General features: G+C 45.1%; 3 protein-coding genes across 5 annotated transcripts; 1 reads left to right on the top strand and 2 right to left on the bottom strand.

The window, feature by feature from the left end:
- Positions 1 to 2,051: 2,051 nt before the first annotated feature.
- On the bottom strand, positions 2,052 to 13,843 carry SFXN2 (sideroflexin 2). The gene is made up of 13 exons (XM_078871528.1): positions 13,802 to 13,843; positions 13,131 to 13,209; positions 11,755 to 11,925; positions 9,577 to 9,747; positions 8,746 to 8,844; positions 7,540 to 7,615; positions 7,355 to 7,440; positions 6,044 to 6,104; positions 5,429 to 5,495; positions 4,050 to 4,099; positions 3,698 to 3,747; positions 3,213 to 3,260; positions 2,052 to 2,724 (listed from the first exon to the last, which is right to left on the bottom strand). The coding sequence occupies exons 3-13, from the start codon at positions 11,919 to 11,921 to the stop codon at positions 2,625 to 2,627; spliced, it is 975 nt and encodes a 324-aa protein (XP_078727654.1). The 5' UTR covers positions 11,922 to 11,925; positions 13,131 to 13,209; positions 13,802 to 13,843; the 3' UTR covers positions 2,052 to 2,624.
- A 2,052-nt stretch (positions 13,844 to 15,895) lies between these two features.
- Positions 15,896 to 34,087, bottom strand: HASPIN (histone H3 associated protein kinase). Of its 2 annotated transcripts, none has more exons than XM_078871527.1 (15): positions 34,009 to 34,087; positions 33,291 to 33,511; positions 32,258 to 32,323; positions 31,838 to 31,913; positions 28,665 to 30,192; positions 28,083 to 28,273; positions 26,960 to 27,169; positions 25,005 to 25,090; positions 24,666 to 24,728; positions 23,878 to 23,969; positions 22,953 to 23,026; positions 22,367 to 22,455; positions 21,182 to 21,324; positions 20,142 to 20,244; positions 15,896 to 19,469 (listed from the first exon to the last, which is right to left on the bottom strand). In XM_078871527.1, exons 2-15 carry the CDS (start codon positions 33,443 to 33,445, stop codon positions 19,220 to 19,222), a joined length of 3,126 nt encoding a protein of 1,041 aa, XP_078727653.1. In that variant the 5' UTR covers positions 33,446 to 33,511; positions 34,009 to 34,087; the 3' UTR covers positions 15,896 to 19,219. The 2 variants fall into 2 exon arrangements, with proteins under 2 accessions (XP_078727653.1, XP_078727651.1); XM_078871525.1 differs by having other exon boundaries at positions 32,258 to 32,326.
- Positions 34,088 to 36,084: 1,997 nt separating this feature from the next.
- MAVS (mitochondrial antiviral signaling protein) lies at positions 36,085 to 43,561 on the top strand. Of its 2 annotated transcripts, none has more exons than XM_078871530.1 (4): positions 36,085 to 36,234; positions 39,357 to 39,504; positions 41,167 to 41,338; positions 42,064 to 43,561. In XM_078871530.1, the coding sequence occupies exons 2-4, from the start codon at positions 39,388 to 39,390 to the stop codon at positions 43,491 to 43,493; spliced, it is 1,719 nt and encodes a 572-aa protein (XP_078727656.1). In that variant the 5' UTR covers positions 36,085 to 36,234; positions 39,357 to 39,387; the 3' UTR covers positions 43,494 to 43,561. The 2 variants fall into 2 exon arrangements, with proteins under 2 accessions (XP_078727656.1, XP_078727655.1); XM_078871529.1 differs by having other exon boundaries at positions 39,360 to 39,504.
- The last annotated feature ends 28,186 nt before the right edge of the window (positions 43,562 to 71,747 follow it).

Genomic DNA, 71,747 nt, shown 5'->3' on the forward strand with positions numbered 1-71,747 from the left:
GTACTCGTGGGCTACGCCAAGCCGGCCATCTACAGGTGGCCGTGGAGGGGAAACGTCCGGCCAGCAGCCTGGGCATCTTCTGCGCTCTGGTCGGAGCCAAGGTGTGGGCTGAAGTTCCGCCATGCGGCGCGGCTGAGCCACACTGTGCCGGCCTTCAAGGAGCAGTGGGCGCTGGAGGAGGCCGTGTGCTCGGTGGCAGATGACGGGGAGCTCTGCATGCAGATTTGAGCTACCCGTCGGAGGCCGTAGGACTACGAGAAGGGCTGCGTGCAGATGCAGCACATAGCGGAATGCAAACAAAAAACATAACTCTGATAATGTATGCACTGTCCTCTAAATTGATTGGTCTACACACACCCGAGACAGCTTTCCTTAGAGCCGAGTCTCACATGGTGATAGACGAGATGATGCCAAAAGGCGCACAACCCAAAGACAATGCACCATCAGAGTATGAGAGCTCGGGGTAAGCATTTACAGCATTGGAACCTCCTTTGCCAGTAGCAAAATATGATAATTGTTTTTTTGTGTGCCTTTTGGCATAATCTGGTCCAACACCATGTGAAACTAGGCTTTAAGGAAAGCTGTCTCGCAGGTGTGGACCAATACATTTCAAGGACAGTGCATACATTATCAGAGTTTGCATTCCAACCGCAGGTATTGTGGTCAATGCAAACAGTTTTGTTGCCAGATAAAAGGGTAAAAAACCAATTATCATGTTTGATGACGGCTCGTATCAGCGCAGGAGGAAGAGGTTCAAGCGTTCACCGCAAGACTCTGGCGCCTTCTCCCCGCCTCAGCTGGACCATCAACAGCAACACTGTGTCAACAACAGCAGCAGCAACAGCTACCCCCTTGAGATGACAGCTGGTCCTCCCAGGAGAGCTACAGCTGCCCCTGCCTTGAGATGCTGGCCTTGATAAGCCTCATACAAGGAGTTGGCAGCAATGGCAGCCCCACCGCCACCAGCGGTGATAGCAGGAGCAGCAATGTGATTGCCCCACGGGGAGCGGCAGCATCTGACTGCTCGCCGTGGCCTTCGGGCTGCTGTATTCCGAACAGAGGCGCCGCAGCCTACCACCCTCACCACCACCCTCGCCACCACCCTCGCCACCACCCTCGCCACCACCCTCGCCACCACCCTCGCCACCACCCTCGCCACCAACCGTACGGACCGATCACGCCCGGATCGGGGTCAGCAGTAGGCCCACTTGTGGCTTGTGTGGTGATCACTGGAAGCACCGCTCAGTGTTGGCGATCTGCTGGTTCCTTGCAGAGACACCAGGGGGTGCTGAAGGAATAGCTCCCACAGGCACGCCACAGATCCCTCGTGTAGCCTCCTGTCACAGACTGCGATCCATCCGGTCGCTGACGCCACTATATTTGGAGTTTGTGTGTTCTCCTCTTGGCTGTGTGGTATGATCCCCAGGTCCTCCGGTTTTTCTCTCCACATTTAGAATCATCATCACGTGTTTTTTTTGTATTTGTCTGCTATAAATGTCCACGTGAAACACTTTGTTGAGCTATCATTTGTGATAGCCAGCTCGCTTCTGAAACAGAGCTACGTAGCTCAGTGGGCCTTACTTGGTAAAGAAAAATGGTTGATCGTTTTAGTCAGACCACACGCCCGTCTACTGTACGTCGCCTTCGTTTATGTTGCACATTTTAGAGAGGTTAGGTGTTTATGTTGAGTTACTGTGATGTCGATGTCTACGCACCACCCTCATGTTAATTTTAGGCTGAGGTGATCTACGGGAGTGCCACGGCACGCACACAGCGCTTCATGAACGTGTGTTTTAGAGCGTGTGGCTGCGGTTTTCATTCTAGATTTGAAGCTTTTGTGACTGCAAGGATTCATACTCTTAGGTTTTTTCGGTAAAGTCACGTAGGTAAAAGATAAAATTAAAATTAATAAAAGTAATAATAGAAATAAAATAAAATTATTTGTATTACTTTTATTAAAAATAAAAATTAATAAAAGTAATAATAGAAATAAAATAATTTTATTTTGATTACTTTTATTAATTTTATTTTTTACCTACGTGACTTTACCGGAAAAAACCTAAGAGTATGCGGCTTTCATGTTCGACGTGACGACGAGCCTCACCGGTTGAAATAAAAAAAACGCTACAGATGCATAAAAAAAGAAAGGGAGAGAGAGGGAGGGGGGAGAGAGGGGGGGGGGGCGCCGGGGCCTAGCGGCCGCGGGGGGAGAGGAGCTGCAGGAGGCACGGAATCCCTGGTTGTCTGCAATGTGTACCCTGAGCTAAGTGGCACCATCATATCCAATAATGTGGATACTTGTAAGTCTCCTCTAAAAACACATCTTCTTACGTACATTTATTCTATTTAGCTTATCATTCTCTCTTGGCCTTTGCTTAACCCTCATTTTACAGGGCGCCTTCAGACATCAGTGGAAGGCGCCTTACAAATAAATGTGAATTATTATTATCGGAAGAGCTTCCCAGACCGCCGCAGTGCGCCACGCGTTGACCCTCTTCGTTCGACGGCGAGCCAAAGAGTTTGCGTGATGGTAGGTGAAGGGGTGGCCTCACGGCTGCTTGAACGGCGTCGCGACGGAATCCATGTTTAGGCTGCCCCCTGCGCACGGTGGCAGCAGCAGCAGCTCACAGCCCCTTGTTGAAGAAGACCCTCGTCACAGCGTCGCCGTGTCTGTCGACGATCGACTTCCGCAACTCGGGCTCCAGGCGGCTCACCTCCATGGAGCTGTGCGGGACAGCACCAACACCACTCAGCGCCAACACACAGCCATCGATGCTGTAACAGGGATTTTATTCTTCTTGGTTCTTTCGGTAAAGTCACGTAGAAGGGAAGTAATAAAATAATAAAAATAAAACAATAAAATAATTCTCACGACGTTTCGGCCACAACGCAAGCAGCCGTCCTCGGGTGAAGAACAGGTCTGTCGGGAAGACAGCGTCAGACGATCAGACGCTGTCTTCCCGACGCTCAGACGCTGTCTTCCCGACAAACCTGTTCTTCACCTGAGGACAGCTGCTTGCGTTGTGGCCGAAACGTCGTGAGAATTATTTTATAATGTTTTATTTTTATTATTTTATTATTTCCCTTCTACGTGACTTTACCGAAAGAACCAAGAAGATGAATCCCTGCAGTCACGAAAGCTTTAAATAGGGATTTTATTTTTACTACGTGGGGTGCGTGTTATAACGGGGTGTGCAGCATCCCCTGCATACCAGGTTTGAGGGTAGAGTGCACATCCAGCTGGCACCATGAAAGTCAAACTGTAAACAAATGTTCCCAAACATTGGTCACTTTTTTTTGTATATATAACGTAAAGAGTGTGCCACTTTCAAACAAAAAGAACATCATTATCATACTCTTTGGTTCTTTCGGTAAAGTCACGTAGGTATAAAATAAAAGTAATTAAATTAAACATCATTATCTTAAAAGCATATTAAGAATGAAATAGGGATTTCTTGCTCACCACTGAGCCAGTGATGGAAAATCCACATTCCTATGGAGGGTCTATACATATGACAATCCACTGTTAGTTTCCTCACAAAGTTGTACTCAATTTATCGACCCCCGGAGGGATGCTAGGAACGGACGACGTTACGATTGGGAGTCACTTGCTCTACCGCTGAGGCACTTGACCGGAGCGTGATCGGAATATAATAATTATAATTCAGTTATTGCATTCAAATGAACGCCAACTCACAAGCATCCGAGGAGGACGAGCTGTATCGGGCCAAGCAGAATCCGCCTCCGCTGCTGGGTGTGAAATGAAAAGTGTAAAATATCAAAGGGCAGAGAGGAAAAAGAGTTTAAGCAGACGCACACGAACGGCTTGACAAACACAAGGCCCCGCCAAAGATCACAGACATTTGTTAAATCAATCCGACATGAATTGTAAACAAAAGTATGTTTTTAGCCGTCATTGAATAATACATTTCCTTTATGAATACAAAACACATTGCTTAATAGTAACCTAATTAAAACAATAAGTTGACTTATAGATAATTAGTGTCCACGTACAACTACAGATAAAAAGCGTTTTACAAAATACAAACCTGCATAAATGCGTATCTTTCCAACCTCTGCATGATGATTGGCAGGATAACTAAGAACGGATAAAATACAATAAATTACTTATTTGCATACACGAACACACGAACTGGCAGCATACAAGAGGAGTGTATTTAGGCGACAGTCAACATCCGCTCTTGGTCTCTACTTAAAAGAACAACGCCATGTATCAAGCTCGGTTCTGAATGTCACCTCTACGTCGCTCCATAAAAATAAACTGAACAGTGGACATCTCGAGATGGATGCACAGACAGGTGGATGCGGAGACAAATTGATAACGCGACAGACACTCAAACACAATGATTGTCACACCAATGAACTTTACAGACTAAAAAAGTACCGTAACAGTTCCTGCTCGATTTACCTATGGACAGGTTACCTGCGTTGCTTCATAAACGCTGTTGCGAAAAAATACACAAAATGTTTATCTTTTATGTGCGCACGGGATAAATCAGCAGCTGCTCCTCAATCGTCTAAGGGGCTGTCCATAAATGACGTCACGCGATTTTGGACGATTTTTGACCCCCCCCCCCCTCGTCACACGGCGTCACAAAAAGTCAAACCCCCCCCCTCAAATATGACGTCACAAAGCTCTGCCCACCCCCCCAAAAATAAAACACGCTTCAAATCGCTTTAAACTATTGTCATTGTAGTGTGTATTTAATGTGCCGCTGCACTCTGATGTTGTAGGAGAAAACACCTCCACCCCCTGTTTTACATAAGTAAGCAATCCAATCGATCTTGAGCCAAATGCACACGTACCTCGTGTTGCTGTTGCACCCAGACCACCCCTCGCACCCCCTCCCCCAATTTAATCACCCCAGATAATCGAGAGTTATCCGTTACGTTATTAGCAAAATGCAACCAACATGGAGTAAAAAAAAAACCCCAAAAGACGTAAAAAACCGACAAGATAAAAACGAGCATCATTTTCAGGTACAGTCTGTTCTCCTATAATGCGGTAGTTATGGAAAAAATCGCGTTAAAATAAATGATATACAATATATAGGGGTGAAGCACAGTCCGCGACAATGCGCGAGATGCGTACGCAGGCTCAACAAAGACGGAGGCGCGCGAGTAGCATCGAGAAGCATCCAGCAGCATCCCTCTGCCCTGTGTGACGCTACGCCGAGGCAGCCCTACGAAGCAGTTGCGTTCACCCAACCGCGTTACATCCAATTCTCGTCTGCGTCATGAACAAAAATGTGCTCCCTCATACATTCATCGCGTTGTATACCCAAAAAAAAAACCACGTTGTAGGAGAACGGGACTGTGAAGCCAACGCTCCGTGCGGGTGCTTTGCGCGACAGCGATGTTGGAAGAGGCAGTACGAGCTGCTCGTTAACCACGCGAGGACACTCACTCATGCCGGGCGCGGCGATGGTGATTCGCGAGACCACCACCTGCGCGATTCCCTTCACGGCCGCCTTCTGTCTCACGACGTCACGGAGAATGGAGGGGGGGGGAGGGGGGTTTGCGGGACACACACAGTGACATGAGTGTCGGTGTCTGACAACTGTGTCTGACTACTCAACATGAGTGTCGGTGTCTGACAACGCGACGGACTCAACAGCTACGCTCATTTGTGTCCCTAGCATTGAGCCTCGTTGTTGCCAATAGCTGTACGTTGCCCTCCATAAACTTTTCAAACTATTTTGTATTGTTTTACCAGGTAAGGCCCACTGAGCTATATAGTTATTGGGATTGAGAGGCTGTCTTCCAGCAGTGGCTTGACAAAGAAGTGTTCAAACCATCATGTTGTATGAATTATAAATAATTATTCTTACACGCAAGATTCGAAGCATGCATCGAGAGCATAAGAATGTATTTTAGTCGATGCATCATTACACGCTTGGTACGTACATTTGTACTTTAGTGTCAGACACAAACTAGAGAAAGGCCATGAAGGATGGTTAATAGTGTGTTCAATACTTAACACACAGCCTGGGGCTGGTTGTTGATTCTCGCTCTCACTCACCCTGGAATGTCCAAGTTCATTTCCGTTCTCATCAGTCACGACGATTCCTTTAATGATCTCTCTGAAAGACGAACACAAGAAGCACCACGCGCATGACACGGCTAGAAACCACGGGGGGGGGGGTAATTTCCCAGTTCGCTTGCTTTGCTGCTAAAACCCACTTGCGATGGAGTGGAAAAACAACCATGCGCGGGAGGAGGTGGTGTTATTTATATTTTAGTTTTTTGGCCTATTCCCCAACTTTATTCGGCCGGAGTAGAATTGGTTTCATGTCACGAGAAAAAAAAAATCCGTTCGGAAATCTCGCAGAGCGATGCAAACCCAAGTGTCTACGAACTGCTGCAAAAATAACTTTTCACGGAACTTTAGAAAAATATTTGATGTGCGACAGTCAAACCGACATTGATATTATTAGAGCTGTAATTTACCAAATTAAGTGTAAAACCACATTTTTCCATTCTAGATTTGAAGCTTTCGTGGCTGCAAGGATTCATACTCTTAGTTCTTTCGGTAAAGTCACGTAGGTAAAAAATGAAATTAAAATTAATAAAAATAAAATAAAAATCACGACGTTTCGGAGGCAACACAAGTCTCCGTCATCAGGTGGGACCGTCACAGCCAGATTTGCTGCTCACTTGATGCAGCAAATCTGGCTGTGACGGTCCCACCTGATGACGGAGACTTGTGTTGCCTCCGAAACGTCGTGATTTTTATTTTATTTTTATTAATTTTAATTTCATTTTCCACATTTTTCCAATATTATTTTTCTGCAGCCATCGGTCTGCCTGCATACCCGGTTTAATCGTGAACCCTCAACGCTGCCGTCTCAGCGCTGTAAGCTGGCAGACCGCCTTGAAGCGGAGTTATTGAATCTTTTCCCATTCCGATGACGTACGTCCACTTCACCAGATTTCTCCTTCCGATTTCGTTCCGATGACGTACGTGTACGTACACGTACGTCATCGGAAAGGAACCAGGAGAAAAACGAAAATAAAATAACTCAATTGGTACCGAGGCTCCCACAAGGCCATGCGGGAGGGTGTGTGGCACAGTTTGGCACCAAGTATCATAGGTGCGGTCGTGTCGCTACAGTTCACTGCGGTGAGTACAATGTCTTTTAAAAACAACGGCGCTATCCATCTAAATAAAATTAACACTCAACCGTTCCGACATTCAGCGGATAACACCCACCCTGCAACTTGCAGACTTCTAGCAACAGGAAAGGGTTAATGGGCATCAAGACGCACATCGCTGCCAAATATAAAACTGGACAACCCCCCATTGAGAGTAATTATACGCAGTCGCACTTACTGTTGCCGCATCATGGGTATATTCACGCAGTTGGCAGCTGCCACAGCCACAAAAGGGACCCAGCGGGCCACCAGTGGTGGCGCATTCTGTGAAAGACGCCAACGAGCACAGTGTGATTCTAATATCATTCGAATTACAAACTCCTAGAATCCTTTTCAGCCAATCTCTGCCGGTCACTCACGTACCTTGGTGCAGAGGTTGAGCCCCACAGCTGTGACAAGAGCAGCGCTTGTGGCAGTCACATAAGCCATGCCTATCTGCCTGTGCACACGCAACATGATGAAGACAAAGGCATCCCGGCTTAACCAGACCCATGAACCAGACCCATAAACCAGACTCATTAACCAGACCAATCAACCAAACCAATTAACCAGACTCATTAACCAGGGATGATTAGCCATGGCATTGCAGGCCAATGCAATAACCGTGCCAACACCCAGCACCACCATGCTCATAGATAATGCATAATGTACATAACTGTGACCGAGTGATGAATTAAATTATAATGAGCTTCCAGAAGGGCTCGAAAGCTGATCATTTCCACGAATAATGTACGGCCGAATATCTTATACTTGTGTGATGCTACAATCAAAAGAAAGAGTGAAAATCTCACTACCAGTTACCAGTACGATAACATTAAAAAAATCTGCTAGGCTTACCGATATACACATTGAACTCTCATCCAGATTGGTATAACGTATTAAACAGATTGCGTAAAAAACTGGGTGTTTGCTTTGCGGTTGGAATGTAACACTTTTGGGGAACACGCAAGCTTTAAAAATCGTGCCCCCATCACCACCTCTGTTAACGCACGGTGATCGCTGCTCTTGGGAGAGAACGTGAATGACAAAGTTGGGCATCGCGCTTACCATATTTTATCTCCGGTTCTGTTTGGTTCCATTATTCCCCCCCACCCACCCCTCCCACATTTCCCATCTTCTTCCCGTTCCCCTGAAGTACGCCGCTCGCGATCGTGGCGGTAGGGCAGCGAGCCCGGGCGCCCTCGTTCGTTCCCCGACTTTGAGGGTGCATTTGTTTGTTACCTCCGGTTAGCACAGGCGTCAGCAGCATGCGGCTCTTTCAAGATTGCTTCGTGACGTTATTTATTAATGAACGTCTTATACTCGCAAGCATTGTGGCTTTTTAAAATATTGGGGGGTGAGGGGGGGGGGTTCCGAATTCGGAAAAATTGGCTCTTCTTGTTATTATTGTTGCCGACCCCTGGATTAGCAGCTCCAATTAGCACAGCTGACCACGTACGGTGCAAAAGAAGTCCAACATACATATATACATATGGTACACGTTACCTGCTGTTCCGCCCCCCATTTTTTATGTTTATATATAATGTAAATATATAAAAAATAACTAAAACATGTGCGCTCCAGACTTACGTGGACGTGATGGGCGAGGCAGCATTGCGGTTCGTGTAGTTGACCAAAGCATTGAAGGATTGGTTGATCCACTGCCACAAGACCACGGCTGGTATGGACCTGACAAAGTAAAGTACATTAGGGCTGAATACTTTTTTAAATGTACGCTTTTCACGAATCTTTCCACATTTTAACCCGATCGTGCGATCGGCATCATGTCGAGCAACCCTCTTTTGTTTGAGAACGGCCGCTGGAAACGAACGTTACTCTTCAGGTGACCTGTTCATCGTATGACAACAAAAACCGATGTTTCAATCAGAGATGGAATTTAGCCACGTGATGTGGAACACCAAACTTTAACGTGACGGGGGCTGGGGAGGGGGCTGGGGAGAGGGGTGGGGGGGCTGGGGAGAGGGGTGGGGGGGGGTGGGGAGGGGGGTGGGGAGGAGGTAGGGGAGGGGCTGGGGAGGGGGCTGGAGAGGGGGGTGGGGGGGGTGGGGAGGGTGCTGGGGAGGAGGTAGGGGAGGGGCTGGGGAGGGGCTGGGGAGGGGGTAGGGAGGGGGGAGGGGGCTGGGGAGGGGGGTGGGGAGGCTGGGGAGGGTGGGGAGGGGGGTGGGGAGGGTGGAGAAGGGGGTGGGGAGGGGGCTGGGGAGGGGGTGGGGAGGGGGGAGGGGGGTGGGGAGGGGGCTGGGGAGGGGGTAGGGGAGGGGCTGTGGAGGGGCTGGGGAGGGGCTGGGGAGGGGGCTGGGGAGGGGCTGGGGAGGGGCTGAGGAGGAGGCTTGGGTGGGGGGGGAAATTGTCGGCTGGCAGGCGGAACTGTCCGTCCGCCCGGGGAGGGCTCCATGGTGGCACCTGTAAAACTGCAGCATGCCGGCGGTAATGACGAGGCCACCGGGGACCTGGAAGGACATGCGGCCGATGATGTTGTTGCGGTCGCCCGTGTCCGGGTGGAAGGCCGAGTCGTAGAGCTTCTTTGCGTAGTGCAGCTGCTCCACGGTGGTGCCCGGAGGGGTGGATCCAGCCCTGCGCAGCAAACCCCAACAATTGTGCCGCCATCATCGTCGTCGTCACAATCCATGGGCAAGAGAGCCCGTAGGCATCTGATGCACGTTTAGTCATTTTTTTCCTCCCACTTTCCTCTCTGTCTCGTGCAAATATATGCGAGTGGGGCCATACATTTCATCTTTCTGGTACCAATCTCTTATATAATCGTTAAGGGGCCGTCCATAAATGACGTCACGCGATTTTGGACGATTTTTGACCCCCCCTTCCCCCTTCGTCACACGGCGTCACAAAAAGTCAGACCTCCCCCTCTCAAATATGACTTCACAAAGCTCTGCCCCCCCCCAAAACAAATAAAACATGCTTCAAATCGCTTTAAACTATTGTCATTGTAGTGCGTATTTAATGTGGCGCTGCACTGATGTAGGAGAAAACATGTATTAAAAAGTCTATTTAATTAAGTAGAACGTGTTGTCTATATTGATTTAAAGTTGCGCATTTTGATGTGATTATCACATTTCTCAACCCCCCCCCACCCATCGTCACACATCGTCACAAATGTCTGACCTCCGCTACGTGTGTGACGTCATTTATGGATGGCCCCTAAGCCATTCTCTGTTAGGCATTCCTCTTTTTCTGGTTCCTTCCATTTTTTCCTGAACACACTTTTAATATTCCTGCAGTTGTCCATCCTACACGTGTGTCCAAATAGTGCCAGTTTCCCTCTCACCACTGCCTGCATCATCGACTCTGCTTCTGTGGGCAACCTTTTCCTTCGGTTGGTACATTTGTAGACCACCCACTACATTGACTGCAATATTCCCTCATTATTCACGAACTTGCTATTCGCGATTTTGGCTATCCACGAATGTAATGTAATACAACACAGAGGGTCGGTCAACACACAATTAACGCACGTGTGTTGACCGACCCTCTGTGTTGTATTACATTACATTTCGATATTTTACTAGGTTATTTAATTTTAGTGTGTCCTCCTGATTTTCAGGCTTGCTTGCCGTGCCATCGCATTCGCAGCACCACGTCTGTTGACCACTCATTGATATGCTAATTTTTTCTCTAACCCTCCTCCCTCTCTGCCTCCGCCCCCCCCCCTCTGTCTATTTAAGGCCACCACACAGAGACGATCACCCCTCTCTGTTACCTGTGTTGCTCTCGCTATGTATCTTGGTGATATCTGTCTGCTAATATGTCTGTCTATAGTTTTCTGGTTAGATTTTATGTCGCTATTTCATTATACCTGATGACGATTGCTTGTGTTGCAATCGAAACGTCGTATTCTATTATTTAATTTAATATTTTATCTTTAGACGTGACTTAACCGAAATAAACAAATAATATATAATACCATTTTCTATTGCACCGTAAGTAACATGGCAAGCCATTGAATAGGGAGAAATGGCGGAGAAACATCACTTTGACTCAAAGCCTCTAACAAAGTCCTCCCACCAATCTCAAAACACTCGCTTAAGCGCTCAACACTCTTAACAACTGTCTGGTACGGAGTCATCGCTTCCACATTAATTCAATCACCCGCGTTGGGTAGAAAGTAAGAGGGTCATTATAACACCACCAGGAACACCCTGTGTATTACTCGCACGTACAGTCCGCGTTCCCTTATAACGCCACGTGTTTTCACAATGCCAATTGGCTATAACGCGATCACGTCTGCCTTGGCGTAGCATCATCACACGAGGTACTGGGATGCTGCTGGATTCCTCAAGATGCTGCCCACGCACCTCGGTCTTTGTTCGGCCTGCGTACGCATCTCACGTGTCATCGCGGACTGCTCTTCACCCTACATTATTAATTTTGACGCAGATTCCCCCACAACACGGTGGTCTCCATGAAAGCAACTACCGCTTTACCGGAGAACAGACTGCACAACAGCCGTGTCCATCCACCGCTGGATGAAGGCCTCCCTGTATCGACGTTTCCACCGCTGTCGTACGTGGGTCTGTAGTCCTCCGGGCCTCTCTCTCTCTCTCTCCGGGGGGGCGAGCGTCTAACCTGCACAGCATCACGAGCTCCTTGGCTCGCTCCAGCTCGTGGTTGGAGAGCAGCGCGGTGCGCGGGTCGGTGATGTTGAAGAAGTGCTTGAGGCGTCCCACGAAGGTCGTCTGGTCCCATCGCGGCGCGTCCACGTTGAAGGATGTCATCTTGTTCTGCGACGCCATTGATCTGTGGACACGGGCAGGAGCGAGGGTTTTAAATTGGGCTGTCCCCTTTCCTCTCAACTAATGCCTGCTTCCTCTTCCTCCCTCGGACACCTTCCCAACCACTGTCCGTGGATGTGACGGCTAGGGGATCTTATGCAATTTTGCTAAGGGGTGCTCATAAACAACCCTTACACGTGCACGTGTGTTGAACTTATGTTGCACCGTGCATAGCCCTACCGTGCTAATCGGAGGTGCGGAGGAAGGGCAATAAACTAAACACAAAAAGCAGTTCTCAAGAAACTAGTTTTCAATCTAGATGGTTTAAAAGCGCAAAGCTCCGGTGACTTCCCATAATATCGGAAGAACGTTCCAGACGGCCGCAGAAGCGCATCTGAAAGCGCAAAAAGCAAAGTTCTGGGTTTAATTGAAGTAAGTTTAACACGTAGGCTTTCGCGACCAATATTATTCATTTCTAATGCTGGCACATCGCCCGATGAAGCTGGTTGTAATCACCAGCGAAACGTCGTACTCAAATTGTACATGTTGTGGGTTTACTCTCCAACACATTGGCGTGCTGAAGTAGTAGCTAATTAGCGCGTTTTGGTGACGTGACAAATCTTATTACTTGGCTGTGTCGGGTTGGTGGCGGGTGAACGACACTTGATTCGTAAAATACACACACCACGTGTCTCCAAGTGTATCCGTTTGTCTTCCCAGTCTCACACCTGTCAACCCATCATACCTGTCAACCCATCATACCTGTCAACCCATCATACCTGTCAACCCCTTATCAGTGCCTACCTTAAAACAGACCCTATTGGCCACCCCGTGCACGTATAAATCCAAAAGTTAACAATACAAAGTGCTATCACAAGAGAGAAACACAAAACAGCGTTTTGCCCGTACTGCAACGGCTATACGGCGTATAGACTTGAAAAACTTAATGTCCCTCTATAAGAATACGGGTAAACCGTGTGGGTTGACAGTTGTCTTCTGCACAACAACCGCACTATTTACTGCTGACAGCTACGAGTGGACAGTACTACTGCCACCACCACCACCACACTCTTTCACAATCATGTCTCCAGCAACAAACCCACGACCAATCTTCAAAATCCACTCCGTCCACACAGCACTGCTGATATCGGTTCTCATCCACTCGTATCAACATACCACGCGCTGCATTGCATCAGCTCTCACATCACACAATGAAGTCAACCCACTTACCAGGTCTCCCCCCCTAGTGGCTCTTGTCGTGCCAGCTGGCCTAGCGAGGCAAGGCAGTCAGCAACTGGCCCGGGAAATGCTGCAACACACACACAAACAGCGGCTCACACACACACAGGCTCCCACACACACACTGGCTCCCACACACACACACAATGACTTCCACACACACAGACACCGGCTACCACACACACACACAGCGACTTCCACACACACAAACACCGGCTACCACACACAACGACTTCCACACACAAACACTGGCTCACACACACACACTGGCTCTCACACACACACAGACAGTGGCTCCCACACACACACAAACACTGGCTCTCACACACACACACAAACAGCGGCTCACACACACACACACTGGCTCTCACACACGCTCAGACAGGGGCTCTCTCACACACAGCGACTTCCACACAAACACTGGCTCCTACACACACAGAGACAGGGGCTCCCACACACAAACAGCGGCTCTCACACACACAGAGACAGGGGCTCCCACACACAAACACTGGCTCCCACACGCACAGAAACAGGGGCTCCCACACACAAACAGCGGCTCTCTCACACACAGACAGACAGCGGCTCTCTCACACACACAGACAGTTGATCACACACACACACCAGCTCCAACACAGACACGGATTCGCACACACCAAGCGCACCAGGCCTCCTCCACTGCACGCGGACACGTGGCGTGCGCTTCTCCTCCTCCACGTGGTGCTTCGGTTCAGCCCACAGTGGGCGGAGGATCTGTCACCCACGTGGGTCTGGTTGGGTGAGTGTCGAGTGTGAGTGGGATGTTGGGGGTGGGTGTTAGGGTGTACATGTCAGTGGTTCTTATAACCTTTGCCGTAGCCTTGCAAACACGTTTTGTTCTCAGTCGTAAAAAAAAGATTAATGTGAATAAATGCATAGGGTTTGGTGAAACAAAGTAAGGGGCCGTCCATAAATGACGTCACGCGATTTTTGACGATTTTTTTACCCCCCCCCCCCATCGTCACATGGCGTCACAAAAAGCCAGACCCCCCCCTCAAATATGACGTCACAAAGCTCTGCCCCCCCCAAAAAAAATAAAACATGCTTCAAATCGCTTTAAACTATTGTCATTGTAGTGCGTATTTAATGTGGCGCTGCACTCTGATGTTGTTGGAGAAAACATTTATTAAAACGTCTATTTAATTAAGTAGAACGTGCAATCTATATTTATTTAAAGTTGCGCATTTTGATGTGACGTCACATTTCTCAAACCCCCCCCCCCCCCCATCGTCGCTAATTGTCACAAATGTCTGACCCCCCCTAGGTGCGTGACGTCATTTATGGACGGCCCCTTACGTGCCAGTGCTTGATTTGTGTTTCGATTATTTAAGTCCTCAAGACATCTGGGTAAGCCTCGCACCCCAAGAAGGGGCATCCCGCACCCCAGGTTAAGGACCACTGGTTCACGGATTATGGACGATTCACGCTCACGGCCAACACCAGTGATAATTAATCGAACCGGTGCTGGGCCTCCCCTAGGTCGACTCAGCCTCAAATGAGTACCTGGTACGGTGTGTAAAAAAAGGCATCGCCACCGGAGAGACAAAGGTGGCCGGTGGTGTTTGCTGACCACCCACCCCCTCGTGTACCGTTCCGGGCTTCATCGGTGCTTGCTAACAGCGATTGCCCCTACAGTCTGTGAAAGACGGTCTTTGTGCATGGTATAGTGGGGGTGTGCGTTGTGGGTGAGGTTTGTATTGTGAGTGGGTGTGTATATTGTGAGTGGGTGTGTATATTGTGGCTGGGTGTCCAGGAGTGTATGTATCTGTGCATGATGTAGAGGGTGTGTGTGTGTATTGTAGCTGATGGTTTCAGAGGGCTACGTATAAGTTTTGCAAGTGGTGGGTGAAGCTGCTGCGATGGACGAACGAGTGGCTGTGGGAGGCGCACGTCGCGAATGCAATGGGCTGGTGTTGCTGCTGCAGCGTTCGTGTCTGGTGGCATGGGTGTTGGGGAGGGGGAGTTGTCCGTGGGTCTCCAATGAGCTGCCTGGAATGAGGGCACCTCCTCTGTGTGTGAATGATGACACGGAGGCTCTTTTGGGGTTTTTGGCAAAGCCAGTTGATGGTCGAGTGCAAGCAAATGAATGATTCCAGATTTGAAGTTTTCGTGACTGCAAGGATACATACTCTTTGGTCGATTAAAAAAATGAAAATAACTCAATTAAATCACGACGTTTCGGAGGCAACACGAGCTTCCGTCATCAGGTGGAACAGCCACAGCAAAAAAATTACCATCCCCTCCCAGCCCCACCCATTTTTGGATGCACGACGGACGGAGACAATAATCCCCTGTGGGCTGGTGGAACCAGGTGGTTCCTACCAGTAAAATTAAACTAAATTTCATTTTAGCAGGTAAGGCCCACTGAGTTATATAACTCTTTTTCATAAACGACGTGGCCACAAATGACATCTCAACTAAGTTCGCTTATTACGTGGAGATTGACAGCTGCCAAATACTCCACAAACGCAAGTTTCTAAAAGTGGAGGGGGGGGGGGGAACGGAGGACCCCGGGAAAAAAATCCACGCGACCACGGGGAGAACACAAAAACCCAAAATAAACAGGCGTCAGGGTCGGTATCGAGCCCACGACCTCCTGTATACCAGGCGAGGTAGTGAACATCTCGTGTCACCACGGCGGCACCCTTACGATAGCCGTGGCAGGCAATCGAACTAGGTTGATCAGGTTTATAGTTTATATAAAAAGAGACGGGTTTAAAGTTAAAAACATTTATAGTTTTAAAAATGCAACAATATAACGTGTCACAATTCAACTTCTGTAAACCAAAAGCCAGGAACCGCTTTAAAAACATTGTCGTGAAAACTATGTACACGGGCACCAAGCGAGCAACACTGGTCTCAAAACGCGGTCATATTATTCAGTGCTATACAGCGACATTATATTTTCATTGACAGAAGCTTGTGCACATCAAATAGATGTTTCTTCAAGATTCAAGGGCTAAAAAAAAAAAAAATCACTGCGTTTTTGCGCTCATCCACACTACCCATCGATGCACTTTGCAGTGGTTAATGCAGGTGGGAAAGTAGAAATGCTTTTAAAAGAGCAGATTGTTGGGTTGTTTATGTACAGGATGTAATGTAGATACGAATCAGAACGTTAAAAATGCTATGGGGGAAACGATTAAAGCATTATTTTTTTCTCAACCACACCGAGTCGTGTTAAACCTTTTAAAACGCGTCAATTTAATCACAAGCAACACAATGAGAAATACCCATTTTAAAATGTGGAAAGTTTCAGGCATTTAAAACAAAACTAAAAATATACCGTGCTTATTGTTGAACGTCACTCCTATCTGCAGCTGCGATATTTTTTGATAAAAAGGCACTGGTGCAAGAGTGGGAGGCTTGCATAACATTAAATTAAAATATATAAAAAAGTGACGTTCTTGCCAAACATTTTCTCAAAATGATCCATCCATAATTTAAAAATATAATTTTACGTTAACAAGTTAAAGGCTAGGGTGACATGCTTTCGCAAGTGGCCTGAAGACCCAAGTCCAGGTAGCTGACAAAACGGCCAATTAAACCAATTATTTTCACAAGAACCCTGCTGACATTGAGATCTCATTTTTGGCAGAACACCTTGCCGCCTTCAAAGATTCAGATGCGAATAAAAAGCTCCCCTCATTTGACGAACGTGTGGATCATGGTAGTAAGACGGCTCCTTAAAAACAAATTAAACTAAAGATTTTGCGGCACGGTTAAAATTGTACACGTCACAATCTCGACAGGAGTGTGCGTTGCCAAATGATCAATATTTCAAACCAATAACGAACCCATCGGGTTTCAAGCACACATCATTTGGTGATGGGCTGTTGGCAGTGGTGCATAGGCACAATTAACAATCAAAAAAAGCAATCGTCAATAACACTGCTTCAATATAAAATATATATAAAATCAGAAATGTTTCGGGCCCATCACGTGCTATTAAAGGCCTATTGCAGCATCCCACATTGTAGCAAAGCACAACAGTGGGTTGTGTGCTCTATATAGCAATATTTGCAAATGTCGAATTTCCTGCCTGGCTGTAGGGCGACTATTTGGTGGCAGTATCAGGAATGCTGCTTCTGACTTTACCGAAAGAACCAAGAATATGAATCCCTGCAGTCACGAAAGCTTTAAATCGAAATATCAGGAAGGCTGTTACATGCTCTGGTTACCACCTGGAGGGAAAGGATGAAATTGCCAAAGGATGAAATTGCTGTGAAGGAATTTCAGTTCATTTTGGCATCCTCCTTTGAGCTTCCCAGGAAAGTAGTTTTTATTTGAAAATCAGTGCCATGTTTAAATGGAAGGCCACTCTGATACACTGTTAAAGTTAGACGTTTCTTTTGCTTAGCCAGGTGAACTCAAAAGAGACCAGGATAGTCTAATTTTGCAATAGTGACCTGCTGGAGCACCAAAATTACAAAATAAAATTAAGTAGGGTTAAAAAAACAAATATTAGACATTGGATGCCCTCTGCAATTTGGTCATCCGCGTTACATCTGATGCAGCTCTGGATTTCACTGGAAAGGCAACGATGGGGGCGAAAATAATGATGGACATGTGAAAACCATGGTGGTACTCTTATAAGTTGAGCTACTTTTATTGACCTCATTAGGGATGGTAGTGGACCGAGGTGATCACGACAGAGATTTAACACCCTTGATTAACCCCCCATTGATGCCATAATTCTCACACCTGCACATTAAATATCTCATCATCTCTCATACATACATACATCACAATCAATGCCAGAAAGGCTTCTCCATGCCATCCCCCCCATTGGTTCTACATTTATACTGTTCATCTTGCTGCCGTGCACGAACCATCATCCGTGCAAAATCTCCACAGCGACTGTCCTCTCGGATGCATCACCAGTCGGATCATTCCTTCTCGTGATGTGGCTGATAAGTGTTCACTTCAACATGCTGGCACAAATTCTCCTTGTTTGTACTCGCGTGTTTTTTCTACCATCTTGCGCTGTTCGTTTTTTTGTTTACTCTACAGATAACTCTTGATTCACGAAAGTTCGGTAAACTAAATTTCGCGTAAACACAATTGACAAATTATGGACACTATTCGCGGTTAACAAATTAAAATTTCCGCGTTATCAAAATTTCACGTGGGATGAGACAAGAACCATCCAGGAGGCTGCGTCATCCATCCACGACAGCCTCACAGTATCTCTGCAGTGGCACTGGAGCGCCTCCACGTCATACCTTTGCAGTCATTCCAACAGATCTTTTGGTGAATTCCCAGAAAAGGTTAATCGTTTTTTTACAATTATTCAATCGTTTTAATATTCCTGTTCTTTATTATTATATTACGAAGAGCGATATCGGGGTATATTTTTAGGTTGGGTGTAGAGAGTTGGAATGACTGTACGAAACATCCCCAATATTTCGTATTATTATTAATGGGAAAAGTCATTCTGATTTGACGAACTTTCGTTTTACGCGTGCCTTTTTCAAGAACGCATCTCCCCTTTTGTAAGTCGAGCGATGCCAGTGTTGCCAGTTTCTCCTGCACAGCCTTCTTCTATGGTCTCGTCTGACCTCTCTACATTTTGTCCATTTAAGCTGATTTTTTTGTCATGTTTAGTCCATCACGTTCCATCTCTGCACATCTGCCGATCCTCCCTGTGACATGTTGGTCTGTGCAATAATATGAAATAAGCATAGCATTTATATAAAAATAGTCTAAAATAATGCATCCTCGTGGAGGAGAGTATTGTGGGTACATTACAGGACATCCAGTTGACCAACATCAGCTGTTTCAATGGTGATTTCCACCAAGACAGTCAGGGCCCCACATGTCTTCCCCCTTTCCCCCCTGAATGGCACAACCAGGACTTCATGCAACCCGACCACCCACAATTCTGATAATCCTACAGTCCTGTTCGGAATTGCATTCAATTCTAAGCGTGGAACTATGAGATAAACGTGCTGTTAATAAAGGAGAGTCACCCCAGATTTGTTTCGCACGCGTTTCCAAGCCGCCGTCATGAATAAACGCGCAACTGCGAGACCGTCAAGGACTTAAAAAAGAAACCTCCTTTCCGTCAACTCGGTGTGGGGGGGGGGGTGGGGAGACACGAGGAGGTTCGGCCCACTCCTCACGAGCTCGGTGGCCGATGGGAATGCCAGCGCGTCCCGCGCAAAGCACTCGAGGCGTTTGCGTGGCGACACGTGGCGCCTCCGACGGCAGTTTACTCCGTGCAGCATCTTGCCGGCCAGGTAGTGCAGCCACAGCACGTTGGTGTGTGGGGAGTAGGCTGCCCAGTTGTTACTGTAAAAACGAGCATATGGGGAGGTCCGGGGGTTCGAGGTCAAAAAAGGAAGGGCAAGAGGGGTCAGTTCAGAATCATGAAGTTTGCTTTGTTTATTTTGTTCACAAATATGGCATTTAAACCAAGAGAGCCAACATTTCTTTCAATTATTTGTACAAGGCAAACTTTGGCAAATGCATGAGGATTGAGTAAAAACGTCAGTGGTGTACATTCCACGGGAGTAGTATTACAACTCTACTGTTGAGACTTTTATATCAATCACCTCTTTTAACAAAGTGAGTTACTTCAAAAAATGTGCTTTGTAATAATTATATTCTAGAATATTTTCATTTGAATGCTGCAAATCAGTCCATGTTCTTCATGTTCACTTTGCAGTCGAGGGTATGCTTTATAAAACCCCCAAAACCTCCCAAGAGGCTACAGGAAGCAAGCAAATATAACATTTCTGATATTAGGGAGCCACTAGAGCTATGGTTAGTGGTCCTTACCAGGCACCTCCAATTAGCACAGTTGGCTAAACACGGTGCGAAAGAAATACATAGTTATTTTTATCGAGCTGGACTCTTCCAATGTACACACAGACAGACAGTTTTGTCCAAACCTAACCTCAGTGATGCAACCACGGCATCAATCAGGGGAGGGGTGAGGAGACGGCGGGGGATGAGACTCACTTGTTTTCATTGCGCATGATGCGGTAAATGTCGTACTGATAGTCGCCCTGACCCTGGAAAAGCATCTTGTCCGATGCCATGTCGGTGAACTTCTTAATTCCATCTGCACAAGCGACACCACCAACACAACCACCAACGATATTATTATAATAATCATCATCGCCAACAATTATCTAAATATACCACAGCATGAACTCCTGTTGGAAGCAAGCGATTAAATGCTGACACTACACAGCACAGATGTGACGTAACGATCCACCTTCCACGTTAGAGGAACCATCATTCTGGATTAAATTCACGCATCGATCCTTTATTTTACGAATGCTATGCGTTTTGAGACCTTGTGGGATGGTGTCGGCTTGCGAAGAACTGGTCAACGGAACAATGCGCATGGTGAAAGGTGGAATGCGTGTCGATTTTTTTTCACGATCATGTAGGGAAATTGCGGAAATAGGGATGTTTTGGGATGTAAATAACGAGACAAAAATTATATAATAAATCATCATGTAAAAATATACTCTATAATTTATTTCATGTACTATCATATAAGCATAGAAATCGATTTTAAATCCATGAATTAAAGCGTCACTACATTCCTAGTGCTTGTATTACAAACTCCGTCTGGTCTTGCGATTGGCATTTGTACATGTGATCACATGCACGTGACGAAAAAAAGGGGGGGGGGGGAATAAACATCACTTATCAAAAAAAGCAATCTAAACAGCACACACTACATCTCACAAGAAAAAGCGTGTTGACGTAGTATATTTTTTGCAGGCAACTTAAGAACTCAGGTGGCCCAAAACTACATGAAGCGCACAAAATAAATGTCACATCGTGGGTTTTTATTGGTGCAGTCATTGGCGACGAGGGCCCAGAGACAAATCAACTCGCCACACCCAGAGATTAATTTCAACAAATGGGCGGCCGCACACACATTCAAACCCTAAGATCCCGGCTGTGTCACCTCATTGTGCGGATTCTCAGAGCTTGTCCAAATTGCACGTGTGGGAACTCGTTCTGACGACGCGCACACTGACCGTGTTCCATGCGGGACAGCGTGTAATCGATGATTTTCGCCTGCACGCCGTGCGTGGGCATGCTGAACGTTTGGCCGAATAGCCGGTAGCTCAGCTTCTTCTTCTTGGTCTGCTTCACCAGAACGTTGCCCCAGTGCAGGTCCCTTGCACAGCAGGAAAAACAATTGACGCACAGGAGGCGAATACAAGTTCCCAATGGCAACACGCCGAGGAAAGTGATGGTGATATGAAACTAAACAACAAAAACTAACCTGCCAATCTTTTTTTATTTGCCCCTTTTCTCTCCGTCACAGATAAGCGACAGGCATTATGTCACGAGAACGGTTGCAAAAGATCGTGTCATTTCACTCGGCTTCTCCCATACAATAAACTCTGACATTGCCTTGATACGAATTAAGTGCAACACCAAATTTACTGCGCTATTTTTTTGTGTGCAGTCATTGGTGATTGGTCTAATACCATTAACTCACTGCACTTGAGAACCCAGTTTTAAGGATGGGTGGGTGTCAGTATTCAAACCAAGGGTGTTAGTTAGCACTGTCTCAGTAGTCCAAGCCAGCACCGGTAGAAGTCACCTGGCAAACTTCCAGACTAAATATGTTACTTGTGTTGAATGGTGCGTTAGAAATAATTATTTGTAATGAGCAATGTGTGCAGAGTTAAACTAAACTACAGATTTTTTTTTATTTTACCAGGTAAGGCCCACCGAGCTATAAAAAGCTCTTTTTCAGAAGAAACCTGGCCATAAAATTATGATGGCTCAACAAAAGTGGCTTATCATGATGCTGAAATGTTTTGCAGCCAAATACTCCAAACACACGTTTATAAATGTGGAGGGAAAAACCGGAGGACCCGGAAAATAATCCACACAACCATGGGGAAAACATGCACACTCAAAAATATACAGGGCGTCATGGTCGGGACCGAAACCACAACCTCCTATATACCAGGCGAGGGAGCTAACATCTTGCCACCATGGCAGCCCTTATCGTAAAACCCTAAAAAAACATTAGGATGGCGAAAGAGGAAAAACAGACTCGATCATCGCAACCCCACATCGTGTCATTCTATTAGAACGGCAAAAGAGTGGGCAGGAGAATTGCGGCACGCCTAACCCAAGTGGGGTTCCTTCTGCTACGCGAACGAAAGACGTTGGGGACGGCGAGCGAATGGCTGCGCCTGTACCTGTGCTCAAAGCATATGGCCTCCTCAGCCACAGCCAGGGCGACCAGCACCTGTTGCAGCACAGCGAGCATCTGCAGCATCGACGAGAACTGCAAAAAAAACCAGAGGATGATCTCTCACCGGGGCGCAAGGACGATGATGGCGGCGCAAGGAGGAACACAGCTCAAAATGTTTAACACGTAGTAGGTTTTCGCGACCAATATCATCCATAAGAGGTGTTTTTGGGTTATATAAATGTGTCGTTAAACCACCACCACCCGACACAGCCAACTTGTAAGGGTTGTCACGTAAACAGAACGTGCCAAGTCGTCACTAGCACAGCACACCGGTGTGTTGGAGAGCCAAGCCACAACATTTACAATCTGAGTACGTTTCGCCAGTAATTACAATTAGCTTCATCAGGCGACAGCCAGATTTGTGGAGAAGTCTAACCGTTTCGTTCCTTATATAGAGGCGTAGATGTGGTGACCATGCTTCTGCGCTGGAGAAACAGGACCGGAAGGACACCGCAGAACTACTGCCTAGTTCATATCAATGGGGGATTCGTACGAAACGCAAGACTGTGTGGTCCTTCATTATTCAATACCTGATAGGTCTCCAAGCTGGTGCCCCCATCCTCAAACTCAAATACAATAAAGAGTTGGGAATCTGTAAAGAAGTCTGGTGAAGGGCAAAACAAGGCATAAAGCATAGGTGAAGTATCAGACATTTAAAAACACACAGGAAATATATTATAAATCCAATGTCTGATCGAAAACATTTTTAAAGACAGACATGCAAAGATCCAACCATCCAAAGATCCAACCATCCCATGCAATTTCATGACTTGTCATGATTCTGGGCCACGATTTCAGTCAGGAATATATTTGCTCTGGATTCGTTTGTACAGTCTGGTCCGTACAGTTGCTAATTTTCTCGTCTCATTTATGCAGTTTTGTTCACCATTTACCCAATATAACCTTAGTATATGCAATGAAAAATAAGTCGCGTACATGTATTATGAAAATTACAATAGACTTTTAATTGATGAATGCATCTTTATACATGTCTACCTTGCGTACAAACTTGCTATTTGAAACGAGACGACAGGATTGTCATGAAAAGAATGATGGATAAGTTAGACATGGCACAAAACAAATATTTACTAAATATTGTAATCCCGAATTCACGGTCTCATACAACAGAATAATAATAATGTAAAGCTGTTGAATGAAGCCTTCCCATGCCACGTCATTCCTGAGTGTTGTATGATGATAATCTCTTACAGCAGTCAGTGTGGATTGGTGAAAGGCTTTCCCAGAATCGGTTAAAATATCACTCTCCACCAGTGTTAACCATGATCGGGAATCAAACTCAGGTTTGCCATGTCCGTAGAACACACTGCGCCTCTGATCCAGCCCAGACTAAAACTTGCATCACTACTTTTTTTTTTATGGGGAGCACCTCTACGTGGGTTCATATAGTTAGAGAAAAAAAATTGGAAAGCGGCAGGGATCGGACGCTTTACTCACCAGGGCAGTCGTTGTCGGATATTTTGTTCTCATGGAATTCATTCCACGCTTCCAACAGACGGTCCGGGTAAGATCCCTGCAGGCAGCGCAGACTAGAGGGGCATGCACACACCGGATGGGTGCTGTCAAACACAGACGGAGGAACCCCAGCAGCATGGCACTCGAGGGTAGAGAGTTCAGCAATTTGGTTGTAGAAATGGTATGCCGAGTATGTTAGCACACACAATACTAATTGGATGCGTGCAGGATACAAACGCGACCGTATCTCAAGACGCTGAAAGTTACGGTTGTGGCCATCTTTTTAGAGAAACAGTCATATGCAGAGCATGCAAAGGTACTGAGCCTGGACTTCCAAAGAGGGAAGAAATTGACCAGCATGCATGACGAGGGAGGGGGGGGGAAGCTCCAGACCAAATCAGATGAATAACCTGCACGAGGATATAATTATTGTAATCATCCATGCGGTTGACTGAAGCTTTCACATATAACCAAATTACATTGAAAGTGCCCATTCTCACCACATCTCCGGCTTAATCTGGTTAGCGCTTGGAAAGACTGCCAGGAACAGAAGGTATTGCAGACTTGGGCTATGAGATGGCAGTGAAACAATTCATTCTTGAATCCATCTGTGCATAGCTTTTAAGTGCTACTTAACACTAGGATTTTCTCCCGGTAATCCTATTTCCTCCCCCACGTAAAGCCAAACGCTCATTAGTAGAATGGGTCAAACATCTTGCTCGCACCAACCCAATAGGCGAGATTCTATACAGGTCCATTTGCCAACTCACCTATTCAGCTTGATGAAGTTTTCGGATTGGTTCTGCTCCCCTTCATGTAGGTTGCTCAATTGCCTGTAAAAAGAAAAGGTTTATGCTCTTCCATAATAGTTTTTTTTTTTATATTGGTTGCAAAAGTGTTTTATGCTCTTGTAAGTTACTGCTTATTTTTGCCACTGCGGCCAATTCTGTTAGGGTCTTATTCACATGACAAACATTAACTTATCAATACCTTCAAACATGGTTTGTAAACACCAAAAGTAGCACGCTGACAGTAATCACACGTGCACCAAGACACGTAAATAATTGTGACTTTTCCGCAAATGAAACACAGGTGGTGTGAAAGCGTACTTGGAGATCATGATTTCGGGAAGGATTTCTTTAAAAGATTTCTGGGGTTCTTCATTCACCAATGCACTGCCCTCGATAGGAACCACCTAGTCAAGACAAGCAGAGTGAAAAAGCACACACCACCACCACAAAGATGAATAAATGCTTCAGTTTATAAACTTGGAGTAATGTGTCCATTCACCATTGAAGTATATTCTTCTTACACCAATGATGCATGTAATGAATTGTGTGAAATTCAATTATGATGCATACAAACTGCACGCAAATAATATTGGCAAATTGAGCGAAAAAAACTGTACAAATGAAAACGAAAATTGATAATAAAGGTCTTTGGGTTAGAGTAAATGTGTCATTAACCCACCTCCACCCGACACAGCCAATTATCAATGGTTCGTCACGGGAACAAAAAGTGCCAATTAGTTACGACTTAATGACATACATGTACGTGATCTAACCTACATACCTTTACGATTAATAATATTGGTCACGAAGGCCTACATGTTCAATTGAGAATGGAAATTATATCAACAAGATGAAATGAGAAATATATTCATGAATTGAATACCCCACAGTGCCAATTAATCAATTTGTTAGGAGGTTGAATTGTAACATGTCTAGTAGTTGTTTATAATGACAATATAACTTATATACTTTGATCAATAATAACAATCGTAAACAAAAATGTATATCCCTTTATCCAGTGCTGGATTAAGCCCTCCCCATGCCATGATGGTTACGGATTTTGTTTAACCATTCATCACTATTTAAGATGTTACTTGGTCTGTCAAAATTACAACACAATTTGGGAATGCAATCTAATACAAGTAGTTACTGCTGTACAGCACTAAACCGGGATCGTGTAGCACATGTTTCTATGCAGTGTAGACCCAGCTAAAAAGTAAACGTTGCATTCCTCACCTATTTTTATACGCTTTTATTTAACTCACTTCGTCTGTTGTATCCTCAATTTTTACACACTTCCAAATGTGCTATCGACTGCAAACTATTCTAGCATTGAAAATTTAAAAAATATATTTTTTAAACTATCTGTTTTACGGCTCCAATTGTCGACGCTCAACTCACGTTGGCTGTAAATCACCACACTCCCTTACGTTACGGCAAGCCAAGGGGAGCCACGCCGATGGGCGGGGGATGTGGAAGGAGGGGCGATGGGGGAAGGGGGCAGGGGCAGCTCGGATAGTACATTTCATTAAAGCGTGTTTAAAAAAAAAAGTATTTAAAAATATTTTATTAGAACTCTGATCTTCCAATGTTAGGGATCCAACTCCACAAAAAGCATCATTACTGTACATGTAGGATGCTGTACATCCACCATCCACCTACATTAACTTAAAACCAACTAAACAAATCTGGCAGTAACACAAGTAAACCCGTAAAAACAAAGTTTTTCACTATAAATCCTTTATATGCGTGGCGGCTAGAGTCATCTCGTCCTCTGGCTTGAGATGGCTGCCACCTATGGGTCAGATGATTGTCTGCCACCATTAAGCAATTGGTAATTAAATATTTAATTTGTTTTCCCTAAACAGTGTAAAATTTTGGAATTTTTTTCACGAAAATTAATTGTCACACACAACGAGTCTGTGTGGAAAATGTCAGCTCGATTGGATCACGGGAAGTGGGTTAAAAAACGACCGAAAGATTTGCACAGTTGTAAGAAAGCAAGCAAGCACGCAAACTTAATATAAAGGATTTAAAAAAATAACAGGAGCACTTTAGGCAATCGCATACACAAGCGGCCTTCTCCGAGCTTCCAGAGTGACTTTGCACTCCAAATAGTTGTTTGTATTGTATGGGTGCTGTTGTGTTAACTTTCTAACCCACCCCAACTGGACACGCGAGAAAAAGAGCTTCCATCTAGCTCATCGATATTTCTCCGGGACAAATAAAGATCCCCGATCGCGACTCAAAAAAAGGAACTCTTCAGTCGCTACCTTGAAGACGGAGACTTCGTCGCGACCGTTGCACATGCGGAACACCTCTCCGTAAACCCCCTCCCCAACCTTGACGCAGCTGCCCCGCTCAACCGACAGCAGCCACTGCGAGAAGGCCAAAGGGCCCATCTGCTTGCATTCTCGGTAAATGTTCTCCTCCGCCAACCCTGCCTCTGTATCTTGGATGGAATCGTCGTAAATCATCGGGCTCTGTGGGTTGAGAACGAAGAGACCCGTGGGTGTCACATTAAAAAATGCAAGATGATGCATTGTTGCAAATGTAGCGTCGGAAATATATAGCACACACCGCCATGTTTATACTTATCCGTTAGTTGCGGGCACAGGTCTATAAGGGGTGCCACCCTGGGTTAGAGAGAGAGCCAGGACCGTTAAGGGGCCGAGTTCTCCCCCCCCCCGACCCTGAGGGGTTTGGGGGGTTATTCTAGAGCCCCCTGGAAGGTTCCAGAAAGGGGGCGGTACCAGGGGCAGAGAGTCCCCGAGGTGGGTATAAAAGAAGGACCCTAGGATGGCTCTGGGGAGTGCTCTCAAGACGAAGACAGAAGACCGGCTAGGCTAGGACCCTGGGACCCCGGGACCCGACGTCCTTTTAAGGGCGGGGGCCAAGCGCGGACCAGTGGTCGAGACCCACACCTTGGCTGGGTCGGGTCAGTTTAGCCTCCCCTAGGTCACCCTTAGCCCCAGTGATAGGGCACGTCAGCCCGGAGGCCATACCTCCCCAGGTAGTGGGAGTGTAAAGGGGGCTTTCTGTTTAAAATTTACAATAAACCGTGTTGCCTCTAAAAACTACGTCTCCAGTCTCCGTGGAAGCCACTACACAAATGTTAAAGATTCACAGGAAAGCATGGTCTTCGATTGTCTTCATTTTGACAATATCTAGCCACATTTGGGTGCGAAATTATATTGGGGATGCAAGAGTTATCCTTTCGCGTAATCATTTTAAATTGTATATTTCTAAGACGAGATTTACAGTTACTTTGGGCTTGCTAAAATAAATCGGGAGCTGGAATATTCAACAACAAAACAGAAAATGATCAATCACATTAAAAAAGTGGCCAATTACGGATGCACTGGAACAAATGTTTCAGCTGCACAAGGCTCTTACTAGAAACGCGTTGTATGCACCACTGTTGTCGTCCATATCCACGAGCTGCAACCCTTGAGCACTCGCCTCCGTGTTGGGACTGTCAGTGGCGCAAGTGGTCACCAGGGAGGGCAGTGGTATCGAAGTGCTAAACTCCGATCGCCGGACCAATGCTGCGTGCTTGTTTGGCGGAGACTCTGGCGTGAACAAAACTGCAGGGCGACAAAGAGTGGCCTGCCTTACACCAATAGTAATTTATAAAACGTTATTTTACATCCCAGCATAAGTATCACTGCTTTTCAAATCTCGTTGGAAATTAATGTTTATTATTAGGCTCAAGATGAATGTATTCAGGTGTATACATTTTTTACTTTGTTTGTGTGTACATAATCCCTGCAGCCACTAGTGACTGCAAAATTCAACAGCATTTAAAAAAAATATTCATAAATACAATCTCAACCCCGAATTTAAATAATTAATCGTATTGCCATGGGGAGGGTCAAGCAGAATTATTGCACGTCTATACCGTGCACAAAAACAGTGCCATTGTCATTCATTGATAACGGAGTGTGAAGAAACATAATGTGCGTGAGCATTTCATACCGGAGTTGCGTCGACCAAGCACCGATTTCATGCGCGACCACTTCTTGCCGTTGTTGGCCAACTTGGGCGTCTGACCAATGTAAGACAGGGTGCTATCACACAGGGAGGACCCGTCGTGCTGAACTTCGGAGGTCTCCGTTCTGGATGTGTCAAGTGTTGCAGAGGGATCATCCTTCCTAAAGTTGTTGGCTAACGTGGGCGTCTGACCAATGTAAGGCAGGCTGCTGTTATCACACAAGGACCCGTCGTGCTGAACTTCGGAGGTCTCCATTCTGGATGTGTCAAGTGTTGCAGAGGGATCATCATTCCTAAAGTTGTTGGCTAACGTGGGCGTCTGACCAATGTAAGGCAGGCTGCTGTTATCACACAGGGAGGACCCGTCGTGCTGAACTTTGGAGGTCTCCATTCTGGGGGGATCATCCTTCTCCAAGTTGTTGGCTAACGTGGGCGTCTGACCAATGCAAAACTGGCTGCTGTTATCACACAGGGAGGACCTGTCGTGCTGAACTTCAGAGGTCTCCGTTCTGGATGCGACATGTGTTGCTGTCATGATGGTATTGTCGTGGTCCATGTGATGGGAAGAGTCACTGTCGACCAACAAACCCTCTGCCTTGTCGCTGCACACACTGGCAGATAAGTCAATGGAAACACCATTGCCTGCCGAGGCGACCTTGTCCATTGCTGCGAGGTGACCTGCTGCGAGACAACTTGTGCACACTTGCACAAGCGAACCGTTTAACTGGCCACTTTTCTTGAGTTTGTGCAAAATCTTAGAACTGACCCTAACCCTATTTTTCTGTAGAAAGCTATGAATATCGTGATGAAGTACAAGATCTTCCAAGAACACTTTACAGTTGCGGAGCCTCATTTGTTTGTTGGCTACATTTACTGTAGAAAAACCCAAATTAGAGATGGAACACCTACGTTTTGGTGTACTTGCAAACACAGCTAACGGCTTTGACATACTTTCAACGGATCCGGTCGAAGCTTCGGCATTAAATAAGTCCTCCAAATCGCTCAAAGTGCTTATTTTCTGTTTTCTCGTTATAGTCACAAACCTATTGAAAGGCGATTTGTTGCAAGCGCTTTCCAACAGAAATGACGCATTCCCATCAGCAGACTTTACGTCATGGCCCGTGTCACTTCCTCGCATTTCCCCGACAAGGGAACCCAACTTGCGCGCGTCTTTTTGGGGATTCTCTTGCAAGGGCATCGAGCTCTCGCTTCCCTGGCCACCACTAACCGAGACATCGGACGTCTCTTCCGTTGAATACAGGGAGTCGTCGCTGAATGTTAACCTAATGCCCTTGCGAAATTTATCATCCTTGCCATTCTTTCGTGAGGAAGCAAGAGTCGCTTTGAGTTGCTTGTTATCGTCTTCTGCATATGTGAATCTCGATGTTTCTTTAGCCGCAATTCGCTTTCTGCGAACAATAGTTTTTTCTTCCGAAGCAACATCCATTGCTCCTTCTGCCACCCAGGGACTATCTCTAGCATTCCTTCCTCCGCCAGGCAACTTGGGCGTTTTCTTTGATTGCACATCCATCAGTGGGTTAGAAAACAAACAAAAAAACAAACAGAAACTGGTTATTATTGTTCACACAATTACTTGGACAGCAACTACGTTTCTTTTGGAATACCTAGGCGATATAGCAGTTGCGCATCTTCACGATAAGTAACAGGTGTATTTACTCTGTACGTGCAGAAAGGAGGTGGGCAATTACATTTAGCAAAATGAGGTTCAAAAAATAACGAAGGTCCTCGCATATTATTTAATTGCGCTTGCCCCACTTTGTGTTCTAAATTTTTCAGATAAATGCAAAAAATTCGGCCTAGTTATGTGAAATCTCAGATTTGAGAAGAGACTATTGTTTCAGCCAAATCCAAAAGTATGGGATCAAGGAAAATCACGATTACCGTACAAAAAGCGGTGCCACATTGGCATCGGGTGTCACTCTTATTTGCATGCAGACAAGTGAAATTAGAAAAATATGTTAATTATCTGAACATTATCTCAAACATCCGAAATATAAAAAATATGAATGGATAAACACTTGTAATAGTAACAGATCATGCCGACTAATACGACTGTTAACAATGTTAGCACGATAGAAAAAAAAAATTATACAATTAGCTTTTGCCGTTACATGGAAAATGCTGGGTGCAATACCGTCATTGTCAAAGTAAAACGAAATTATCTTTAGTTTCTCAACGTTCATCATAGCCCATATTGCATAACCATATCAAAGTACTAAATCTGCCTTGGTTTTATAACCGTGGTTTCTTTTTAAATCCACTCGGCAAGTCTCCATAGCAATGCAAACTACATTACTTCTTCGTCTCTTGTAGAGTATCGCAAGTTAGGTGTAAAATATACTTCCAGGTTTAAGTTTGTGAGCTATGTGATAACGTTGGGATTAGCACGACTAATACTGCAGTTCATTACTGCAATAATTTAATCAACAGCACTGAAACGTGAAGTGCACGCTGCATCCGATCAGTGAAAATGGCAACAAATATGCTACCATTGCACGCGAGGACACAAAACTAAATTAACATGTGGTAGTGGCATGGCCTAGACGTAACAAGTTCACCACTTGTTACAGAGGACCACGATTCGACCATGATAGGTGCCATCAGCTTAAGAGTATACATTAAAGAACCTCTCACGTAATTTGCAAGAGCAGTTTATTTTGTGCTGCTGGCAGAGTCCAAATTTGCCCAATTACAAAATTATTCGCAAACTACATACTCAAATCAGAAAATACAATAGTAATCATTGCCCCCTAATGGCAGATGAATGGCCCTGGTCACTTGGAAATGAGACTATCCTGGCCTCTTGAATTCGCACCTGGGTGAACAAACAAAACATCTCCATGCATGCGAGTAAACTACTGTATTCTTGCTTATAGCAACATGTTCAGGAGATACATGCAATTTCAACATCTGCGTGCCACAGGGAGGGCTTTAGGAGAGAATTTGTTACATTTTGCTACTCCGTTGAAGGAGTGCAAACTTAAGTGGTTTACTAGATGGTCCATAGTTTGGGTTGCATAGCCACACACTTGCACCGCGGCTTGTCTTCAATTTTACTTTTACGAAGGGGACACCAAGATTGTCGCTTGCACTCGTACATGAATGTATGCATATTTGTGTATTGAAAAGTTACGTACCGGATGGTTAACACTGCTGTCCTCCTCAAAACAGGCTTTGAGTTTGAGTAGGGCAGAATCCTTGGCTTTGCGCTGTCTGAGACACAAATACCCCCAAGATACAGGGATATGATGTCACTGGGAGATCTCACAGAAAACAATACTTGGTATGTAAATTATTTAGAGATTCAAATAGATTCAGGCACGAAAGTACTTGTGCACACGATAATCAATTATTTACAACAGATGCTAATTATAGGCTGTAATATTTAAGCTAAACGAGTGAACACAAGTACACGGGACGGGTCATGGATAAATATCCAAATTAGATGCCAAAAACAGGACGCAAATCTATGCTTGAAAGAAACCTCACAGCATAAAATTGTGACATTTCATCAAATTGCTGAGGTAGGTGTGTGGTGGGCATGACTGATGCAACACCTTGTATGCTTCTTTCCCGCGGTGCCGTTCAAGTCGCCGTAATTCGACTCCTCAAAGATGCCCCTCCTGCTGGAATCAATATATTTTTGACGGTCAATGCAAGTTGTGGAAAACATGGTAAAATTGTGATGAAACCACCCCCAGAATAAAACATCTATGTGAAAGTGCGATTGCAGGAATTCTTGGAGTATTGGGACTTGGAGGTTTTTGTTGCAGTTTTGTTGAAAAATAACCATATCATCTGCCAATCAAGTTCAGGTATCGACGCACACACACACACCGTCTGGCACCGTTTGTATCTCGCACCTCCACGATTAGCCACGGTTGGCTACGTACGGTGCGCGAAAGAAGTCCAACATACATATTCCTACATCGTCTCACACACACACCGTCAATGACTTGTCTCAATCACACACACCATCTACCGCCAGATCGCCACTGCGCGTGTGCCAGGCTAGGTGCACCTTTAGGCCATCTGCCTTACGCCGAGGCCGATGCAGGCATCGCTGGTACCAGTCAATCCACTCCGTTCCACAACATTTTGTACCACATTAGCACATCTCCTCTCCAGCCTGTGCCGCGTCCATTTTGCCCCCTTCTATCGGGTCAGACAGAAGCTGCTTGGGCATAAATTACACTTTAAACAATTTTTTTGTATTTTACTAAGCAAGGCCCACTGGGCTCTATCGCTCCTTTTCAGAAGCGACTTGGCCACAAAGGATAGCTCAACGAAGTAGCTCATCATATATGAATATTGAGCATGTTGTTAATACATGTTGAGAGAAATCCACGCGACCACGGGGAAAGAGTGAGACACGAAAACTCCAAATATACAGCAGCAGACGTCAGGTTCGGGACTTAGCCCACGAACCTCCTGTATAGCTGGCGAGGTAGTTAACATCTCCTAGCCATCGTGATGAGACACGCAAACTCCAAATATACAGCAGCAGACGTCAGGGTCGGGATCTAACCCCACGACCTCCGATGCATAGCAGACGAGGGAGTTAACACCTCGCATGCATTTCACACTCACCTGCCGTCAGAGCACTCTTCCTCCATGTCTGAATTGCTGATCTCGGGCGAGAATTCGAACAGATGGTGCGAGGCTGCGATCCACATGGGGTCGGACTCAAAAACATCCCCGCGCCGACGTCCGTACGTCCGCAGCATGCGCCCTCCTCCCTGCATCGTTAACTAAAAGTTGTCCAACGAAGGTCCAGTAGCGTCAATGCGTTCGCTGTCCGTGTCCATTTGCTGTATCACGGCGAGAGAGAAGGGGGGTGTGGGGGTGGTGGAGTTGGTGAGGAGGCGGCGGCTACGATTATCGTCGAAACCCCCGGCGAAATCGATCGCAGGGTCCGTACAAAAGCAGAACCAGGTTCAATTTGTCGTGTCAAAAGCCGCGGATGGACGGACTCGCGGCGACAGGTTTGTGTTGTTAACGTTGTCGCGTTGATGACGAAGGGCGCCACTTTGTAAGTTTAACACACGCGAGGCTTTCGCGACATAAGTTTAACACACGCGAGGCTTTCGCGAGGTTGTAAGTTTAACACACGCGAGGCTTTCGCGAGGTTGTAAGTTTAACACACGTGAGGCTTTCGCGACATAAGTTTAACACAGGCGAGGCTTTCGCGACTTTGTAAGTTTAACACAGGCGAAGCTTTCGCGACGTAAGTTTAACACACGCGAGGCTTTCGCGACATAAGATTAACACAGGTGAGAGCTTTCGCGACGTTCCCTTCGTAACTCACGTGCGGCTTCGCCCACCGCTCGCCCTCGCTTCCGCGTTTAAATTCAAAAAGTAAAACAAAACGGGCGTCGACCAATGGCGTTGAAGGCGCCTGCAAGCCGCCTTTTTATTGGTCACCGTGACCGGAAAACGTTGTCCCCCCCTCCTCGCCCTCTTTTTGAAGCCCTCAACCAATCAAAATGTAGGGGGGGGGCGGGGAAACCGCTTCTCCCGTTTTTAACCAATCACATCAGTCGTTGCTCAGAGATTTGTGGTGGGCGTGGTTAGTGGGGGGGTAACGATTTGCATATTCGTCTCTGATTGGCTCCGCGGTGGCTGGGCGATTGTTAACTTCGTTTGTCGCGTGTGCAGGAGGTCGTGGGTTCGATCCCGACTTTGACGATGCCTGCTGCTATTTATTTGGACTTTTAGTGTCTTTCTCTCTCATCATTATCACAGTGGCTAGGAGATGTTAACTCCCTTGCCGGGTGTGCAGGAGGTCGTGGGTTCCATCTCGACCCTGATGACGCCTGCTGCTGTATATTTGGAGTTTGTGGTGTCTCGCTCTTGAATACAGAGTACTGTGTTTGGCTGCTGCTATCCACTTCCCCGTGGCGATAAGCCACTACACTTCGTTGAGCTAACATTTGTGGCCCAGGCCTGGTAAAATAACCAAATAATATTCTTGGTTCTTTCGGTAAAGTCACGTAGAAGGGAAATAATAAAATAAATAGAATAAAACTATAAAATTCTCACGACGTTTCGATTGCAACACCTGATGATGATTGCTTGTGTTGCAATCGAAACGTCGTGAGAATAATTTTTTTTATTATTTTATTACTTCCCTTCTACGTGACTTTACCGAAAGAACCAAGAATATGAATCCCTGCATTCACGAAAGCTTTAAATCGAAACCAAAATATAGTTTATAATGCCGATGACGTCACTCTACATTAACTTTTCAATCAATGACCTGGTGGTGATGATGCTGCTGCTGGCGCAGTGAATAATGAACAATTAAAGCAATCTCTCTTTATATTCTTGTGTCGGCTATTTTATATACACCGCGTTTGATGATCCGCCCAATTCACCGGAGCATTCGTGACAAAGAGCTTCACAAGTTCAAGTTCATTTATTAGGTGTAGCCCTGTGAGCCATTCGGCTCTTGAATCGGGTGCAACCGCAACAAACAAAAAACATGGACAAGAAAACATCTTAAAGTGACTTTGTGACTAAGTGCAAACAGAAAATACAAGAAAAGACAGCTAAATATTGCAGAAAAAAATCACCGTACACCAACGCTGTGTGCAAAAATCCCAGTGGGATGCAAGTGAAACAACAACAAGACAACTTAGATTTTGATTTAAAGCTTTCGTGACTGCAGGGATTCATATTCTTGGTTCTTTCGGTAAAGTCACGTAGAAGGGAAATAATAAAATAAAAAGAATATAAAACAATAAAAATGCTCACGACGTTTCGACTGCAACACAAGCAATCGTCATCAGGTGTGAAATCCACAGCAAGATAAATTTTCAAATTTTTCAAAAATTTTCACGTTTTTCAAATTTTCTTGCTGTGGATTTCACACCTGATTATGATTGCTTGTGTTGCAGTCGAAACGTCGTGAGACATTTGTATTGTTTTATATGTACATTATTTTATTATTTCCCTTCTACGTGACTTTACCGAAAGAACCAAGAATAAGACAACTTAGATTAATACTTAATTTGGAGCTTTCGTGACTGCAGGAATTACTCTTTGGTTCTTTCGGTAAAGTCACGTATAAAGAGAAAATAATAAATTAAATACTAGCATACGACGTTTCGATTGCAACACAAGCAATCATCAACAGATTTCTGTTTCTATTTCATTTATACCCGATGATGATTTGTGTTTCTATTTAATTTATACCTGACGACGATTGCTTGTGCTGCAATCGAAACGTCGTATGCTAGTATTTAATTTATTATTTTCTCTTTATACGTGACTTTACGGAAAGAACCAAGAATAAGACAACTTAGATTAATTAAGGCCAATCACATTCTCATCGGATTCCTCCTCCGTGCTTCCAGCATGGCAGACGTGGTGGCGCTGTGGGGCCCTCTTTCTCAACGCGGAAATTGATGAGTCGGTGCACGGTCCACACACAGAGACACATTCAGGGAGGGTGGTGGCATTCGAGACACGACTTCACCCAACTGGCGTCGTTTCGTCTCTGTCTCATCCCATTGCCACGTAGATCTCACACGTAAGTACACACTACCCCCCCGTAGAGTTCGTTTCGCCTTTCGAATTTGTTACAAAAACAACAACAACAACAAAAAGAAAGAATCGAAGTTCGCCGCGGTTCAACGTCGCTCGTACAACGTTGGTACGGAGGCCGCACCAAGCGCCCGCCAAATAGCCACAGCGTGAATTAACAACAAATTTAAATCCCTAACGATGTCACGCGACTGCTGCTTCTAACGCAAATAACATCTTGGTATTTAAACATCGGGTGACGAGGCTTGGTGCGGCAGCGTTGACCTTCACGAGCCTAGGGCTGGGGCAAAAACTTGGGCCCGGTTATTAATAGAGGATACGGATGATCAATTGTTATTGTACTCATGCCCGTGTGTGTGTGTACGAATCGACCACGGTGGTGGGGTTTTTTTTTGTTGTTGCTGTAATTTACGATCTCCCGTCGCGGCAAACTCCACCCTCGCCTTCGTCCACGCAGTCGGAGTAGACCAGCGAAACGTCGTACTCGAATCGTAGACGCGGTGAGTTTACTCTCCAACACAACGGTGTGCTGAAGTAGTAGCTAATTGACACGTTCTCTGTCGGATAGTGGAGGGTTTTTAACGACATTTAAGCGATCTAACCTATTAAAACAACTTTATTATGGACGTAGTGTGTGTGGTGGGTTGAAAGTGTGGGTACTCTTGTTCCAAAACGTCTGACCGGTGTGTTGGAAGAATTAGGCCACCGAAGCTTTTAGTCGTGGTGCTAGCGAGCACTTCCTGTGCTGGGGTTACGTTTTTGAATGCAGGTGCCGGAGCAAACTACACACAGGAAGCTGAAGAATTGAAACGCCAATACAACAGAGAGCAAAAATCACGACGTAAATAAAACAATTATGGACCTTTTTCAAACACGTGGTTGTGTTAATCGTTACATGTCAGAATCAGAATATTTATACCGGAGGAATTCGATGACCTATATAATGCTCGTTTCCACAGATGTCCAATGATTGTCCACCAGCCAAAAGCTGGCCTGTGATTGACACACGTATGGTGATGGCTATTGTAGAATCACTCATCGTGTCCTGAGTATCCCAAATTATTCATCAGCAATACATTTTCACCATCGCACCGATACAACCAAGTGTTTTCGCCAGAGGGGACCATGTTCCTTTCCTAGGACTGAGTTGTATACGTTATCCAGCCAGGTCTGGTACCAGGACGTTCACTGAATTGTGTCCAATTGAAACGTTCTTAAACCGTGCTGTAGATTGTGTCCTCAGAGCGATTGACATGTATTCAAGTACTTGAGGTGGAGAGGTGGTACAATGATTAGATCATTGTGCTGTGAATGTAGTCACCCAAGTTAGATTCCTTGCGACGGACAGAATCAGTGGTGAGTGATGTATGATTTCATTCTGCTCCCTCCTTCATCAACCTGGACTGACCAGCGTGGTGAAGTATGGTCAAACAACCTCCACGAACGAATCGGTGTCGGAAGACCATTATAAAGCAGTGGATTGCCATAAGGCTATTGTCACTAATGATAAAGTACTGCTATATTTTGTACGACTATATGTAATTACCTGCAGTGTGTTTATGAACTAATGCAACGCACAGAGGTGACTTGCAAAGGTATGTTTTATTTTGAAGGCAGTGTCATTGAAGAATGTGAGATGTTTGCCAAAGGTGTAGGCTTCTTGGAGATTGTTGTGGTCTCCATTTAAATTACTTTCCAGTTCTTGCAGACAATTACTGTACTGTAATACAATAAACATTTCGACCTTTGCGTCTTTGAATAACCTTTGTAATGGAAACACCCGATTTGTATCTTGTATTTCCTTGAAGTCGACCTTCAGAGTCACCTAGCTACAAGGGGTCAAATCGTAAGTTTATACTTGATGAAAGATTAAGTTTAATTATTGAACCTTCAAAACGTCCACCTCAATGGGTGTTCATATGGGGTCAAGGAAAAAATCATGCAGGTCTTGAAGCCAGATCACTGACTGCATTTAATTGTACTGTATGTCTTATATTTCACCTTCACCAGACCACGATAACCAAAGTGAAATATGGTAAAATACCCCCACGACCCTTAAGGTGTGAGGAACCCTTCGATCCATTGGTGGACTGACAAATGTCCATACTTGTACAACAATATACACTGCATTATATAAAAAAATAAACTTAATATTTACAATAATATAGTACTGCACAAATTTCCAATAACAAATTCCAAAATAAGCTGCGATTTTACAAATATATTTTATATTAATATTGCTTAATGTTATTTAATGAATTTGATAATATACATGAATTTAAATAGACATACGCACATAATTGGACAGTGGGCAGTTCCATTCCTCATTGGTTGCGTGGTGATGAAGAACTCGCCAATTTCTGTTGAAAGTCTGTTTTTGGTCAAACTCCACGTTCACGTGGACCAAAATCTCGGATCTCGACTTTTCCCACGTTTGAGATCTGAATCCACCTCGATGAAGTAAATGTGTAAATGTTCTTCACATGGGGGAAAGAATTCGCTTTGTGATAAGGCGGTTATTCAACCTTTCCGAATCTGAAAAGCTCCACAGGGCAATTTGGGTTCAGAAAACCGACTCTACCTTCCGACAAGTGAACGCACAAACTTGGGTGAGAGTTGGGAGTTTTGAAAGTAACATTTTTTTAAATGTACCTTTACCTTTCATCCATGTAAAAAGTTCTTGTCATTACTAAAATACAACATTTGAAGATCACAGACAGCTATATAAAAAAAATTCCCTACGTAATCACCAGTCATGTTATCCACTGCCGAATGAAGGCCGCCCCATGCCACGGACGGTCATGGGGATTAATTGGCCATATTTCACTATGCCAGTCAGCGCGGTTTGGGGAAGGGGTTACATTGGTTGCAACAGAAAATACTGTACATTTGAATAGGTTCTCACATTCGCAATTGAGAGACCGAGGCTTAATTTCAGCCGGATCTGGCCACGTCGGAGACCCGGATTTTTTTTCCGCACGCCACATGCTTTGGTTGTGGTTACTGCATTCGTGCCATCTTCTATTGTACTGGGGACCTGGACAATATCCAGTTGAGAAATGATGCCCTGTCTAACACTGTGTTGATTCTTCGTTTGTGTCATGCCAGCAGGAGCCTTCTCTGAATTACAATTCAAGCGATGGATCCCATTCGTGAGGAAATGAAGGACTGGTGCAGGTCCCATTTAGTAGACTTTTACATCGTGCTTGTGGATCATCTCATCCCACATCTTGTGTGCCTCACCGAAAGCGATGTGGTAAGAGGAAAAAGCCGTGGTATAAAATACGACAATTTAAATGTATTTGTTCATGACGATTATTACCAGGTGAGTTGCTTTTTCAAGAGAGACACCTCGGTTAAGAAACAACTGCAGCAGTGAACAAAAATCAAATGACATGGGGAGGATAGAGGCTAGTTTAACAGCCCTTTGTCAGTTGTCTGCTGGATGAGTGCCCTACGCTGTCTAGGTCATGGGAATTAGTTGGGTCGAGAAACAAGACCAAAAGTTCAGGCCCTAAGGATCCAGCATCATCGTCTTGTGCCATCTTCTTCCTAGGGACTCCCTGCACTCCTCTCTATCCTCCGCCAGTCTTACCTCATTCTTCTGCAGCATCTCCCGTCCATTCACTTGGTCATCTGCCCATCGCCTTCTTGCAACTGCCTGCATACTCATTTGGAATATCACTGTCGTGCAAAGTTGAGTGAGGTACCCATGAGTGTTTAGATCAGTTGAGCCCATGAGTGTTGTCCTGGCAGAGACACGATAGTTTTAACTAAGTAAGCAAAAGCAAGCAAATATATCCTTCATAACCAAGTGTGATCCCACAACAAGGTTAATCAGAATCATGATTTATATATGTAAAAACAAAACCAGCAACTTTATTTTCGGTTTCTAAGTTTTGTTGTATGCAAATCGCAACGTTAAATGACATTCCAGCACATGGGTTTAGTTTCAAGGAAGATTTTTGGTTCATAGATGATCACGATTTCTTCTAACTTACATTGAGCAAGGGTGTGAAGGATATGAGGTCCTGTTAAGTATTGTTCAAATCCAATTGCAATTAAGTTTGAACTTCATTTTCAGAAGAACCAGACATTTAAGTATCTTGTCATCAGCAATTTTGAGCTCACATGTACAGTACAAGGGCAGGGTATCCTGAGCACTTTTTTAAAGGTGCTTGGTCTTCTTTTATTTAGGGGTAGTTGTGATTCTTGACAGCTTTAAAATAGGTATTTTTTGGACAAGTATTCTATTTTTAACGAGACATGCATAGTAGAGGTTGCGACATCGCATTGCAGTATGAACACGGTGATCTGAGTTGATTCCCTGGCATGGCTAATATCAGTGGTGAGTGATATCTGAAATGGTCCTGGGGTCCCTCCCATCACCAACCTGCACTGACCAGTTTGATGATGTAAAGTTGAAGGCGCAGGCCTACAATAGCTTGCTCACGGCACTGCTCGCCAAAGGGCTTCCACGAGATTGAGCTCTTTCTCTCTCTCGAGTACTCTGACCCGCTGTTCCACGCTTGCCAGACATTTCAGTTTTCATTTATTTGGTATAGCCCTGTGAGCCATTCGGCTCTTGAATCGGATGCAACCGCAACAAACAAAAAACATGAACAAGAAACATCTTAAAGTGACTATGTGACTATGTGCAAACAGACATCTTGGACAAAGTGGAAGTACACACATTCTACCTCACCACATGCAACATGCCGTTCGACTCGTGATGCTAGTGAAGTATGGTTAAAAAATGATGACATGGCATAGGGTAGCCTTCATCCAGCAGTTTACTGATGAGGTGTAATTCATAATGAATGTTATTTTTAAAGCAACTGTATTGCTGACAGTGAGGCATTGTATACACCACCGTTGGCAAAGTTGTATTTGCGCTGCATTGCTTGTTCACATGCAGGAGCGGATCAAATGTGATCTCGACCGAGGTGGCAATCATCGTGGGATGGATACATTGTTTAACCATCTGTGGAGGCGTTCCCGTTGGTACGACGAATTCATATCCGCCCTCCGCAAGGAAAAACACGGTGAACTGGCTGACAGAATGCAAGCCGAACTGTCTGCCCGTAAAGGTGAATACAACACCCCACAAACGTCTTAATGATCATTTGTGAGAGAGAGAAATAAAAACGGTTCGTAGATTAGGTTGTTGAAATGTGCTCCAAGCCACCAATGTTTCCTCTTTATCTAGAGAAACAATTGTGTACATTGTATATGAAAAAAATCATACCACTAATTGTCAGGAGTGCCAATGCACGATTTCGGATGGCAATTTGTAATTTCGCCTTTTCATTGTTAGGGATGGACTGTGTGCACGCCTTGTGAGGTGTGGTTTGTGTGTATTTGGGGTGGCTTTGGCAAATTCCAACCAGAAATCTGTGTTTGCGTCTGAAAGTTTCATTAGCATTCATCGTGCGTGAAATACCTTCAGACAGTCCTGCATATCAGCCTGTTCCAAAGAATATTCCTCTCATTGTTGGGACTATCTCCCTGGTGTTTCTTTTTTACTTGGGCTGAGACGCAGAGCAAAAACAATCCCGTGATGATATGGATTGTAGATCTGGAGTGTCTTTGTGTGTGTATAGGGGCCTCACATAATCATAAAGCAGCCACTGCTGATTACGCTTATATACATTAACTTTCCCGAGATTCACTGAAGTGGTTCGCATAATTTTATAGCTTATTTTTAGTTAAAATGCAGTTTATTTTGCTCGCAGTCGCATAAAGCAGGTTGAGATGCGATTGTTTTTTATACGCTGTGCAATTTTTAATTGCTGTTATTCTTGTCATTCACTAGCGGCACGACAACCCACCCCTGCTCGCCAGCCCGTGCATCCCCCCCCCATGGATGTGAACGTTCACGCGAGAGTTGGAGGTCCCGCCATGGTGGTGGCCGAGCAGAAATCGCTCTCCGGTGAGAATAGTGGTCACCAGGCCAACTTCCCAGTGCAGGTCACGCCGGACCCCCCTCCTGCTCCATCTCCAGTGCAACCACCTGTCCAGAATGAGGCGTCCGCCCAGTCCACTCTGGCTGAAATCGCTTGCGGGGAAGGGCTTCCAACGCCCACCGCCGGTGGTGGCACTGCCGTGGAGTTGCCGAAGGGGCAGGGTACGTGCGCGCCGAGCCTGGAAGGGGGTTCGGCGGACGTGAGCAGTGACGGCTTCTTGGATGGTAAAGACGCAAAGGCACCAGTCCAGGAAAGCGACGCAGCTGTGGAGGAAGAAAAACTCGCACCACACAAACCGGCTTCTGAAAAGCGGCAAAACAACGCCGACTTGGATGCGGTGGGGGCAGACCGTGAGCGCAACGTTTTGCCCAGTCAAGGTGTGTCTGCTGCGAATCCGCTTGATAATGCCAAAAGTCCGCCCGGGGTACCTGAATGTAATCTATTGCCTCGGCCTTCGCAGCCCGGTCGAGATAGCAGGCGTCGCGAAGATGAAGATGGCATTGGAAAGCCACAGGTTCTGAGCGCAAATCCACCCAGGAGCTTTAATTTAACAAGTGCTGATCTGCAGACCAGCGTTGCCGATACCCTGGAAGTTAGTAAGGAGAGTCATAGTGCCTACCAAAATCCACAACTGTTGAATAATGTCAACGATACAAGCTCGCCTATGTTTCTTCAAATTCAGCATGACAACAGAATGGACCATGTGACCAAACAAAGTGACATAGGTGACAGCTTGTCTGAAACGGAGGCTAGAGGATCGGCTCCGCAGATGGGAAGCTCTACTGGACAGCTTGCAGCATCTGAAAACGTTGTGCGCAACAACTTGTCACGAAAGGAAGACGCACAGGTCCTGCCAAAACGACCCAACGAGCAACGTGGCGAGCAATACGAGCAACGCTACAAACAACCCCAAGAGCATCTTGACGAGCAGCCCTACTATCCGAATAATGAGCAATCCAACGACCAGCAGCAGCTTGAGCAATCCTCCGTGCAGTCCTACGAGCAACGCTACGAGCAACCCCAAGAGCATCTCGACGAGCAGCCCTACAAGCGGCATAATGAGAAATCCTCCGAGCATCGCTATGAGCACCCCCAAGAGCAGCGAGACGAGCAGTATAACGCATCCAGAGCAGTGCCCAGAGCGACGGAAGCAACCAAACCACTCCCTGGTCAAAGCAAGTGGAGGGAATGGCTGGAGGAGAACCAGCTGGTTTTGGGAGGAGCTGTCTTGGCGGGGATACTGGTGGTTGCTTGGCTAAACGTTCGCCATAGGTATTGACATACGTGTCTAGATGGTTCCACCAGCCCACAGGGGATTATTGTGTCCGTCCGTCGTGCATCCAAACATGGGAGGGGTGGGGCTGGGTGGAGAGGGGAGGGTGGGGAGGGGCTGGGTTGGGAGGGTGGGGTGGGGCTGGGTGGGGAGGGTAGCTGGTCACCCCGTGGTGCCCTTATAAAACTCAACGTTTAACCTACTCACGCCGGCTTGTGCCCGCCCTCACAGTCGGCCATATTTGCGGAATACACCACGCCGCCGTTGACCCTGGCCATTGACCGAGCAACCCAACGTTCCTACCAGCTCCCTCCGCAGGAATGTGTTTCAACTATATTTAATATTTTCTGGTGGCCCACAATAAATTTAGTGTGTGCCAGTGGGCCACGTGATGTCATACTTCACGTGTACAGATGTTATGAAATCACTTTGCATGATGTCATGTGACCACTAATCTGTATCTCCCTATAGTTTCCAGGTTTCTCTCTTGTTTGTCTTGCTTTCATCTCAGTAATCCATCTGTGTCTACAAATCTGTCTCGTCTGTATTCCCATGACCCTGGAATCATCAGGTTAATTTAATGCACTGGCATTGGTATAATTAATGAGAATCAGAAGGTATTCATACCGGAGGAATCCAATGAGCGATAAAGCTCTTTTTCACAGATGTCCAGTAGGGGCAGGTAAGAACGTGACAACAACAAACAGTACAAACACACGATAGTAGTGCAAAGTACAAGAAATGTAAACAAATCACAAAAATGCATACAGATACAACAACTAAACCATCCCCATCCTACCAAGCAAAGCCCACTGAGGCATTTACTTATTTTTCAGAAGCGACCTGGCCACATGTGATTGCTCAACAAAGTGGATTATCACGTAGAAATTTCTAAGAGCAAAATAATCTAAATAATCTCAATGTGTGTTTCTAAATGTGGAGGAAAAATTTCAAGGATTGCGTTGCTTTTTTCACAGGAAAGGCCTAATTTCACCCGGAGCTGGCCAGTTGATATTAAGCCGTCATCCATCACCCCCCCCCCATTGTCCACTCTGTGGAGGTGAAGCTGCAGCGTGTTGTGGTTGGCATTTTGGAGCTCCCAGAACATATTCCATAGCAAATTAAGCCTTGAACATGGGTGCTGGGTAAGATATTCTTAGCCAATACAAAGATCCATGTTTTGTTTTTGTGTCGGCCATGTGGTCCTTTCTTGGCCAAATGTTTGTTATTAACCCTCCACCACCCTGACAAGTTCTGTCACATTTATAAAGATTATTTAATCGTGCCAATATATTGCCTCGATTAAATAACCAATGAATCTCTCCGGCGGCTTCAGGCTTGTCATGACTGAATATGAAGTTTCACTCCAACTGCTTTGAGCTTCTATTCGGAAGTGAACTTGGGAAATTGTGTGCGCTGCATCAGCTGACTTCTTTGCTCTAAAGTACCCACCGTGACATCACCAACCGCCAAAGTATGGGTCATCTACATGTCTTTGTGTGTTGGGTTTGGCCATCCTTTCAATTTATTTTAATTGTGCCACTCATTACCGCCTTATGCCCCAACACGTGTCTTTTATACTGCATGTGTAATATGTCCAGATGTGTGGTGTGTTCTACACAATACACATTACTTTCCAAACTGAATGTCTTTACGTTGTGTATATGTTCGCAATGCACGTTGCGTTAAAAATAATGCATTTATACATCGGACAGTTACATGCCATATCACGTGACATTGCACGCAACAGTGCACATTATAGCTACTCCAGGTCTTTATGTTTTTGTTGTTAATTAAGATTGCCCTTGATGTTAACCATCATCAGCACCCCTGTACAATATCGCCTCTTGATTCTCGCTACTCAGACGACAACGCGCAAGTGACTCAATTTATTATTGGGATATGAAGGCAACATCAAATTATGGGCTGGGCTGCCACCAGACTAAGTTCTCCTCGGAGATCGCGTGGTGGGTCGTGTGCTCATCTGCTGTCGAATGTCCCCCTGCCATCGCATTTCAGTTAACTCGATGAATTCAAGCTGCACGCATCAGCCGAGATTTTGGTAAACTTCGGGACAGACTTTTTTTGACACTTTCTCAAATTGGAGGCAGGCGCTGCAATTGGGGAGAACACGGGTCTGCTGGAGTTTGAGGACATGGTTTTTTCTTGTAGCTGTTGAGACCATTGTAGTTACTGTTTTCTTCCAGTAGATGGGGGTATATGTAAAGTGTTCTACACTCCTGCATTTAACAAGACCTGAGCCATACAAATTGAGCAATTTCCTGGAATAATAATTCACTAATTTAATCCGCCTACTTCCTGGACAATATTTAGTTTATTACCAATTTTTTTTTACCAGGACGCCATCAAATACACACATCTGGCGTTGTGGTGCAAATACTATAACTTGATTTTGTTTACTTTCAAAAATGCAAATAATGCAGATGTACTGGTGATGTGTATCTGTAAGTCAGCAATGTGGCTTGTGGGTAGTGGTGTAGCTTTGGCCAGCGCAGGCGGTGCACAAGGTCCCAAGGGCCAGAGGGGCCCACATGCCAAGCTAAAGTGGAGGAGAAATCGGATAGGGGGGAGGGCCTCATTTCATTCCTTGCACTCGGGCTTATGCCAATCACGCTGCGCCTTCACTTGTGGGGTTGGTGCTGGGTTCATGTGTGAAACGCCCACCTGTAGAGCCCGCTAGGTGCCTATCGTGGAGTAATACAGAAAGTAGGTCACGAACCTATCTGTGGCCAATTTGACTTGATTCTCATTTATGGGTTTTCCATGGACACTTCGTTTTACACTTGCATGCAAAAATAAACTAAGCATCCTAAATAGGTCGAGTTTTCATTAAAATTAGTGTTGAAAATCTTCTTGGTTCTTTCGGTAAAGTCACGTAGAAGGGAAATAATAAAATAATAAAAATAAAACAGAATTCCGACAGCCCTGTTCTTCACCTGAGGACGGCTGCTTGCATTGTGGCCGAAACGTGAGAATTTTATTTTATTGTTTTATTTTTATTATTTTATTATTTCCCTTCTACGTGACTTTACCGAAAGAACCAAGAAGATGAATCCCTGCAGTCACGAAAGCTTTAAATCGAAATTTAATTTAAATAAGGATTAGTTTTGGCTGAACTGGCCAATAAATGTATGAAGACAGTAATAATGTTAGACGTGCAACATTAACATTTGTACAGGTGAATGTGTTCAGCGGTGAAATCGAATTGTAGAAAAAGAATTGGTTTTTAAATATACGTTCAAAATGTTTTGATAATTTTCCTCCCAATTCTTTCCTGATTGTGTCCTATTGGCTTCATGCGTTAGGCAGAGTTTTCCATTCACATCTCTCAGAACAGTGTAATCCTTTGTATGAGAGAATGGGGCACGTATGTGGATATCACACGAGCTATCTCAAAATCTTACCTCTTGAGCCTTTAGGTCACCTCAAAGTGTCAAAAGAATTCAACTCATTTTTTTTGTATATTGTTTCTTCATTGGGAGCATGTTGAAATCAAAATGTTTCACCGTCATTTGCATTGCTGATACCGTTAATTAAACAATGTTGATGTTCCAATGCGCAAGAATCTCAGATGTAATTATACCAGGTGTATTCCACTATATTTTTCACAATATGGTCAGTCAATTGCTAATTTAGCTATTTTCCTTTTAAATTGTATTTGTGTGATTTGAAGTGAAAATCAGTGGCCATAAACTAACCCTTAATAGCATTAATCGTCCGTCTTGGCTGCTCAAAATAGTTATTATAGGGGGGATTTGTTGGACATTTAGAGATATACTCTTTGGTTCATTCGGTAAAGTCACATATTTTTCTACCTACGTGACTTTACCGAAATAACCAAAGAGTATAGATTCCTGCAGTCACGAAAGCTTCAAATGAAGATTTAGAGACAATGAATGTACCGACAAATTGCATAATGCCACATGTGGGAGCTGTGGTGCAATAGCGCAGTCATTTGCACTCTGCGATAAAGACGCAACAGCCTTCATTCGATTGCCGGCCAAGGCGAGCATCAGTGACGAGTGAAATCTGAACCCGTTCTGGGAAACCCCCCTCCCCCATCACCAATCTGCACCAACCAGCATGGTGAAATATGGTCGAACAGCCCCCATGACTTGAATGGCATGGGGAGGCCCTCATCCAGCAGTGGACGGAAAAATTGCTGTACATATAGAATATCTTCATGTGTAGGTGTAGACTCCAGTCCAGTGGAGCTTAACCTGGGGTACAGGCACTCCCTGGGGTGCGAGACGTGGCCAGATTTATTTTGCAAGTAAATCGTAACAAATTAAGCACGGGCATGTATGTACAACTGCTTTGTTTAATCAAATCTATGTAATTATTATAATTTGTTTCTATCTACGTGACTTTACCCAAAGAACCATACCATTATTATACATTTTGTTTCACGGTTGAGAACCAAAAGGGTGCAAGGCTGCGTTAATGGTTAAGAACCACTGCTCTAGTGGCTGCAGGGATTCATTTAATTGATTAATTGATGCATCGTTACATCCCAAGTTATCACTAACAGAAGCAGGCATTGTTGAAAACTTTTTTTTAACGCTAGCTGTTGTCTTGAAAAAGTCACACCCAAGCAACTGTAATGTCGGGTTTATTTTGGAAACACATTTTAAAGTTCTAGTCATTACATTAGTGATGGCAGTTACGCTACTGAAAATAATGACACGTCTCCGTCGATGGCATTTTAAAGTCTTATTCACAAAACCCTTTTAATTGTTCCTTTTTGACTTAGTGAACATAATTACAACGTGGAAAATGTACCATCACCATGAGATCATTTTTTCAAGAACATTTTAAATGGTAAACCAGAACTTGATAGTACAATTTTTTTAATTAAAATCTTTTTTCAGTTGCTGCATGTACACTTGTTATAAACACACTTGGTTTAATGGTGAAATCAGCAAGTTTGAAGACTTGAATAAAAAATAATTCTTCAAAATGTTAATTCTGGTCTCTAATAAAGGATTAGAATGGAAATATCAGGAGTGGTGTGAACTCATTGATACATCTAATTAAAACTTGCATTGCCTATCAAAATGTGAAAACGTCCTTAAGTGGCAACACAATCGCCATGTAACATCACCACAGAATTATGCCTGATCGCCATAACATTTTATTCCATGGGATTTGAGCGATTATCACTCAAAAACTGGACACCGTGTCCAATTTGAGATTGATAATCAGAAGTGAAAATGCTATCATGTATTTCTAGATTTGAAGCTTTCGTGACGGTAAGGATTCATACTCATAGTTCTTTCGGTAAAGTCACGTAGGTAAAAAATGAAATTAAAATTAATAAAAATAAAACAATATAAATCACGACGTTTCGGAGGCAACACAAGCTTCCGTCTTCAGGTGACGGAAGCTTGTGTTGCCTCCGAAACGTCGTGATTTTTATTGTTTTATTTTTATTAATTTTTATTTCATTTTTTACCTACGTGACTTTACCGAAAGAACTAAGAGTATGAATGCTATCATGGCCAATGCGTTTGCTGCCACCACCACGCCTCGCTATCGCATGCTTGTGCCTGCTTAGAGCTTCGTGTTTCTTGCAAAGTTTAAACCTGACCTTCAAGGTCCTCTCTCACGGCGATTAAACGGTGGGTGAAATAGGTTTAATGCCCTCATGTATGCACACATTGAAATACAGTAATACATTTTAATCCGCTTGGGCCCAAAGACATTAAATCACATTCTGAATGTCCTGCTTGACAAGCTTACAAAAGCTGTCCCTGACAATTGTCAGCCCTGAAACATTCAATTGTATGAACTTAATCCATGAGTGCCTCTGGCCACCATTTATTTGGCTTCAAATTTCCCCCCTTTGGCCACTAAAGCTCTCGGTAACCTGCCCTCTTCCGTCCAGCACAAAGTGTCGCACACATCGCAACCGGCCTTTACCTGATACCATCTATCGCAGCGAAATTTGGAACACGTACAGTATTTACAACCATTAATTTTACAAGCAAAGCACAGTGAACCCTTTGGATTCACCAGAAAAAAACCCCCAAAAAATATCTTGACACCTTTTTTTTTATTTGTGTGTCAGTTTTGATGACGAAGTTACGCTTGGACAGATGGTTTATTCACACGTAAGTTTTGTAACAAAATAATACAGAGCTTCTTTCTGCATCAGAGGCACTAATTGATTAAACATTTAAATCTTTTGCGCCTTACAAATTACAGCAACCGTCTGTAAGCTTGCCGTTCAGGTCATTTAGAATTTGATTTCATATATTGGGCCAAGTGGCTTCAAATGTGTTATTTCAATGCCTGCATACATGGGGCAGTACCCTTTTCACCCAACGTTTAATCCCAAACTCCAACATCACACCCTCTTTCCAGCAAGATAAACGACGGAGCTCTAATCGCAAATTAAAATTGACCTCTTAGGGTTCCATATTTCAGAGAGAGGTTGTGTCCCATGCTGAGACTTGTCGTGCCGTCATAGCTCCACAAACAATAATAAACACGTTGTCCTGCGGAGGGAGCTGGTAGGGACGTTGGGTTGCTCGGTCAATGGCCAGGGTCAACGGCGGCGTGGTGTATTCCGCAAATATGGCCGACTATGAGGGCGGGCACAAGCCGACGTGAGTAGGTTAAACGTTGAGTTTTATAAGGGCACCACGGGGTGACCATGCAGCTCCTCCCCACGCAAGCCTCACCCCTCCCACCCTCCACCCAGCCCCACCCAGCCCCTCCCCACCCTCCTCTCTCCACCCAGCCCTACCCCTCCCATTTTTGGATGCGCGACGGACGGACGGACACAATAATCTCCTGTGGGCTGGTGTAACCAGGAGCTTCCTACCAGTATAACTTTGCTGTGCTGATGGCCACAGCGTCCGTGTTCTTGTTGGGAAAAAAACACTCCCGAATGAGATTCTCAGACGGTGAAAACCTGCCAGTGGCCTAAGGCAAAAGAGGGTCGTTTCATTTTAATTCATCCCACTCTTTTTTTTATGGAACGCTTTTCTCATTTAGTCACATTTATAATAAGGTCATGCTGTGATAGTGGAGCAATTAACCCTTGCAATGTCTCTCCGTGCCAAAGCCACTCTGCAGAAATAACCGGCACGTGTGAATGTCAGGTAGAAATCCTGAGCCATGCCGTCTCATGGCCAATCAACTCGTGCAGCGTCTAATATGATAGCGCCCAAATCGCTGCCCGCTCAGGCTTGGCATTGAACATTCACACCGCGTCCTTCTGGGATGAATGACGACTGATTAGATGGGCAGAGAACGCAATTTTAGGTTCACCGTGTGTTCAGCTGTTTGTGTAGCGGCCGTATTGCCTGCCTCATGCTTCAAACGACCTTGCGTAGATGGGAAGCACACACAGGTCCTGCCATGCTGCGTCCAGGGATTTCAAGCTGACTCCGGTGGTGGGTTTGTGTTTTTTGACTCGCGCGCGGTAATAATGTTCCCGTGAACTTCGCTCGCTGATTGTTTGAGGACTCGGTCTGCCAGAAACGGTTTCGTCTCAGGGGCCGTCCATAAATGACGTCACGCGATTTTGGACGATTTTTGACCCCCCCCACCCCCCTTCGTCACACGGCGTCACAAAAAGTCAGACCCCCCCCCTCAAATATGACGTCACAAAGCTCTGCCCCCCCCAAAATAAAACATGCTTTAATCGCTTTAAACTATTGTCATTGTAGTGCGTATTTAATGTGGCGCTGGACTTTATTAAAAAGTATATTTAATTAAGTAGAACGTGTTGTCGATATTTATTTAAAGTTGCGCATTTTGATGTGACGTCACATTTCTAACCACCCCCCCTCGTCACACATCGTTACAAATGTCTGACCCCCCCCCCTAGATGCGTGACGTCATTTATGGACGGCCCCTTGTTTGAGGACTCGGTCTGCCAGAAACTGTTTCGTCTCATCCACATCCCTTGTGTTCAATCGCCAAAGACAGAGAAGATCACCCATGTGGCTGTTGGGGCAAGTGCTGTTAGCGAGCAGCACCTATGAATGCCGGGAACTGCACACGAGGGGGTGGGTGGTCAGCTACCACGCCCGGCCGCCTTTGTCTCCCTAGTGGCGATGTTTACACACCGCACCGAACATGGCAACTGTTTATCGAGATAAAACTACGTTTTATTTGACCAAGTAAGGCCCACTGAGTTGAAAATATCTTTAACAGAAGCGACCTGGCCACGAATGATAGCTCAACGAAGTGGCTTATCGTAGCGTGGAAATGTATAGCAGCCAAATGTGCTAAACACATGTTTCTAAAAGGGGAGGGAAACACCGAATGACCCCGAGAAAAATCCACGCGACCACAGGAAGAACATGCAAGCTTCAAATATACAGCGGGATAGAACCCACGACCCCTCCTGTATACCAGGCGAGGTAGTTAACATCTCCTAGCCACCGTGATGATGATGATGAGAGAAAGAGACACGCAAACTCCAGATATTCAGCAGCAGGCGTCAGGGTCGGGATAGAACCCACGAGCCCTCCTGTATACCAGGCGAGGTAGTTGACATCTCCTAGCCACCGTGACGCGTTAAATCTCTCGTGCCTCGGGCTCGCTTCTGTGAAACGTGGCCCCTCACCTCATCGCCCACGCTTCCCGGAATGCCGACGACTCGCATGACTTCACGCTCGTGCCAAGCTCAGCGTCGTTTTTTTACTTTTACATTTTAGCGCTACACGCCTGCGGGAGACCTGGTGCCGATGGACAAAGAGTGTGCTGTTGTTTACTGGGAACCCGGGCGCGGGTTAAAATAGTAACGGGGATAAAGTCGCAGTGCCAGAATCGGGCTCTTGATTTATCTTCTGGAGTTACTTAACGTGTTTTTCTTTTTTACACGCCACCCATTCCTCTTGCACCCACATCCCACATGCCCCCTTCGCTCGTGGCGAGGCAGCAGCAGCAGCTAAATGAACACGTTGGCCTTGCAGGGGAAAGGTTAATGCTAGTTCATTACCCGTTATTATGCAGTGCTTGGACAGCATGGGCCTATTAGCGCTGGGGAATCGCCTTTGTTATGCTAATTGTGACTCCGCTCGCCAACCGGGTCCAAGTAAAAACATTGACCGTCAGCGGAACATGACGTGGCCGTTTCTCCCTGCTCAGGGTGAAATCGGGATAGAATGTTTCTGTTTCCCTTGCTGAAGCTCAACCGGCTGCACCAGAGAACGCCGTTGATTCACAAGTGGTAGAAAATTAAATTTCGATTTAAAGCTTATTTCGTGACTGCATCTTCTTGGTTCTTTCGGTAAAGTCACGTAGAATGGAAATAATAAAATAATAATAATAAAAATAAAGCTTGCGTTGTGGCCGAAACGTCGTGAGAATAATTTGATTATGTTTTATTATTATTATTATTTTATTATTTCCATTCTACGTGACTTTACCGAAAGAACCAAGAAGATGGTAGAAAATTGTGTTCAAACCCAAGATCTCACTGGTGCCGGCTCGATCCTCTGACCCTTGAGCTACCCAACGATCTCGTTGTTGACTCATTTCCACGTGGTAATCAAGTTTAGGCTGAGTTGACCAACGTAAGGGGGCAGTATTTGATACAAATATGAATAAAGTCTGGGTAGGTGAGAGGGTAGTTGTCAGTGTGTAACTTTCCTCTGCTTGGCAAAGGCCTCCAAAAAAATTATCCATTCCTTCTTTAATTTAGTTATTCTTGTCCAGCAGTGGACTTTGAAATCTTTGATTTCGACTTGTCATTTTTCTTGCAGGTTCCCTCTGCTTCCTTGGCTTCTCAGTGTCCACCCTATTGTTAACTTGGTCTTTCTCAACAGTTTGATCATTTCAAAATGATTTACTTTGATTAAACAGCATGGGTAACTTTCGATTTTAAGCTTTCGTGACTGCAGGGATTCATCTTCTTGGTTCTTTCGGTAAAGTCACGTAGAAGGGAAATAATAAAACCTGTTCTTCACCTGAGGACGGCTGCTTGCGTTGTGGCCGAAACGTCGTGAGAATGATTTTATTATGTTTTATTTTTATTATTTTATTATTTCCCTTCTACGTGACTTTACCGAAAGAACCAAGAAGAAGCATGGGTAACGTCTATTATCTTGCTTACTTATTAATTCCTTAACCTACCTCTACAATGAATTATTTTCATCGATATTTGGCAAACTTGTAGCTTTTTTTTGTTTCTTTCTTAGTTATTCGGGATTCTAGTACAGTACACGCACACACAACACGATGTCTCACTTAGTGAACTCGGCTGTTGTAGAAAGTTCTGCTTGGGAGCATCCAATAAGGCTGGCTCGGCACACAAGGAGATGCTGTATTCATAACCACTTTCGTTCAACCACTTGCATCACTCCAGTGCTGATCCTGAGCACACCCACAACAACTTTGAGCTGGGTCTGCCTAGGTGAAGTGCATATCAGGTTCGGATACCAAATACTGCTGGTTGAGCAGAATGGAAACACATCGAATACGAGTCACTGCAGGTCACAGCACAGTTACATATCGGCACAAAGGCAAAAATACCCCATGTAGCCTTCACAGACTGTTGGAACAATTGCTGTTTGCGAGCACCTATTAAGGCCGACACGGTGCACGAGGGGGTGGTGTGGCCACCTTTGTGTTCCCGGTGGTGATGTTTACACAACTTTACCAGGTACTCAATTAGGGCTGAGTTGACCTAAGTGAGACCCATTATGGGGGACCAGTTCACCGATTCATCACTGATGTTAGGCGTGGCCAGGAATCGCAGCTAGGTTTTTCTGGTTTTGTAGTGTAATGCGCTGACCACTGCACCACCACTCTACCCACCTATGCACACTCACTCATGTAATCACACACACACACGTCAAGCAACGTGTTAATTCATGATGCAATTTATCACGGTAAACTGATATTGATTTCATTGCAGTAATCAGCTGCCCCCCAATGATTTACAAACACTGTTAAGACAAATTCAGTTTGTCAAATAATCTACATATTCCAGGTAACAATGATGATGATGATGGCAGCAATAAAGATGATGACAACGATGATAATGTTGTAAATTCCGTAGATATTTCACAGCCTGTCGCTAAAAGAACCACAGCTTGTGAAAACTTTAAATAAGATGGAAACTTGGAAGGTTATTCCACACAAAGGCAGGAAATATTAAAACGTTAGAAAGCCAAGTAAGTGGTGCCACGAGTCAAGGTCTGCCATGTTCAGTAAACTTGGCAGCACACGGAGAGCTTCCAGAATGTATATTTTTCAAATTCCATTTTCTTTGACTTCTTCCCTAGAAAGGGATAAAAAGCAATTCTTACTAATGTCGATGCACGTTAGATGTGTGTGCGGGGTAAATCACGCGCAGAAGAGCTACAATAAGAGTTAAAGTTACAATAATAAAAATTATAATAATTCACACAACATAGGTGGGAACCCTACTATTAACCAGAGTTATAGTAAATAACAATGATTATTTAAAGCCCTTTGTCAATCTATCATGAGTTGTCAACAACTTTGTGTGCATATGTGTGCATCTGTGGGAACAACTACCCACACACCCAGAGAGATGGGCAGTATGAGACCTAATTCACATGCAATTTAAATATGTAATGTTATCACACGTGTAATTGTTATCTAAATTGCACACCTCCAAATAATTGGTAAGCTGTATCTAAGAGACATTACTCCTGTAGAAGGTCATTTTGAATGCATGTTCCCCACACGCGGGCGTTTAAGCACACCTTGATTGTCTGTGTGCCAGTTTGTGTCTCATTAGTGAGAGTGCATGACATATCCGGCCTTATGGTAGTTTCAACCTCTGGCCACGGTTGCTAATGTGACCCTTATTTGCCCTTTCTGCAATCATTGGGCCAAAATCCCAATACAAGGTGCTTAGGCAAAGCCGTTTCTCTTGCATCATTAGGTGTACAGCAGTCACAATTGAGTCAGCGAGCGCATTATTTAATGGACAAGGAGAGACATTTCTATGAAAAGGGCATGGATCATTAAAATCATTTAAAATATGGTACGTGAGATTTATATACCTTCAGAACATTTGCTATGGCATATTGCACCAATAAGCCATGAAATATGCACATTACATATAGGTATATAAATTAGAGCCCCTTGTTAATCCACTGCTGGATGAAGGCCTCGTTATGCCGTGTCAGCGATGGGAGTTGTTTAACCACACTTCATGAGTCAGTGTGGTTGTACGATGACAGCCTTCTCACGGCTCACAGTGTTACGTGGAAAGCCGACAACCGATAGTTGTCTTCTTGGTTCTTTCGGTAAAGTCACCTAGAATGGAAATAATAAAATAATAAAAATAAAACATAGTAAAATAATTCTCACGACGTTTCGGCCACGTCGTGAGAATTATTTTATTATGTTTTATTTTTATTATTTTATTATTTCCATTCTACGTGACTTTACCGAAAGAACCAAGAAGATGAATCCCTGCAGTCACGAAAGCTTTAAATCGATATTTAACCGAAAGTTGATCAGCGATCACCCCGGTCAACGGAGCAAACAAATCATCATTGGTCAATTGGCGCTCGTGAAGAGGGAGGCCTAGGACCAGTTCAAATGTCGCTCGCCGTGGATGGGAATAAAGCGTATCGCTGGGTTCGCAGCGCAGCGCACAAACCATTACGTTACGAACGGCCCATTAACATTGATGAACAAATTCATGTAGAGAAAAGTCAGATCGCCTGGTTCATGGCCCAGTGGTATAACCGCTGTGCCACAATTGTGCCAACAACACGATATATATACATATTAATATTGACGTTAATCACCTAAATCTAGGTAAAAAAACTTTTTTTATTCGAGATTAAACTGCCTTTTTAACGGTTAAATTATATTCCACCAACGTTTTCGCAGTTGTCTTAAAAAAATTATTGCTTGAAACATTTCTCTCTTTAAAATGATCCATCAGCCACTCCCCCAGTCAATTTCTCCTTTTCGGCAACACCCAAAATTATCAAATCTCATTGGCCTTTGCTCATAAATGTCATGGCATACTCTAACGTGAACTGTTTGATGCTTTTTTTGTACATGTTATAAAGTTACACTAAATACATCTGTTGTCAGACCTGTCATTCTTCAAATGAGCCAACATGAACCAACAACGCTCAGGAACGAATGCCGACCCAACATGGCGAGCGCAGAATATTATAACGGCATTACCCTCACGTGACCTTTCCCCATGCTATTAAGGCACCCTAAATAAAGCTGTTGTCAGACCTGTCATTCTTTAAATGAGCCGACATGAACCAACAAAAAAAGCTCACGAATGCCGACCGCCCTGGCGTGCCCCGATACAAAACAGGAACGTTGCTTTCCTGAAACGTGTCGCAAACAGGGACAAATAACACAACTTCCGCACGCGTATATTTTTTTCGTGAACCAGATATATACAAAATTAAGCCACATCGTTTGTGTGCTATGCCGTGCACAATCTCACCAGGGCCGGATTAAGGTTCTTTGTAGGCCTCAGGCACTTGAGTGATAACGCTTGTTCTCCCTTGCACTGCTGTCTATTGAGAATTCAATTATGCGACAGATACCATTTGAAGATGGTAATGCTAATTTTGCTCTGATAAAATCTCGAAAAGTTCATCTCCGGTGTGAATTTCTCTCATCTTATGAAACAAACCCCATTGACGTTGATAAGGCTCTGCCTCTTTGAATATACACTGTGCCTACCCTTGCTAGATACATATATTTATTCAGGAAGATATCTCGGTTAAATTGTTTTTATCATACAAAAAAAAAAGACACGGTCACATTTTTTTGTAGGCCCTTTAGTTTTCGTAGGCCCTAGGCACAGTGCCTACTGTGACATATTGGATAATACAGCCCTGATGGGTGGGTGAGTGGGTGAATGAGTGAGTGGGTGGGTGTGTGGGTGAATGAGTGAGTGGGTGGGTGAGTGGGTGAATGAGTGAGTGGGTGGGTGTGTGGGTGAATGAGTGAGTGGGTGGGTGAGAGGGTGAATGAGTGAGTGGTTGGCTGAGTGAGAGGGTGAATGAGTGAGTGGTTGGCTGGGTGAGTGAGTAGTCTCTAGGCATAGTACCTACTGTGGTCTATTGGATAACACGGCCCTGGATCTCACCCTCGCAAAAGGCAGCGTTTTGTGAGTGGCGAACAGCTGTTGCTCCGCCAATATTATACGTGGACCAACTCAAAGAGCCTTGCGCACAAGCCAGTGTCGTTCAGGGTCTGTAAAATATGTTTGCTGTAGGGAATTTTGTGACGGAATGGACAAAAAAACATCTCCACCAAGATGCCTGCTCCGGATAAAACGTCAGTCAATAAATGAAACATCGCTATCATTTAATTGCATAATTTGTCAATCGTTTATGATTTCGTAAATAAAAAACACGGCTCAAACAGCTGTCATTTTCGCCGAAGGAATTTGCCCTTTCTCTCTCTCTGAATTGACGTGCAGCCACAGACCCCCAATATACTCAGTGCTCGCAGTATAATACACGTGTGTGCATTGTGATAATTAAAGATAACATTCATTTACAGCTTCTAGCGACTCAAAACCAGCGTGATGAGCAGAGTTCAGAGACAAAGATAAAACCCGCATACACTTACTAATGTAGCACGGCCAATGCAATATAATAGAGGAGACGCATAGTGCATTTTGTGACATTTGAGATGATTTCAGGGTTGCTGCAAAAATGCAATGCATTTGACTAATGCGCAGACAAAACAGATGATGGATGTGTGGCTGCGAGTAAATATGCCATTATATTATTCTTACATCCTCACACCTCAATAAAGGCTTGGTTACAACACCATCAGTCGTCGTATAGCCACAGAAACATCTGAGGTGTATAGAGCCGTCTGTTGCTTTAGACTTAAACACGCTATATTTGCGCGCCGTTACTCAATGCACTAATGTCGCCAATATTGTTTTTTCAGCTGGTAGTTATTTCCAAATCCAGTTTAAGGGAAAAAAAACTCATTTATTGTGCTTTTACACAGGTGAAATAAATTACGGTGGTTTTTTGTTGTTGTTATGCCCGTTTATGTTGTGAAATGGCATCGCCGTGTCTGTCTCTTGGGTATCGTGATATTTCGGCCGGTCTGACTTGTAAAAAAAAAAGTGTTCCTCTTTAACCGTACACATTGCTCTGCCATTCACGGAAGGAATGATAACTCTGCTGAGCTGTGCATTAATTCCCAACCACAGAACATACGCGAAAAACATTTGAACGACTGAGTGCAGAAAAAATTAAATGATTGACTTGCACAACACAACGCAAATATTCCTCCCCCCCACCGCCACTATTGATGAACAATAATGTGATTAAAATCCGTAGTGCAATGGTTAGCACACTGGACTTGCAATTCAGAGATAACCGCTTAGATCTCCTGGCGTGACAGTTTAAATAATGGGAACGGTTATGAAATCCCTCTGGCTTTGTCAACCCAGCCGTATAAATGGGTGCACTGCATTTAGTGCAACGGCAGGTGGAGTGTGGTGGGGTAAGTGTGGTAGGTACTCCTACCTCTTTCAAGATACGTTCAATACTTAAAGAGTACCACGAGGTTTTTGTGCAGAAAATGTTTACAGTTATTGTTTTGCTTTTTAATTTTAAAAGAAAGTACAATCTAATATTTCCCGGCCCCTTTTCGCGAGAGTGATATTGCACTTTGTCAGGCCTTCCGCCTGCTTCTTATTAAAGACGTTGACTGATTGATTGTACGATTGATTTATCTTTGGATTGACCTCTGCTCGTGGCTGTCAGTAATCAACACATTTCCATTTCGTCTATATTCTCCACATCGCATCAATACTGCTCCTCCTCCAGTCCGCTGTGATCGGTAGCGGGGAAAATATTAAATTCTGTTCGTCGAAAATTGTTTTGTAACGGCGTGAAAACCAACTAGCAAGCTTGCGAAGAACCAGCCGTGACTTCGTACGGCTCAGGAAGCTAAGGGACTGTGGAAAATAGCACAGGGAACCTTTCATTGCCATTTCACCCTGCAACACGCCAATCTCCTGTGGGGGAATGCGGAGCGACGGTGCTGAAAAGTCATTTGCGTGACCGCGTTGGCAGAGAGCCCCACGGTTCTTTCTGTAGCCCCCTAAGGGACGGCCAGCCGCCAAGTGTCACATTGCCACGTTTCACCGAATTTACGACCCCACAAATCGATATCTCCATCAATCAACTCTGCCAAAAAAGAAAATAAATCCATTATTTCAGCCATAGCTGTGTGCGTGTGTGCACACCGTACACCTGGGTGAATCTGCAATTGCTTCAACGCATGCCAAAGTTACATATTTTGCATTTTGGATCATACTTGTACACTATTAGAACGTATTCTTGTTCATCTTCTTGGTTCTTTTGGTAAAGTCACGTAGAAGGGAAATAATAAAATAATAAAAATATAACATAATAAAATACAATTCTCACGACGTTTCGGCCACAACGCAAGCAGCCGTCCTCAGGTGAAGAACAGGTCTGTCGGAAATACAGCGTCTGAATGAACACCACCAAGCTTGGCAGCGTATATTTAAGCTGGATTAGAGGAGGAGGGCGACTTGACAAAGGAATTTGCATTTCAACATAATAATTTAGCATATTTATGGAAAATGCAGATATGGGATTAGTCACTACTTGTGGAATGCGTAGAAGGTGGGGGGGGGGGGTCTCAAAGTCATATTATGCCCGTGCATTATGTAGGATTAGCAGCAACAAAGGGAGGAAGTAGGGTTAGCAGTAATAAAGGGAAGGAATTTTAATAGTAAGGAGCTGTAGCAGCCAAAATCGAAATTTAACCTATTCTTGGTTCTTTCGGTAAAGTCACGTAGATAGAAAACAAAAATTAAAATTAAAAGCAAAAAAACCCACGACGTTTCGATCGCAACACAAGCGGCCTTCTGCAGGTGACTGCTTGTGTTGCGATCGAAACGTCGTGGGTTTTTTGCTTTTAATTTAGATTTTTGTTTTCTATCTACGTACGTGGCTTTACCGAAAGAACCAAGAATATGAATTCCTGCAGTCACGAAAGTTTTAAGTCAAAACTATTACAACGCTTTATATGGGTGAAAGATGTTACCACCAATGTCAAAGTTTGATTAAAAAAAACAGAACCCCATTTGCCAAGAGATGAATAATCTGCAGCCGCACTAAGTTTGATCGGAAGCCAAGATCTCTCTGATCATAGCAGAAAATGGGCTCTGAACGTGGAGCTCAAGAGACGCGCGGAAGAAATAAAAGATCACACGTGTGAAAACTTCACACCGAGCGTCTTTCCCATGAGATTATGCTCAAGATTCGGCTACATGAAATGCCAATCACGCATTATTATTATTATTTTTTTTGCTACAGAAAATCCATCTCAGCCACTCACGGCTTGGGAGTGAGCGAACCCAACCAGGTGAAGAGACTCGGGGCGCCTGACACCACCTGCAAGTTCTCGCGAGTGGAGTGATGCTCTGTCACTGGATGTCCGCGGCGCTCTGTCAAGCACAGCGCCCAGAGAAAGCTTTCCAATCATCTTCTTGGTTCTTTCGGTAAAGTCACGTAGAAGGGAAGTAATAAAATACAAAAAATAAAGCATAAGAAAAGAAATATTTTATAATGTTTTATTAATAATATTTTATTAAATAAAACATAATAAAATATTTATTTTATTATGTTTTATTTTTATTATTTTATTACTTCCCTTCTACGTGACTTTTACTTCCCTTCTACGTGACTTTATTATTTTATTAAATAAAACATAATAAAATCATTATTTTATTATGTTTTATTTTGATTATTGTATTACTTCCCTTCTACGTGACTTTACCGAAAGAACCAAGAAGATGAATCCCTGCAGTCACGAAAGCTTTAAATCGAAACTTTTCAATCATCTCCAATGACTTGACAGTGCCGTTCTGTCCCCCCCTCGTCACACCGTTCTGCTGCGGCGGTGACGTCGCGCCCTTCTTGCTCCGCATCCCCCCTTGTGCGTCTGCACTGCGGAAGAGTAGGCCAAACACATTCGGCAATAACACCGCCCTAACGAGAAACATATATACCTTCAGGCTATAGACGTTTCATGCAATGACCCTTCGTTTGCTACAATGAAGGGTCATGCCCCCCTCCCCCCCCATAACGCCGCCTATCGCTGTGTAAGTTTTCCTCTTGGGGGGGGGGGCAGCATTGCCGACGAGCACGTTGGGGTTGCTGTTGTCTGTTGCTCGTGCGATGCTGCCAATGCGGCATCACGCGGTTCGTTCGTCCGGGTGACTTAATTTGGTGTTGTTGGGCCCTCGCGTCTGCGAGTAATCCCAATCGTCCTTCAGGAAGGCTCGAATCCAGCTTTACCCATCGACCACGGCAGTGAGTGACGCCAATGCATAAACATGAGCAGCGCTTGGGCGGGTGGGTGGAGATGGGATGGGGGGTTATTTAACGGCTCACATAAATCCTGCTAAGTTGGATCCCTACAACGTGGAAAAAATGCAAGTGTGTTATTAACTTCGATACGCATGCCACCTTCTCTTGTCCTGCCCCCAGCATGCACTCGGTGCAATGTACGCCCGTGTGTTGAACTTCTTTCGCACCGTGCGTAGCTCAACTCGGAGGCGCCAATGCCTGCGTCGAACTTGTGCTATACGGGGCCGGTGACGTTGACGGCTGTGACACGCGTGCGTGTCGTTAGAGTTTTTGTTTCAAATCCCACTTCAAATGTCAGTGGCACGGACGCTGCTGGCACAGACGGCCCCACACTCAAGTGAGCACGTGGGGCCGTCCGATCCGACACGCACACACACACACGGAGCCGTGCACGCAGCAATGCTGGGTGGGGCTCCAGGCCCTTGGCACGCACGAGGTGACGTAGTGCGTTGGAGGGCAACGAGCAGGAATTGTAAATGTTGTGTGGGTTTACTCTCTTTGTCACGTAAACAAACCATGGAAATTCATTACAACATTATAAAATGTAATGAATTGCCGTGGCTGCAGGAATTAACATTCTTGGTTCTTTCGGTAAATTGTATTTTATGATGTTTGATTTTTCTTATTTTCTTATTTCCCTTCTACGTGACTTTACCTAAAGAACCAAGAAGATGAATCCCTGCAGTCACGAAAGCTTTAAATCGAAATTCTTTCGGTAAAGTCACGTAGATTAAAAAAAAAAGTATTTTATTATTTATTTATTTTTTCTTTCATTTACTTTTATTTTTATTTTCTATCCACGTGACTTTACCGAAATAACCAAGAATATGAATTCCTGCATTCACGAAAGTTTAAAATCGAAACTTTGTAATAAATTGCCATGGTTTGTTTTAGTGACAAACCTTAACAATTGGCTGTGTTGGGTGGTGGCGGGGTTAACGACACAGTTAAATTTACGCGATCTTACCCAAAAACCTCTGCTATGGATGATATTGGTCGCGAAAGCCTACGTATTAAACTGTGGAATACCGAGTTATTATCCTGATTAAGAGACTACTTTCTTTCCACTGTAATTTTAAAAGCAAAAGTTGTAGGCGTGTCTTATAATGCGATAGTTGTGAGTGTGTTTGTCTTTGATGTATGGGGAGCGGTAGTGTAGTGATTAATGCGCTACGAACCCGGCAACCCGAGTTCGATTCCCAATCACGGACAACACCAGTGACGATTACCTGAACCGGTCTTGGGCCTCGCCTAGATAGACTCAGCCTCAAATTAGTACCTGGTACGGTGTGTAAAAACATCGCCACTAGGGAGACAAAGGCGGCCGGGCGGACTTGCTGCTGGCCACCCACCCCCCTGCGTGCCGTGCCGGTCTTCATAGGTGCTCGCTAACAGCACTTGCCCCAATAGTCTGTTGGGGCTATACGGGGGATCTTTGTCTTTGTTGCATGCGCGTGTGGCTCAGCAAGCTGGCACGGCTAGGATGAGCACAGGTGGTGCATCGGCCACTCGTCTCCGTCAGGCAAACCATGGCACCACCTGGGTCTGTCCCTTGACCTCCTGCCGGGGAGCCTTTCACACTTCTCGTGGCCTCAAGGTGCACTTAGCTTGGCACAAGCGCCGTGGTGGCATCGCCGCCACTTCGTGGCGAACGGCGGCTGTCGTTGTTGCGTTCGACCAGATAGTATAACTTTATTGTTGTTGTTGTTGTGTTTGATCAGATAGTTTAACTTTATTGTTGTTGTTGTGTTTGATCAGATATGCATTACTTTATTGACACTGGGGCACACCTTTGGGGTACGTCTTCGTGAGCGTATTGTGATCTGGAGAATACGGTAATAACCTCAAGTAATAACAGTGCATTTGTTATCAACGTGATGTATGTATGTTGAACTTCTTTCGCATCGTACGTAGCCAACCGCGCCAATCGAAGGTGTGGGGGAAGGACAACAAACCAAACACAAAAGCAGTTCTAAAGAAATGAATTTGTCGATCTAGATGATGACTTAAACGTGCACAGCTCCCAGTGGCTTCCAAACATCGGCAGCAGGAACGTTCCAGACGGCCGCAGAAGCGCATTCCGAAAGCGCGCAATACGTGCGCCCCTCTTTGCTCGATGGCCAACAGCCAAAAGCCGCCGCCGCTGCTTCTGCTGCTGCAAGACTGATGGCCATCGTCTCAGTCAATTTGCGTAGCAAGTCGCCATCGTGAGGAGCTGGGAGGGGAACGTGACTGAGCTGATCTCCGCCACCAGAGATGGAGCGGCGGTGACAACAGCTCGCACGCAGAGAGGGGGGGGCGAGACAGCTATGGCTGCAGAGTTTGGTAGTACATGTTGTTCACGTCGTTTATTGTGAAAATTCGGTCACAGTTCCTATGACCACTGTGTCATTGCTTTTATGGCTTTATTTTGGTGATTTTCGAAAAGTTTTTTGGTTTGGCCATGTTTGTTTGTTGTAATACAGAGTAAAGTTAGACTGATGGCCTTAATCTAAGTTCTCTTGTGGTTGTTGTTGTTTGACTTGCATCCCACTGGGATTTTTGCACACAATGTTGGTGAACGGTGATTTTTCTGCAATATTTTGCTGTCTTTTCTTGGATTTTCTGTTTGCACATAGTCATGTGGTTGCACCCGATTCAAGAGCCGAATGGCTCACAGGGCTAAACCTAATAAATGAAACTTGAAACTTGAAAACCTTGCGGCTCTGGGTCATCATGCGGCGGCTGTTTCAAGGACTTGCTTCGTGGCCGTTATTGATCAAGGAGCCGCCGTCTCGTGTTCACCGTCTCTTCTTGCTATTTTGGTTGCCGACCCCTGGGGCTAGATGGGTTGTTGCAATCGACAGACTGTGAGCGATGGTTCCATCTTTGCATGTATCCAGCAGTGGATAGATCAAGGGCTCATGGCAACCACTGGGAAGGGCATGAGGTTTGACAACAACAACAACAACAACTTTCGATTTAAAGCTTCGTGACTCCAGGGATTCATCTTCTTGGTTCTTTCGGTAAAGTCACGTAGAAGGGAAATAATAAAATAATAAAAATAAAACATAATAAAATACCATTTTCACGACGTTTCGGCCACAACGCAAGCAGCCGTCCTCAGGTGAAGAACAGGGCTTCAGACGCTGTTTTTCCGACAGACCTGTTCTTCACCTGAGGACGGTTGCTTGCGTTGTGGCCGAAACGTCGTGAGAATTGTATTTTATTATGTTAGATTTATTTTATTTTATTATTTCCCTTCTACGTGACTTTACCGAAAGAACCAAGAAGAACAACAACAACGGTACGTGGTCAGCCCGAAAGCAATTACCGGAAGAAAAAAAAACATAACGTGGTGGAAGGGCCAATACATTGATCTCGGAGGGGGAAGCCGGGCCTGCTGCTCCAAACACAGATAACCCCGAGATCGGCAAACACGACGCGACTCGAGAGAAACACAAATCAATGGGTCCTGCGAAACGCTCGTTGCTCGGAGAGCCTCGCGCGCGCGTGAGCTCACAGCAACACCCCAATCATCGCGGGCATTTGCTTGATAGAGACACATAACAAATAACCAGGCAGACAGGTCAAAACGCCCTCCCCCCTATCTCTCTCTCTGTTCATTTTCTCGTACTGCTTGACATAATTTCGATGCCATCGTCTTTTTTCCGCCCTTCTCAAGTTCCTTGAATGTTTGCTCAATTCAAGGAACGTATTAATTATTATCTTTTTCATCTCAACTCGTGCTCTTTGTTACAGGCTGTTTAGTGCGGTAGGCCTTTGGGTACCGTGACAGCCTCCTGAGAGTAAAAGTCTATTTTTACAAGCGAGATGTGCGTCATGAAGTCAACAATACACGCGATGCAGCAACAGTAACAGCGTGACGTTTGATAATATTAGGACATTTGAAAAATGTCGACAAACTGTCAAGTAAAATTTTCGATTTAAAGCTTTCGTGACTGCAGGGATTCATCTTCTTGGTTCTTTCGGTAAAGTCACGTAGAAGGGAAATAATAAAATAATACAAATATAACATAATGAGGACGGCTGCTTGCGTTGTGGCCGACACGTCGTGAGAATTGTATTTTATGATGTTTTATTTTTTATTATTGTATTATTTCCCTTCTACGTGACTTTACCGAAAGAACCAAGAATATGTCAAGTTTAAGTCGCCTTCTCCTACAGATTCGACCCCCGTCATCCCCGACATGTTTTGCAAAATTGGGAAGAGAGTTTAGCCGTTTCTAAACCCCTGAAAATGTTTCTTTCACTATTTTAATCTTGATCAGTGGACATCAGTCGTGCATAGCTCCTCATTGTCCAGACAACGATTCCAATTGTCCAATCCAAAGTGGTTGTGAGGGCACGGCATTTAATAGATTGAGAAAATGACGCGTCAATGCAAATTGAGTCTCAATCCAATCAATGCATGCCGTATATCGTTTAATTATAGTAAACGATTAGCTGCATAAAAAAAAAGTTACATTTATAGATCAATATGGCACAAAGAAGGGGGGGGGGATTGGTAAATTGACCAGAATGAGATAATGGGAAATTGAAACAATAATTAAAGACGGAATTATTAAAAACAATTCGTACAGCACATACTGGGACACTGCGTGGCATAATGTTAGCACACTAAACTCACAATCCTGGGGGTATCATAAATTGCAGTTGAAACAATGGAAGCGTTTCTTAAATCCCTTCGCCTCTCTCCGCCCAGCAATATCAATGTGGTGGGGTGATCCGTGGGTATTCGAATATCATAATAAAATAAAAATTCTCACGACGTTTCGGCTTCGGCCACAACACAAGCAGCCGTCCTCAGGTGAAGAAACAGAGCTGTCGGAAAGACAGCGTCCCAATGATAATGTTTTATTTTATTATTTTATTATTTCCCTTCTGCTTGACTTTACCGAAAGAACCAAGAAGATGAATCCCTGCAGTCACGACAGCTTTAAATCGAAATTCTAATAGCATCCAAGACATGTTGAGAGCATGGGAAGAGCAGGCCAAATGCCCTCTAGAGGGGGCTGCTCGAGATATCCAACGAGTGGAGGCCATTCTGCCAAGAGACGTGAGCGAGCAAACGCATTTTCACCATTTACCTTTTAGAGTAACAGATGAATATTCATTCTGCATGTACGTGGGGGAGCCTCCCACGATTTTTTTCTGCAGGATCCTACCTGTCGCGTTTGGCCATTTTCACCCGTAGAGTATTTTAGAATGTGGGAGGAAACTGGAATACGCTCCCGAGTAAAACCCCCGACGCTAATGTGGGAATCCTCTTTCTTTCGCACGGCTGATGTCGATGTAGAGCAACAACTACAACACTGGTCAACAAAAAAAAAAATTCTGGCCTGGACTTTTGCAGCTGTTTTAGACTAATTTCAGGGTGCTGATTCCAAATCTGATCTCAGATTTGCTCTATCACTTCTCGTTTTTATGCTATCGGCATACCCTATTTTCATTTATTTTACCCGAAATTAACTCTGTCACTTATGATTGCTAGTTGTTGCGAGTCAGTGACTGCTTTAGTGTTAAAATATGGTGCTGTATTTTTCGGATAGTGTGTTTATAATATCATTTTATGTAGATATCCACATTTATTTAATATTTTTCTTTTGCAATTTTTTATTGAAAATGCAATATTTGATATCTCAAAAACCTGATGTGATGGACAAAAACTGATGCCAGATTTGGAATCAGCACCCCAAAATTACCTTACGACCGTTGGAATACCTTATGCCAGAAAAAGTGTGTTGACCAGTGTAATTACACGTCCGGGTGGTCGACCCAGATGAACCGCTTTCGCGTGTGCGGATCGGGGCATTGCGCCGTCACGAGTTCTTACGGCCTGTTCTGGATGACCACAGGTCGCACACTGCTACCGGATAGTTCCACATTTCCCCATTTGTGCATCAGCTGTCCGCATCTGCTGCCGTGCTTTGTGCAGTGAATGCGATTTAGGGTGGACCACGAGCAGCTTCGTGGAAGATCAAACATCCACAACTCCATACCGGTGGCTCAATCTACTCTCAGTACGGCTTCCTGCTGCATGGGCCTCACCACCCATTGCAGGCCCGTGGGATGTCTCCCTCTCCAGCGGAGGGCCCTCTCGCAAGCAGTGGCGTAAGCAAGGCATTTGCAAGACCGCCCGTTGAGCTGTTGTCGACGATAAAGTGACCAAGGGCAGAAGGGGAGGCGATGCATTCGTGGTTACCATGCACAGGTCACTGCGGTCGGTGGTCGTGGGAGGAGCGGTGGCGCAGCGGTCGGCACCACGCTGTGCTACGGAGCCGGCCGAACTCGAGTTCGATTCCCGCTCATGGCCAACACCGGTGGTGGCGATTATCTGAACCGGTCCGGAGCCTACAACTAGGTTGACTCAGCCTCAAATGAGTAGCTAGTGCGGTGTGTAAAAACATCGCCACTGGGGAGACAAAGGCGGTCGGGCGTGGTGCCGGCTTCCCCCCTTTGTGTGCCGTTCCGACCTTCATAGGTGCTACTCGCTAACAGCGCTGGCCCCAAACAGCCTGTTACAGGCTGGTGGTGGGTGGTGGTGGGTAGTGGATGATGGTGGATGATGGTGGTGGTTGTGGTTGTTGTGGTTGTGATGGTGGTTTTTGTTGTTGTTGTGGTTGTTGTGGTGGTGGTGATGATGGCGGTTGTGGTGGTTGTGGTGGTGGTCGCGAGTGGTGGTGGCGCGTGGTTGTGGTGGTTGTGGTTGTGGTGGTTGTGGTGGTGGTTGTGGTGGTGGTGGTTGTTGTGGTGGTGGTTGTGGTAGTTGTGGTGGTTGTGGTGGTCGCGAGTGGTGGTGGCGCGTGGTGGTGGTAGTAGTGGTGGTGGTAGTGGTGGCGGTGGTTGTGGTAGCTGTGGTTGTGGTGGTGGTTGTGACGACCGCCCGCACGTCACAGTGCCCGGGCGCCTCTTGTGTAGCCCGTGCCGTGAATTGTCTGCAGCTGCACCCACTCGTGTGCAGTGGCTCGCCGCGCGGGGCCGGCGCGGTCTCTGAACACGGCCATCTGAGAGCCACTCCGCAGCCAAACTCTGTATTGTGTGCGTGCGTGCACGCGCGCGCGTGTGTGTTGTCCTTCTCCCCCCTTCTTCACACAAATCCATAACTTTGTTCCATTGCGCCCGAGGGGGGGGACGGGGCGGGTGGTGGAAAAAAAAGCCACCCTCGCTTTTATGTCATGTAAATCCGTTGAAGAAGTTCTGCAACTCGAGTGAGCAATGTGTCTGGGTTCAAGAAATGTCCGTGAGTGACGACGACGACGATGCACATTGCACCAGAAGTGGCCGGGCAGCACGGGCTAAAGTGCCAAGTCAGCGCCTCTGAATTCCTGGGTCGAAATCCGGGTGTAGCCGGCCTTTCGTGATGAAACCGACGTCTCAAAGTCTTGTGAGAGCTGATGGTCACCAATGACTGTACAAAAACACCCATCGTAATATTTATATTTGTACTCACTGTAATTGAACTGAACCCGAATCCTGTAAATGTCGTTTGATTGATGCGAGACAAACTCTCGCATCGATCAAGGCGTCACAGTGTGGACAAAAGAGACACATTGAAGGAATTTATTCCAGGGCTGTTCAATGGCAGCTGCGGAGCTCAGAAATTATGTCAATAGCAACATCTGAACATCCAGCGATGAAAGCGCTTAAAAATCACCCCGGCCTGCCATTCTGGTAAACAGCAGCCAACCTCCAATGTAGCCGTCACGAAGCCACTGTCCAAATCAGCGTTCTTCACTTTCGCCGATAACACATCATCAGTGTGGTTGCCGCCACACATTTGAACCCATTGTGGGCTTCACAGCAGCACGACGATGATGATGATAATGATGGGGGTTGTTCTCACGTGTTGTGTATTGTCGGAGGTCGCGCTAAATGTCACCAGGCGCCACGGGTAGCCCGCGGGCCTTGCAATGAAGAACACCGCTCCAGACGGGACACAATCGTGGGACGCTTGCAACGTGAAGAACCAGCGGCTCATCAGTCGAGCCGACAGCAAAGGGTGCCTGGCTTTGACCTCCTTCGAGGATGGCGGGCGGCACTCAAACTGAACCCGCAAGGGAAACGGGCCACAAGCTTCGCGAGTGGACGGTGCGGGATGACTCCAAGTGCGACTGTGGCCACGTGTCCCAAGATCATGGGACGTCTCGCGTCAACCGGCCCTGCACCGAGATGTGTTGCGGCGGGCACTGCGTTTCACCACTTTGCATATCGGGAAGAACACAAGGACTGTATGCCTGATCTGGATGTCCTATTGTAAGCTTTCCCCGTTATACGAAAGAATAGCATAATTGGCATATACAACAATTGGTGAAATAGTAAAATAACATGTCATTTTTTTAAACAATGAGCATTGTAGTGTATGTCTGGGATACTGGAAGGTTTTCTGATAAAAGTCCTACACAGCTTGAATACTATACTCTTTGGTTCTTTCGGTAAAGTCACTTAGGTAAAGAAAATAAAATAAATTAAATCACGGCGTTTCGGACACAACACAAGCGTCCGTCATCAGGTGGGACAACCACAGCAACAAGCAGTTGCTGAAATAGGCAAAAGAGCTGCTGGTAACAGGGGATTATTTAGATGAGGGAGGGGGGGGGGGCGAAGCCAAGGATAGGGAGGGTGGGGGGGGGGCAGCAAATATGATCTATATCTAGAATAAATATTTACTTGTTAAAGATGATACTTAAAGAAAATCCTCCTTCCCATATTTGTCTCTATACGTTAAAATAAAAACGCAAATAGTTTTTATACAACCCATCGGCCATACATATGGCCTTCTGGGAGTGCACCTTATTAGCAGTATTGGTTCAACACAAGGTATACTTTGGGGCAGGTTTTGACATACAGTGTTTCATTAGCAGAGTCAAGCTTGCTTGAACCAATGCTGGTGAGCTGTTTAAAACCAAGGACACTTCCTGTAAGAAATGGGTCTCAGTTGATATTGTATTTTGGGGGGGGGGGGGGGGGGGAAATGCAATGTAGATCACATTTCGCCTCAATGGGTTCTCACGTTAATGATGGCGATGATGTTGATGACCCAGTCGTTTTTTTTATAAGCTTTTACATTCCTTAGTAGGACATGATGATGCAGAAAATTGTTAGGAGGCTTTTTTGGTTTTGCTCAATATTTTTTTGCATTCTTATTTCTCCACTTTAAATATATTTTATTACTTGCTAAGCCCTTTCCTTATTTGGAAATTGCATTGCATTCATTGTTTATTGAAGTTGCCCTTCCCTTTTTGAGATCCTATATTTATTTTGATCCAGGTCTCCCTATGAAAGAGGAACGGTGTCTCCATGGCCTCGCACCTGTTTACAAAGGTCATCACGTCTCGCTTGTGACAATAATTAACAGCCCTTCGTCAATCCATTGCTGGATGAAGGCCTCTTCACATCGTGCCGGTCAAAGGGAGTTGTTTGACCATACGTCACGCTGGTCAATGGGGGATTGGCTAAGGGGCTAGAGAGAGACAGGTCCGGTTTAGATATCGCTCGCCACTGATGCTCGTGCTCGGCTGGGAATGTAATTCAGGTCGACGTGTTCACGGTGCAGCGCGCTAACCACTGTGTGCACGCTTCGCTCTTGTTTACGCAGTACTATATGTACATATTTGGTTAATGTGATTATGATGATGATGACGATTTCCATAATGATGGGCTATGATGATGATGATGTAGTATGATACATATTACACAAACAGAAGCCGATGGCCACCCCATTGGATCTCGGAAGCTATACAGGGATGAGCATGCGAATGGATAGTATTTGGTCGACCACCATGACAACCACAGGATGTGATGGGGCTCAAGGATTACGTGGTGGGTAGCAGAGGGTAGTGCAAAAACAGCCATTGTGTACTTCAATGCTCCC

Source organism: Lampetra fluviatilis, chromosome 32, assembly GCF_964198595.1.
Source record: "Lampetra fluviatilis chromosome 32, kcLamFluv1.1, whole genome shotgun sequence".
Lineage (NCBI taxonomy): Eukaryota > Metazoa > Chordata > Hyperoartia > Petromyzontiformes > Petromyzontidae > Lampetra > Lampetra fluviatilis.

What these genes read in the sequence shown, in the direction of transcription:
- HASPIN (XM_078871525.1), bottom strand. Translation starts at nt 33,445, where the DNA reads ATGCAGGGAGGAGGGCGCATGCTGCGGACGTACGGACGTCGGCGCGGG. An exon ending in ACAGCAGTGTTAACCATCCG is followed by an intron (nt 30,193 to 31,837) that starts GTACGTAACTTT and finishes GTGCAATCAAAG; the next exon opens with AAAACGCCCAAGTTGCCTGG. An exon ending in CCAGCTTGGAGACCTATCAG is followed by an intron (nt 22,456 to 22,952) that starts GTATTGAATAAT and finishes TTTTTTTTGCAG; the next exon opens with TTCTCGTCGATGCTGCAGAT.
- SFXN2 (XM_078871528.1), bottom strand. Translation starts at nt 11,921, where the DNA reads ATGGCGTCGCAGAACAAGATGACATCCTTCAACGTGGACGCGCCGCGA. An exon ending in GAGCTCGTGATGCTGTGCAG is followed by an intron (nt 9,748 to 11,754) that starts GTTAGACGCTCG and finishes TTTGCTGCGCAG; the next exon opens with GGCTGGATCCACCCCTCCGG. An exon ending in CTCGTCCTCCTCGGATGCTT is followed by an intron (nt 3,261 to 3,697) that starts GTGAGTTGGCGT and finishes ATTTGTTTACAG; the next exon opens with TTTGACTTTCATGGTGCCAG.
- MAVS (XM_078871530.1), top strand. Translation starts at nt 39,388, where the DNA reads ATGGATCCCATTCGTGAGGAAATGAAGGACTGGTGCAGGTCCCATTTA. An exon ending in GCCTCACCGAAAGCGATGTG is followed by an intron (nt 39,505 to 41,166) that starts GTAAGAGGAAAA and finishes GTTCACATGCAG; the next exon opens with GAGCGGATCAAATGTGATCT. An exon ending in CGAACTGTCTGCCCGTAAAG is followed by an intron (nt 41,339 to 42,063) that starts GTGAATACAACA and finishes GTCATTCACTAG; the next exon opens with CGGCACGACAACCCACCCCT.